We start from the raw sequence: 51,792 nt of genomic DNA on the forward strand, positions 1-51,792 counted from the left end.
ATGGTACTTGGCAGATACTTTTAGCTAAACTTCCTTCCTTCCTTTCTTTTTGGTACTGGGGTTTGAACTCAAGGCCTCATGTTTGCTTGGCAAGCATTTTACTAGACCTTTTTATGTTGCCTTTTTTTTGTTTGGCCAGTCCTGGGGCTTGAACTCACTACTTGGGCACTGTCCCTGAGCTTCTTTTGCTCAAAGTTAGCACTCTACCACTTGAGCCACAGCGCCACTTCCTGTTTGTGGGGTACTGAAGAATCGCACCTAGGGTTTCATGTGAGAGCCCAAAAATAAGTTTAGCAGTAATTTCAGACAAAACTAAGACATTTGTCATCTGTTACTGGAAAGTAAGTGTTAGATCCTGCACCAAGGCAAGATAACAGTAAGAATTATCAAGGGATCAGTCTGCCCTGACCAGTCCAGGAATTTGGACAGTCTCTCCCCCCAACTCTGCCGAAAAAACATTTAGGATAAAACATAATTCAGCATTCTTGTGGTTAGCCCCACTTATCCAACCAATGATGTATGATTTAACCTATCCTGTAACCGCTAAGCTAGAAAGTCCCTGCCCTTACTGGAAATGATCATACCCCTAACCAATGGGCTTAACATCCTTCCCGCTGCTACATACTCAGTAAAAACCCTGCTGAACATGTGGTCAGGGCTCACAACTCTGACTCGCTGCATCAGTGACGATTATGAGTCCGAGATTGAGCTTGCAAATAAACGACTCTTTTGCTGTTTGCATTGGTCGTGGTCTCTGGGGGTCGTTTGGGGGTCTGGAGTTCAAGTCTAACACATGCATGCTAGACAAGCACTTGCTACATTCCCAGCCTTGCTTATTTTTTAGATAGGGTTTTGATTTATGGTCCAGCCAGCCTGGACTGTGACCCTCCTATTTGTGCTAGAATGACAAGATCCTCCCACATGGCTTGGATGACAGGCACTCATCACTACTTTCAGCCATAAGTCAAAATGGAGTCTTATGACCTTTTTTTCACAGGGAAGGCTGGGGACTGGTTTCAGTTTGCAGTCTCCTGTTCTCTACTGACAAACTATCTAGGATTATAGGTTTGAGTCGCTATGTGTGGCTGATACTTTCACTCTAACGAACCAAATTCTCTTTCAGGTAAAGTACATTTTCATTATCTGCTTGTTCTCTCCTTCTGTGCTATTACTGGGACTTGAACTCAGGGCCTCAAACTCTCACTTGGGCTTTTTTGCTCTCAGCTTGTACCCTTGACTCATTGTACCCTTGTACACTTGACCCATGTCTTGTTTTGTTTTGTTTTGGGTCTGGTCGTGGGGCCTGAACTCTGGGCTTGGGCGCTGTCCCTCAGCTCTTCAGCTCAAGGCTAGCAGCGCTCGACCACTTGAGTCACAGCACCACTTCCCGGTTTTTTTCTTTTTGCTTATGTGGTGCTGAGGAATCGAACCCAGGGCCTCAGGCATGCAAGGCAAGCGCTCTACCACTGAGCCACCTTCCCAGCCCCTGACCCATGTCTTTACTTCTGGCTTTTTGGTGGTTAACTGGAGACAAGAGTCTCTTGGATTTGTCTATTCAGAGTGATTTCAAACCAGCATACTCAGATTTCTGCCTCCTGAGAAGCTAGGGTTATAGGCATGAGCCATATGTACCCCATCCCTCTGGGTGTTTTATATGTATATAAATATAGATCTTTTCTTCATAATTTAATGTTTTTCACATGATTTCACTCTTTTTTTGTTGGTTGTGGGACTTGAACTATGGGGCTGGGTACTGTCCCTCAGCTCTTCAGCTCAAGGCAAGCACTCTACTACTTGAGCCACAGTGCCACTTCCGGTTTTTTGGTGGTTAACTGGATGTTCCTGTCCTGATTGGCTTTGAGCCATGATCCTCAGATCTCAGCCTCCTGAGTAGCTGGGATTACAGGGATGAGGCCTTGGCTCCTGGCTTACAATTTCACTTTTAAATCCTTTTCCTGAGTCCTAGTGAGGTTCTGTAAGTTGATCTTTTAAGTGACTGACATAGATTTCCAGATCCTATTGTTTGTATATATTCCACTGAGATTTTTAACTTTACATCCATATTTTTCATCTTTGGAAATGTTTTCTTATTCTCAAAGCTTCCCCATTTCCAGGCAGGAAAGAAATCAGTGTGTTGAATGTGGTAAGAGCTGGCAGGCAAGGAGCCATTTAGGTAAAGCAGGAGGAATGTGGCAAGGGCCTCTGCTAAACTTCCAATCCTCTCATTCAGCTGTCTACACAGAGAGAAATCCTATCACTGTACTAAGCGTGACAAGGACTTCGGTCAGAACCTAGAGCTCTGTGTACATCAGAGTCCACACCAAAAGAAGCTGTTTGAAGTAGAACTCTTGAAACACAAACTTTAATGCTCATCACAAAGCCCACACAGGCAAGATGCCATTGGGAGAAGCCATTGGGTGTGAAGCATCTGCTAAGTATTTTATTAGATCTGTAACCAGTAATCTCCTGGGAGTGAAACTGGACTCTATGGTGTGAAATGTGTAGTGAGAGCTTCAGTCAGAGCACAGCTCTTTGAGTTTCTTAAAAAGTTCACACAGCCAAGGAACCACCATCTGTAATCCTAGATACACAGGAGACTGAGATGTATGAATCTCAGTTTGAACAAGCCCAGGCAGATAATTCCAAGAGACTCTTATCTCCAATTAACCAGCAAAAATACAGACGTGGAGGTGTGATTCAAGTGGAAGAGCAAAAGGAGTTATGAGAGAACATGAGGCCCTGAGTTCAAGCCTCACTACCAGCACGTATGTGTGCGTGTACGTGCACGCGCGCGCACACACACACAAATTCACAAAGAAGAAAACCTCATTAAATGTTGGACCTGTGGTTCTGGCTTCCACTACATTATAAGAACCTTCATGTTCTACCTACCCCACATCCTCAGGCAAAACAAATTGATATGTGTAGTGTTGCATGTTATAGAATTTCACTTACCAGTGTTTACCCTTTGTGTTTTGTTTCTTTGTTCAGAGTGCTCTTTAGAGGATTCATCTACGCTCCCGCATGCTCAATATGCCAGGGCTTGCTCTCCTATCACACTTGTAGGCACACGTGACAGTGATAAGTAGGTTACCTCTCAACTCCCACTCTACCTTTCAAGAGGCTCTCCTTTCAGTGAGAACAATGTAAGGCTCTGTCAGCAGATGGTACTGAAAGGAAACTCCTGGAGGGAGGAACTTCTCACCCTGAGTTCCTGTTCTGCTTTTCTTCTCTTACTGCCCTGTTGCCAAAGGCATGGGCACGGAGATATCCATTAACACATCCCAGCACATTAGCCCTGGCCCAGACCCCACCTCAGTACAGACATTCCAGTGAGGACTCAGCACCACATCCCAGGTGGCAGACCCTGACACCTCTGTGTCATCTGCCAACTCCAGCCACCCAGCTTCCTGGAGGATTGTTGCCAGTGGTCCTCCAGCTGTGCATAGCATGCCTCTCAGGCCTTACACCACCCTGCCTGCAAGTAGGTACCAGCCCTCTTTACTGTCCTGGGCATATCCTGCTAGCCTCTACAGACAGGATGTTTCCTGTCTACCTGGAGACCCTGGACCAGGGAGGGCCTGGACAACCAGCATGCTTCTCCACATTACCTTACATGTTTTCCAGCAAAGTTTGAATCCTAGCTTTTAGGCCCAGCTTCCAATTTGTTCCAATTTGGGTATTCTCCATCAGTGTTACAGATACTGTTTTTATTTGCTTTTGCAGTACTGAGGATTAAATCCAGGGCCTTGTGTAAAATAGTAAAGTGACACTGAAGTTTTAGGAAGGATTTGTTTTATTATAACAGGTTAAAATAGGGAAAAATAGAAAGAGAGAAAAATATTTCCTACTCTTTGTGTAGAAAATGAGAGTTAAAAAACTGAGATAGGGCCTGGGAAAGTAGATCAGTGGTAGAGTGCTTGCCTCCTATGCATGAGGCCCTGGGTTCTATTCCTCAGCACCATACAAACAGAAAAAGCCAGAAGTGGTGTTGTGGCTCAAGTGGAAGAGCGCTTGCCTTGAGTTGAAGAGCCGAGAAACAGTGCCCAGGCCCAGAGTTCAAGCCCAAAAAAACAAAGCAAAACGAAAACTGAGAATCATTTTTGTGTTGTGTTTTTTTAAACATTAAAATTTCTTTGTTCACATTGCTGTCTGGTTTTAATAATCAGTTGGAACCTTAAGAGACATTCTTGAAATTTGTGTTGTTTCCACTTTGAGGTGCTAATGAACTAGGCTGCCATGAACATTCTTGTCTTTGGACATATGTTTTCATTAGTCCTGATATACACCTACTGAGTGAAATTGCTGGGTTGTATGATAAAGCTGTTTGCCTTTATGAGAAATTGTCAAGCTGCTTTCCAAAGTGATCATACCATTTTATCCCCCCCCCCACACACACACATTTTATCTTCCCCTTCTCCCCTTTCCTCTTCCTTCCTTCCTTCCTTCCTTCCTTCTTTCCTTTTCTTTTTAATTTTGTCAGTTCTAGAGCTTAAACTCAGGGCCTGGGCACTCTCCCTGAACATTTTTGTTCAAGGGTAGTGGAGCCACAGCTCCACTTCTGATTTTCTGGTAGTTAATTGGAGATAAGAGTCTTGCAGACTTTCTTGCCTGGGGTTGGTTTTGGAACCTCCATCTTCAGATCTCAGCCTCCTGAATATCTAGGATTACAGGTGTGAGCCACTGGTGCCCAGTCTCTCTTTCTTTTGTATTGGTATTGGGGCTTGAACTCAGGGCCTAACATGCTACCACTGGAACCATACCTCCAGTTCCAGCTTTTTGCTAGTTAATTGGAGATAAGCATTTCATGAATTTTTCTGACTCAGCTGGTTTCTAACTTTGATCTTCGTATCTCAGCCTCCTCCTGAATAGCTAGGCTTGTAGGTATAAGCCACCAGCACCTGATGTGTTTTAGTCTTTTTTTCCTTAGCGTTTTCTGTGTACTCAATCACACTATCTATTCATAAAACCAACTTGATTTCTCCAGTATAACCTTTTATTTCTTTTCTTTCCTGACTAGGATTGTTGGTACAATGTAAAATAGTAGATAAGAGCAGATATCCCTTTCTTATTCCTGATTTTAGGAGGAAAACAGCATCTTTCATCATTACATATTATGTTAGATCTTAAGGATGTATTTTATTTGTTTGCCACAGGCTTTTGTTATGTAGCCCAAGCTGGACTGAAACTTGTGATCCTCCCACATTAGTTTCCTGAGTGCTGGGAATAATAATCCACATGTATCTTTAGCTCTAAATTTTTCATAAATGCCCTTTATGAGGTTAATTAGGAAGTTTGCCTTCTATTTCTAATATGCTAAGATTTAAAAAATCATAAATAAGTTTTGGAGCTTTACTTGGGTTATCTTATGCATCTATTGAGATGATTATATGGCTTGCTGTACTGTTTTGTGGTACTAGGGGTTGAACATGGTGCTTTATAATACTAAGCAAGGGTGATACCACTTGAGCCATGCCACCAGACCTTTTCTTTGTATACTATTTTTGTGAAAACGTCTGCTGACTTTACTTGGGCTGGCTTCAATTCAGGCTCATTATCTTCCTATCTACTCCTTGAGTAACTGGGAATCCAGGCATAAACCACAATGCCCAGTTTTCTCCTTATTTTTGGTTTATCCTATTCTTCTTTGGTTTATCCTATTATTCTTTTCCCCTCTTTTTCTACCTTCTTTTGAATTGTGTACTTGTAATAAAGATAAGTGGTATAATACTAAAAGTTTATTATCTAGGCATCTCTTTTTCTTAGTATTTTTTTCTAGTGTTTTTTCCATATATCTTTTTTTTTGTCGGTTGTGGGGCTTGAACTCTGGGCCTGGGCGCTGTTCCTCAGCTCTTCAGCTCAAGGCGAGCGCTCTACCACTTGAGCTACAGCACCACTTCCGGTTTTCTGGTGGTTTATTGGAGATAGGAGTCTCACGGTCTCTCCTGCCCGGGCTGGCTTTGAACCGCGATCCTCAGATCTCAGCCTCCTGAGTAGCTAGGATTACAGGTGTGAGCCACCAGCGCCTGGCTTTTCCATATATCTTAAATTATATGTTCAAACATTATCCCACTTCAAGTATGATGTATAATATACTTCCATTTTTCTCTAATTGTTTATAGCTGTTATACCCTTTGCTTCTGTATAAGTTTTATGTTCCATAATAATGGAAAATAAAAATGGTTATTTTTTTTTCTGTGCTGAAGGTCAAATGCAGGGCCATCTGCATGCCAGGAAAGCACTCTACTGTTAAGATACATCTCTAACCCTTGTTTTTTGGGGGGCCCTTGTTTTCTGTAGCTCAGGCTGGCCTTGAACTCACTGTATAACCCAGACTGGCCTCCATCTGGAGATTTTCCTGCTTCTGCCTCCCAAGTGCTAGAATTACAAGCACATGTGGTTGGCTAATTTTGCTTTATGATCCAACTTTTTTTTTTTCTGTCAGACTTGGGGCTTGAACTCAGGGCCTGAGCACTGTCCCTGAACTTCTTTGCTAAAGGCTAGCACTCTATCACTTGAGCCACAGTGCCAATTCCATCTTTTTCTGTTTATGTGGTACTGAGGAATCGAACCCAGGGCTTCACGCATGCTGGGCAAGTACTCCCACTAAGCCACATTCCAAGACCTAATTTTGCTTTAAATAATTATCTTTTAAGAAATTAAACCTGAAGGTGGGTAGGGGAGGGATGGTGAGAATATTGAAAGGGATGACATTGATCAAGATATATTGTATTCATAAACTGCTTTGTTAAATGTACAACTACTTACAGATAATAATAAAAAAAATTTTTAAATTAAACCTGAGGACGGGTGCCTGTAAGCCTAGCTACTCAGGAGGCTGAGGATTGCAGTTTAAAGCCAGCCCAGGTAGGAAAGACCATGAGACTCTTATCTCCAATAAAACAGAAATCAAATAAATCAAATAAACCAGAAAATCAAAAGTGGCACGGTAGCTTAAGTGGTAGAGTGCTAGTCTTGAGCTGAAGAGCTGAGGGACAGCGCCCAGGCCCAGAGTTCAAGCCCCACGACTGACAAAAAAAAAATTAAACTTGAAATGTCTTATATTTATATGTATATTTCTGGTGCTCTTTTTTTCTTTTGGATAGATCTTAATTTTTTGCCAGTTGTAGGGCTTGAACAAAGGGCCTACATGCTGTCCCTTCTTTTGCTTAAGGTTAGCACTTTACCACTTGCATCATAGTATATGTGGTACTGAGGAATCGAACCTAGGGCTTCATGAATGCTACGCAAACACTCTACCACTAAGCCACCTTTTCAGTCCTAGATCTTAATTTTTATTAGATTTTTTTTTTTTTTTTCTTTTTTGGTCAGTCATGGGCTTGCACTCTGGGTCTGGACGCTGTCCTTCATCAGCTTAAGGCTAGCACTCTACCACTTGAGCCACAGCGCCACTTCTGGCTTTCTGGTGGTTTATTAGAGATGAGTCTCACAGACTTTCCTGCCTGGGCTGGCTTTGAACCATGATCCTCAGATCTCAGCTAGAATTACAGGTGTGAGCCATCAGCGCCCAGCATATTTTTTCTTTTAACGTAAGTAATTTTCTTTAATATGTCTTGAAGTTCAAAATTGACAGCAGCAACAATTTCTTCTCAATTCAGTTCTAGCCCTAAACTATCACTTTTTCCTTTCTATAGATTTATTTTTAATGGTTATTTCATGTAAATGGAATCAGAATATATGATTTTTGTGCATGAATGACTTACCATGTTTTGAGGCCCTCTATGATGTAGCATCTATCAGTGCTTCTTGCCTTTAATTGCTAGGTATATTTATGTTGTATAGACATACTACTCGTTTTATTTATACATCAGTTGCTCCACATGAATTTTGTTTTGTATATAATGCATGAACGTGTTGCTAGGTACACTGGGATACAAATTTTTTGTATATTTTGTCTTTGTTCCATATGTTTTCATTATCCTTTTTTTTTTTTTTTGGTTGGTTGTGGGGTCTGAACTCTGGGACTGGGCACTGTCCCTCAGCTCTTCAGCTCAAGGCTAGCACTCTAACACTTGAGCCACAGTGCCACTTCCAGTTTTTTTCTTTTTTTTGCTTATGTGGTGCTGAGGAATCAAACCCAAGGCCTCATGCATGCAAGGCAAGCACTCTACCACTGAGCCACCTCCCCAGCCCTATTTTTTATTTTTGGTCAGTTGTGGGGTTTGAACTCAGAGCCTGGGCAAAGTCCTTGAGCTCTTTTGCTCAAGGCTATCGCTCTACCACTTTGAGCCACAGCTCTACTTCTGGTTTTTGAGTATTTAATTGGAGATAGTCTCACAGGGACTTTTCTGCCTGGGCTGGCTTTTTTTGGGGGAAAAAGGGGGGTTAGTCATGGGGCATGAACTCTAGGCCTGGGCACTGTCTCTGAGCTCTTCAGCTCAAGGCAAGTGCTCTACCACTTGAGTCACAGCGTGACTTCCAGTTTTCTGGTGGTTAATTGGAGCTAAGAGTCTCACAGACTTTCCTGCCCAGGCTGGCTTTGAACCATGATCCTCAGTTCTCTGCCTGCTGAGTAACTAGGATTATAAACGTGAGTCACCAGCTCTGGCATTTAGCCTTTTGAGGAACTGTCCAACTTGTTTCCACAGTGGCTCCAACATTCGCAATGCCTTCAGATTTCAGTTTCTTCACATTCTTGCCAGCACTTTTTTTTTTTAAAAGCCACCCTAGTAAATTTGAAATGGTATCTCATGGTTTGGATTTGCATTTCCTGATGGTCAATATTCTTTGTTTGGTTATTGACCATTTTTATATTTTCTTTGCAGAAATGTCTATTCAAATCTATTGTCCATTTTATTTATTTGGTCAAGGGGCTTGAACTCTGGGCCTGGACACTGTCCCTCAGCTCTTCAGCTCAAAGCAAGTGTTTTACCACTTGAGCCACAGTGTCACTTCCTACTGTCCATTTTTAAATGGGGCTGGACTGTTTATGATTTAGTTGTAATAATTCTTTTTTTTGCCAGTTCTAGAGCTTGAACTCTGGGCAGACACTGTCCTTGAGCTTCTTTTGCTCAAATCTATCACTCTATTACTTGAGCCACAGCACCACTTTCAGCTTTTTCTGTGTATGTGGTACTGAGGAATTCAACCAAGGGCTTCATGCATTTTAGGCCAGCCCTCTACCACTAAGCCACATTCCCAGCCCCTGTAATAATTCTTTATGGAAGCAAAAGGCTATTCCTTTCTTTCCTCCAGCTTTTCCAGGCTGCCTATGTTCTGTCCTATGTTCACAGCTCCCCTTCAACCATCTTCAAAGGCAGTAGCACCACATCTCTGGCTATCAGATCTTGCAATCCGATCTCTCTCTCTGACTGGAACTTGGAAAGATCTTCCACTGTGTGTGTGTGTGTGTGTGTCGGTTGTGGGGCTTGAACTCTGGGCCTGAGTGCTGAGTGCTGTCCCTCAGCTCTTGTGTGTGTGTGTGTGTGTGTGTGTGTGTGTGTGTGTGTGTGTGTGTGTGTGTGTGTGTGTGTGTGTCGGTTGTGGGGCTTGAACTCTGGGCCTGAGTGCTGAGTGCTGTCCCTCAGCTCTTCAGCTGAAGGCTAGCACTCTACCACTTGTGCTACAGCACTACTTCTGGTTTTCTGGTGGTTTATTGGAGATAAGAGTTTCCTGGCCTTTCCTGCCTAGGCTGGCTTTGAACTGGGATCCTCAGATCTCAGCCTCTTGAGTAGCTGGGATTACAGTCATGAGCCACTGGTGCCTGGCAGATCTTCCACTTTCTTTCTTTTTTTTTTTGTCGGTCGTGGGGTTTAAACTCTGGGCTTGGGCGCTGTCCTTGTACTCTTCAGTTCAAGGAAAGCGCTCTACCACTTGAGCCACAGCACCACTTCCGGTTTTCTAGCGGTTTATTGGAGATGAGAGTCTCACGAACTGTCCTGCCCGGGCTGGCTTTGAACCTCGATCCTCAGATCTCAGCCTCCCGAGTAGCTAGGATTACAGGCTTGAGCCACCAGCACCCGCTAGATCTTCCACTTTCAAAGATCTAAAACAGCCAAGTGGTGATTCACACCTGTAATCCCAGTACTCAGAACTTTGAGGCAGGAGGATTAAGAGTTTTTTTTTTAATTATCTAGTAAGACCCTGTCAAAAAGAAAGAAAGAAAGATTAAAAAAACCCTAAGGCCTTGGGAGGGAGTGGATTAGATTGACTCATATAACTATCCCAGATAATCTGGGATAATCTCCCTGTGGAAAGCCCTTAACTAATTCTATCTTCAAGGTACCTTTTGTCATGTATTTAGCATATTTCAAAGCAGTTTGAGAATTCAAATGGGGATAACTTTGCTGTTACTCTGACCACTACTACAAATAATACTTCAATGAGCATCATTGGACATGCTCCTTTGATGGGCCTATATCCAAATTTACTGGTCAGGCCGGGTGCTGGTAGCTTACCCTGCAATCCTAGCTACTCAGGAGGCTGAGATCTGAGGATCCATGTTCAAAGCCATGTTCAAAGTCTGGGCAGGAAAAGTCTGAGAGACTTTTATCTTCAATTAATCACAGAAAACTGGAAGTGGCACTGTGGCTCAAGTGGTAGAGTGCTTGCCTTGAGCTGAAAAGCTCAGGGACAGCACCCAGGCCCAGAGTTTAAGCCCCACAACGGACCAAAACGAAAAACAAAAAACAAAATAAAAAAATTTACTGGTCAAAGGCTCTGTATGATTAGATCAGATTAGTAGTCAAAAATGGCTCTGCCAATCTACATTTTCAACAGTATCGTCATCTTCCCATCATCACTTGGCATTTCCCAGCTTTATCATTTTTTGCCAGCCTATTGCAAGAATAAAGTGAAACTCATTATTACATTTCCATCACTGTTCAGAGCTTAGAACAGTGAATTACTATCTTATCTTAATCCCCCAACAATCCTATATTATGTTCCTTCTGTCTGAAGGACATTTTTCAGAATTCTTTTTTTTTTCTTTTGATTGTAGGGCCTGAACCCTGGGCCTGGGTGCTGTCCCTCAGCTCTTCAGCTCAAGGTTAGCACTCTACCACTTGAGCCACAGCACCACTTCTGGCTTTTTCTGCTTATGTGGTGCTGAGGGATTGGACCCAGGGCCTCATGCATGCAAGTCAAACACTCTACCACTGAGTCACCCTCTCAGCCCCTGATCTTTCAGAATTTCTTTGAATCTCAGTTTGCATTTTCTGCTCCTTTGCCCCTTGAAAAAGAAGTGAAATTCAGAATCCTGAGAAATGTGTTTTGTTTTTTGGTCCAACATGGGGCTTGAACGCTGGGCTTGGGCACTGTCCCTGTGCTCTTCAGCTCAAGGCGAGCACTCTACAGCTTGAGCCACAGCATCACTTCCAGTTTTCTAGTGGTTTATTTGAGATAAGAGTCTCACAGACTTTTCTGCCTGGGCTGGCTTTGAACCGCAATCCTTGGATCTCAGCCTCCTGAGTAGCTAGGATTATAGGCGTGAGCCACCGGCACCCGGCTGGGAAATGTGTTTTATATATTATTTTCATGAGCCTTTCCTCAAGAGTGCCCATGATATTGCAAGGCCAAGTGCCAGAACCAAACAGTTAAGAGGGCCAGCCTCTTCCAGCAAGCATATACTGTGGTAAGACTCTACTTCCTTTATCCATATTCTGTCCTGCCATTGCAATCCCAGCCACAGGATGACTACAGCTCTTCCTAGAAGCAACTGTTAATATACTATTACTATGCCCCTCTTATGAGGCAGGGAGGGTAAGCAGTAGTCGAGAGATCAATCATTGCTGTAGTTCACAGCCCTAGAAGTCAACTGCTACCTTTGCTGCTTCTGTTAAGTATGGCTGAAGTTAAACAACATGCTTGAGCAGAGTCTCTGTCCCATCCTGCTTTTTCTTCTTATGTGAGAAACCCTTGTACAGTCTGTGAAGATTGAAGGCTTTGAGGGTATTCTCTCCTGTCAAGCAAGACATACCACTTGTCTTTTTAGACACCTAGAACTATTTTTTCTCTCTCCTAGAATTAAGAACCATCTCCAAAAAGCCACACAAGATTAATTTCAAATGAACTTTAATAATTTTTTTCTGCCCAAATACTGTACATGCAGAAGCCATGTGAAGAATTTTCTCCTCAAGGGAATTGGCAAGAACATCATGTGAAACAGCTGGAAGCCCCTCCCAGCTGTCCACCTGCCACCCAGATACCACAAGTTTGGAATGATGCTGCACATAGAAAATGTAAAGAGCACAGATATAAAAGGCTAATTGCTTCTTATCTAAACAGTGTGCTTGTCAGTCCCTAACAGCTATCTTTCTCTTTGTAGGATGCATTTGGAAATTCTAAAAAAGGGGTTCCTGCCTTCTGTGAGTTTACATGCTAAAGGAATTGGTAGAACTCTCGGGCCCACTTTCCCAAAGGAAACAGCCACTCTGCCTTCTGAGATGATACTTGGTAAAAGACATTTTGGAGGGAGGAATGGTTTTAAAGAGCAAAATACTTGGAGGGGAAGTAAGTTCCCTCTCTCCTCCCATCAGAGAGCATTTCCTTTAGAATTCTCAGATCTTTACCTTGTCCTGTATCCTCTGAAAGCAGAGGTGAGGATGACCCAGCTTTATCTGCTGTGGGAACACGGACCTATTCAGGATGCAGCTGAGATTGTGATATCACATCAGCACCTTGAAAATTGTCCTTTAGAGACAACCCCTAATTATTTCTCATCATAATAGAGAAAAGGAGGAAGAGCAAACCATGGACTGGTGAAAGCAGTCTGTTAGGACTCCCAGAGTTCTTGTCAGAGGCAGCATCTGGGTGTGAGCCAGATGAGAGTTTGCACCCAGCTTGGGCACCAGAGGCTAGATGAAGTCAATCCATAGAACCAGCCGCCAGAGGCGCCAGGCTCGCCACCCTTAGCAGCTCCCAATCAGAGATTTATAAAACCAGGAGGGAACCTGGAGCAACTAGCTCATGCTCTGATTTTACAAATGAGGAAGCTGAGACCCAGCAAAGGGAGAAATCCTACACAAGGTCACAGTTTCTGGCAAAATGATACAGAACAGCTATCCCTGTCCAGGTCACTGGCTAATATAACAGATGCTCAGTTGTCCCTGGAATTCCCAGGCCCCCTTTACATTAGCCAAGCGGTCTGGAACCCATCCTAGGGACCTTTCCTAGCATCAGTGTGAACTCCCTGGGAGGCTTAAGGCTCTGTTCTTACAGGCCAAGTTTCCAGCCAGATCCATGGAAGGTTTCTCCCAAGCGGTAACATGCTGTTTAAGAAGCACCTGCCAAAGCCAGTCTAGGCCCCTGGGAGGGTATGAGTTCCTCTCATTGATGTAGCTTTCCTCACAGGCACAGCCATGCTGGGCCTGCAGAAGCCCAAGCTCAGGGATGGGGGGGGGGGGGGGAGAGGGGAGAGTTGCTTTGCTACATGGGAAGATTAAGCCCTTTTGTCAGAGAACAAGGTCCCACTTTTAGGCATGCCAACATCTCCACCGGCAGAGTTGGTGCCCAAGGAGGCCAAGTTGCTCTCTTTGGCATCACTGACATTGCTCTGAGATGCTCAGGCACTCTTTTAAAAATAACCCTTTCCCAACAGACCAGACCAATCCAGCCACCACCAGCCCCATACATCTGATTGTATAGAGCTCCCCTGCTTTAGTGATCCTGGTTGTTGTGTTCTGCCCCAGTCTCTTCAGACCTGGGTGTGAAGCAGACTGGAGAGAGAAAGCAGGGGATGTCTCTGACTATTCTCTGAAAGACAATCCAGTAGAGGGAGCAGCATTCTAAAGAACCTCTGTACATGTCAGGCCATTGAAGAAGACAACTCTGAAGAAAGGAAGAAATATGGAGGAGGAGGCAGGGATGCAGCCCTCTTGTTTTCTACTTCCCTGCAGCCACTGCGGAAATGCTGCCACATAAGCATCTGGCCCCGGGATGGAGGGCCATGTCTCCCCACCCTGGTGGAGAGCAACTCAGCCACAACATCAGACAAAGGCAGCAATTTCTTACACAGTTCACACAGTGCTAGAAGCAATCAGAGACACAGAAGAGCAGCCTTACTAAGGCCCTGCTGCTTTCTAGGCCAAGGGTGATGGGGGAACATTGAGGTATTGGGAAGAGGAGCTTAGCATCTCCTGGGCAGCAGGGCCTGGAGTGAGGCCCCTAGAAGTGTCAGGACTCATGGTAAAGCAGTCTAGATTGTGCTACATTTCATTTCCAAAGAAGTGCCCTTAGAGGGCTATATTGTCTTTAAAAACAGAGGCTTCTGCTCTCCTCGAGGCTGGCAGTACAGAAGAGAGCTCAGACGATTTCCTGGTGGGAGGCCAGCCCCTAGGAAAGCTGGCTTGACCTCAGCACTCCATTCGGCAGTGATTCCACAAGTAAGAGGCGATCTGCGGGATCTCTTTCTGCAGTTCTCCTCATTTCTGCCTCAGCCCCAGAAAAGGCTGGCATTGCCTGGGACCTGCTGGATCCCGAGAACCTCCTAAGTGCCCTTTTCCTAGAACTGGGTGGCAGAAGAGACTGGATGGGAGGGACTTTCAGAGATGGTTCTTCCCTGAAAGATCAAATCCTCACTGTCAAACCAAGACTTGGCTCATTTATTGGAGCCTGCTTTATAGCAAAGGCCCATCATAGACTTCCTGGTGGGGTAGAAGTCTCTCAGGAAAGTGGGACAGACTGAGCAGAGCAGAAATGCGAAGACAGATGCTCTGAGTCATCTATCTCAGCCCCTGCCCACAGCTCAACATCACTTCAGGGCTACTTTTGCTTCTGCCACATCCCTGACAAATCTGGCCTGATCAGAGAATGAGTCTTCTCCTGTGACCACTGCTAGGTTTCATCTGGGGCGAGAAGCCAAAGGAGAACCTAGAGGATCATGTTCCTTCCTTCCCCACATCCCCTCCTCAGAGGGCAGATCTGTTTCCCCCGCCCAGGAAAGGCCAGAAATGACACTCCTATACTCTCTGCCCAGCACAGGCAGAGTGGTTTCTCAGGCAACCTCTGAATCTAGGATCCTGAGAAACACAAGTTAAAATCTAGCCACTCTCTCATGCATACACAGCCTCACACCATTCGCCCTCATGGTGGAAATCCAGGTGGGGATTCTTATTTGGTGTAAAGAGTTAAAAAAGATGAATTCCCCAAGGTCAAGTTTGGGGAGTTGCATTCCACTGAAGACTGGAAGCCAGGGATTGTAGACAGGTCAGCCCTACAGCCTATCAGGTGCCCCCCCCCCACCTTGCCCAAGCTGGAGCTTTCCTCATGCTGACTTCCCTCAGAAACAAGGGCACCAAGGCCTAGAGCTACGTCTCTGCTGGCAGCTCCCACCTTCTCCCAGTGCCTCCCTAGAGGCAGGAGCATGTTGACAGTTCCCATTTCTTGGGAATGACTCAGTGCTACAATAGCAAATATCTATGCTATCCGTGGTTCACTAATGCTATCCCCACTCCAAAAGTGGACTTTTATACCATCCAGAGAGCGATGGCTGTACAACTGGGTACATCATCAACAGAAGATGGAAATACCCTTTTGCCCACAAGCTTTTGCTCTGTCCCCACTCTACTAAGGGCACAGTCCAGTCCAAACCTGACTGGGTGTGTGTGTGAACTTTTGCCTAAAGAAGAAACAGCCTGGCCACTCCTCTCCCTGCTCTGTGCCCACAGTGGATCTCTTCTCTAAAAGTGCCTGGAGGAGGCGCAGGCACTACTTTTTTTCATTTCCTTTCTGCCTTACCCACATTTTGCCTGGAGCTAGGATCCATGGATCCTAGGAGGCTGCAGCCTAGGGAGGCCCTTTGGACTGAGCCGGCCTTATGCCCCCATTCTCCCCTGAAACTTAGGTACAACTGGAAATCAAGCACTCAGGTCAGTATCTCCACTATTACCTCAGTAGTTGTCTCTGCCTAGCTACTGGGGCTGGAGGAATGTCAGCACTTGAAAACAGGCTGGAGAAGAGGCAGAAAGAGCACTTTTCTATACCAGGACCCCCTCTTCCTCTAGGCAAGGACCCAGAGTGGCTCTTCCCATCTCCTGGAAGCCTCATCTTTTACCCTAGAGCTGAGGAAGGAGAGGGGTAGATGTGGCATTCCTGAGCCAGACTTCAGGAGGCCCTGCAGCCACATCAGGGTCCAGTCCAGGCACTGGTCCCCACTACAGGGCCAGTGGTCATATGGAACCGGTGTCTGGCGGGAAGGAGTCCCAGCCAGACAAGGGTGGGCAATAGAGCAGAGGCAATGGGGTGCCCATGAAGGCCACTTCCCTGGAGGGCAGCAGGAGCAGGCAAGAAGGCAGGGAGTCCAGGAGGGGTGGAGTATTGCTTGTACAGAGCTGGTGACTGTGGCAGACTGGCGCCCAGAGGCAGGCTTCATGGAGCCAGCAGGCTGGAGCCTGAGTGTGTCTGAACTCCAGGTAGAGACCCGTGTCTGGAAATGAGCAAAACAAACAAACAAACAAACAAACAAAAGCCCCAGTGCCCAATGAACGGCTTCATGCAGCTCATCCACAAGGCTAGACCAGGTTTTCAGCACTGTCTCAGAACAAGTCAGCCTCAGCCCTCTTTACCCTGGCAAACAGCTCTACACTGGGCACTTCTTAGCAAGCCATGCACTCAGAGATGATCCCAGAGTGAGGACGACCACCTTTGGGCCTGGGGAGAACTGCTTATTTTGGCAGATGACATCCTCTCTAAGGACAAGCTCCTGGGCCCACCAGGAGGACTCCTTTGGCATGTTGGAGGACAGGAGACCGGCAGCTAGAAAAGAGGTGGGGGATAAATACCAAGGGAATCACTGGCATTTCCCTCTAGAGTGTCTTTGCCAGCACCCCTGGAAACTATGACCTCCTTGTGCTCGCTTGTTGGAAGTGGTTTCCAGCACCGGGGAGCCAACAGTTTCAAAGCCTTGCCCTTCCTGGGCATCCTCTGCTCCCCTGGGCCCCTAGCCAGGGAACTGATGAACATGCCACATGCTGCAAGGGGGCATTCAGTGAGAAGGGCTGTCCAGGGGCTAGGACAAGGAGGAGGAGTGAGGGTTCTCAGAGGAGCCCAGGTGTGGCCAGCTGCAGTGGATGCTACATTCCTCAAACACAGCAGCAATGCTGGGAGAGGCAAGGGTGAAAGAAAGACAAGACAGAAAACTGAGCAGAGACTACCAAGAGGAGGCACAGGCGGGGAATACACAGGCTCTGTCCCAAGCAGAGGGCCAGACAAGATCAACCAGTGGCCACACCCCCCCACTTCTACCCCTGGAGACTCAGGATGTGAGTTGGGCCTATACAACACTCCTTTGGATTTCTTTTCAACAAGGTACAAAGACATGGATTTCAGACCATGTGGTCACCAGGATTGACTATATCTGGACAAATGAACAGATACAATGTGACCACACACACAGACACATACACACACCACACACACACATACACACACACACACACACACACACACACACAGAGACACACACACCACAGTCTCCACTGCCAACTGGGACAAGCCCAGTAGCCAACAGGCATGCAGCAGGATGAGGGGCCCAGGACACAGACTATGTACAGGGGAAGGTGGGACCCACAGGCTCCCTTCATACAACATCCCTGGCCTCTCGTCCTCAGTGAGGTCCTTAGGAGCACGAGGGGCTGGTGGCACTCTCCAGGGAGGACTGGGACAGGCGCCTGGTGAGGGATCCCAGCGTGGAGTCAGCCACGGAGGAGGTGGGGAAGAGTTTGTACCAGCCAGTGACTGCAGCGCTCAGGTCCAGCTCATCCAGCATGATCTGGGCCATGCCCATGAAGCACTTGTGGTCCATGCGGCCATAGTCGCCCCAGACGATCACCTGCCAGCCGGGGAGGAAGAGTGAGAAGCTGAGCCACCTCCCTACTACAGGACTGGGCAGTGGCTCAGGCACGTACAAGCTTCAAGGCACAGATGGGAAGAGCCAGGACTCAGACTGATCTGGGGCAACAATTTTCTGAGCACTTGAGACATGCCTGACTCAGTCCTAGGGTCTTTGCATTTCAACTAGTACAACCAGCTACGTGAGTTGGGGTACTGTGTATTATTTCTATTCAGGGGAAACTGCAGCTCTGAACAGCTCATTAAACCAAAGCACTCGGGGCTGGGAAGGTGGCTCAGTGGTAGAGCGCTTGCCTTGCATGCATGAGGCCCTGGGTTTGATTCCTCAGCACCACATAAGCAGAAAAAAAAAGCTGGAAGTGGCGCTATGGCTCAAGTGGTAGAGCACTAGCCTTGAGCTGAGGAGCTGAGGGACAGCACCCAGGCCCAGAGTTCAGGCCCCACGACCGGACCCAAAAACCAACCAACCAAACAAAAAAAACCCCAAAAGCACTCAGTGAATTGTGGCAGCTTGGTGTGTCTGGGCATGTCTGGCTCCCAGCATCCAAGCTGACCACTTTTCTCATGAAGAAGCAGACTGGGGGTCCAGGGCCTGGGTTGTAGCTGCCCTTTGCTTCTTCACTGTGGGTCTTACCTAAGTTCCCTCACTGGACCTCAGTGTTTCCACCTGCGACTCTAGTAGAGGCAACTTGATTAGCTAAGTGTCTTCCTTCCTTCCTTCCTTCCTTCCTTCCTTCCTTCCTTCCTTCCTTCCTTCCTTCCCTTCCTTCCTTCCTTCCTTCCTTCCTTCCTCCCTTCCCTTCCCTTCCCTTCCCTTCCCTTCCCTTCCCTTCCCTTCCCTTCTTTCTTTCTTTCTTTCTTTCTTTCTTTCTTTCTTTCTTTCTTTCTTTCTTTCTTTCTTTCTTTCTTTCTTTCTTTCTTTCTTTCTTTCTTTCTTTCTTTCTTTCTTTCTTTCTTTCTTTCTTTCTTTCTTTCTTTGCCAGTCCTGGAGCTTGAACTCCTGGGCACTGTCCCTGAGCTTCTTTTTGCTCAAACCTAGCACTCTACCACTTGAGCCACAGCGCCACTTCTGGCGTTCTCTGTTTATGTGGTATTAAGGGATCAATCCCAGGGCCTGGTGCATGCCAGACAAGCACTCTACCACTAAGCCACATTCCTAGCCTGAGCTAGGTGAATTTCAAGCTTATGTTTTTTAGTACATCCAATATAGGGTCTAGGCTTAGAACCCTTTGGAGTCTGCAGTTCTTTTGTCATTGTGGGCCTTTGGAGTCTGCAGTTCTTTTGTCATTGTGGGCCTAAACTCCGGGCCTGGGCACTGTCCCTCAGCTCTTCAGCTCAAAGCTAGCAATCTACCACTTAAGCCATAGTGCCACTTCCGGCTTTTTCTGCTTATGTGGTGCTGAGGCAAGCACTCTACCACTAAGCCACCTTCCCAGCCAAACCTTTTTTCTTTTTAAGCTGTGTATATCAGGCATTTGGTTACAATTTGGTTATAATTTGGAAAGCTGACTAATACACAACCCAAATGAGAAGTCAGACAGATACAGCTCTAGCCATTTCTCTGTCACCTACATGGCCTCAGGCAAGGCTACCAGCAATCACCACCATCATTGTTAATACTTAGTGTGTCTGGTACTGTTAGGCCTTCTAGATCCATTGTTCCCTTCACCCAAATCTAGAATTTGAGCCCAACATAGGGTCATTGACTCTGAACTGTAGGCCCACATGAGCTCAGGTTCCATGAAAGGGGCACAATGAGCTTCCCTCACGGGAATGCTGTGAAGGACCAACAACATGTGTGCTAATGAATTTGTCACTGTCAAGTAGCTGGGATGAGTCACCTGGGCTTGAGCTCCACTTGGCTGAACTATTCATTGGCTGAAACCCCAACAAATCACTTCACTTACTGAGACCCCCATTTCCTGGCTTGAAAAATGGGGAGAATCACATATTTTTCACAGGATCATCTCCAGAATGATATGAGGTCATTCTGGAGAGCACAACTCAAAACCAGGCTCCTAGCTGAGATGTAATGAATGCTAGCATCAGGTAGGAGAAGAAAGAAGCGGACAAACAACCCTCCTTCTCCCTACAAGCTGTGCAACTTGCAGAGCAATCTCATTAACTCTTAGAAGAACCTTGGCTTTATAGTGGTGCTGTGGCTCAAGTGTTAGAGCACTAGCCTTGAGCTAAAGAGCTGAGGGACAGCACCCAAGCCCAGAGTTCAAGCCCCACAACCAGAAACAAAAAATAATAGTTGTTCATAGAGCAAAAAATAAAGAAGAACCTTGGCTTCCATATGAATCAACTAGGAGTGCCAGGCACTGGTGGCTTACACCTATAATTCTAGCTACTCAGGAGGCTGAGATTTGAGGATTGCAAATTGAAGCCAGCTTGGGCAGAAAATTCTATGACTCTTAGCTCCAACTAACTAGCAAAAAGCCCAAAGTGGAAATGTGGCTCAAGTGGTAGAATACCAGCCTTAATTGAAAAAGCTAAGCAAGAGTACAAAGCCCAGTGCCATCTCCCCAAAATTTTAAAAATCAATGGGGGGCAAGAATAACCTCACTGGGTGGTAAAAAATAAATGGTAATAAAAATTAATGTACCTGTTACAGTGCTTGGCATAGAATGAAACATAAAAACTTTTTTTTTGTCAGTCATGGGGCTTGAACTCTGGGCCTGGGCGCTGTCCCTGAGCTCTTCAACTCAAAGTGAGTGTTCTACCGCTTGAGCCACAGCACCACTTCTGGTTTGCTGGTGGTTAATTGGAGGTAAGAGTCTCACGGACATTCTTGCCGGGGATGACTTTGACTCCTCAGATCTAAGTCTCCTGAGTAGCTAGGATTACAGGCATGAGCCACTGGTGCCCGGCAACATAGAGACTTAAAAAAAAAAAAAAAACTTTTAAAGTGAAGCTTTCTGGTCTTTAATGACCTTTAATGACCTTAAACTAATGCTTTCTGGACCACTTGCCCGTGGCACTCACCTGCAGCACCTTGCCCTGTGGCCCCTCTTCAAAGAGCAGAGCCTGCTGGTACAGAGGATCACAGGTCTTCTTGGCCACCTTGGTCTTTTTCTTGGCCAGGCAGGTCCCATTCTCAAGCAGGTAAGCCTTGATATAGGTGGCTGAGAAGTGAGGGAGAATATGACAGGGAGAGTCTAGGAGAGACAGCTAAGGCCTACCTTGTCCCCAGTCTCCAGAATCACAGGCTGAGCGTGGTGAACAGCATGAGTAGAATGAGCTGGCCAGTACATAGCAGGTGGGAGAGGCTGTCTCACTCTTCCTCTTTCTGCCCTCTCATTGTTCACTGGCCTTCCAGCCAAGGTGCCAATGATTATCAAGAATACTGATTTAGGCTCACACTGATATCCCCAGTTACTCAGGGGGCTGAGATCTGAAAATTAAGGTCTGAGAATTGAAGCCAGCCTGGGCAGACAAACCCAAGAGACTCATCTCCAAATAACCAGCAAAATGCCAAGAGTGGAGGCATGGCTCATGTGGTAGAGCACCAGCCTTGAGCAAAAAAAAAAAAAAAAGCCAATCAAGAGGATGAGACTTGGAGTTCCCTCCTTTCCCTCCAACCCACCTCCTCACACACACACTATTGACTTAGTCCAGTATGGAGCTAAGGATTAGGGACATGCTAGATGGGGAGGTCAGATGTATACCCTTCCCTGTCAGGACTATTTTCCAAATCCTTCTCTCGGCTCCTAGCCTCACCTGGGAGGGATTTGGAGCCTGGTTTGGGGGTCAGGCCCCGAGCTTCAATTACTTCGACCTCCAGCTGGCCACTCCGGTCCATGATGGCAATGTGTACGTCTCCTGAAAAAGAAAAGAGGGAGAGTCCAAGCAGAGCCAGAGGTTGGGCAGAGCCAGCTACTGGAGAGAATGCCAGTCTACAGAGGATACTGCAGGGTCCCTGGGAGGGGATCCGGATGGAGCAAGCATGACAAGGTGTGCCTAAGACATGCTTGACAGGTCTCTTGGAGTAAGGAGGGGGCAGGACCTCAGGGGACACACCTAGGCTGACACAGATGGCTGCCAGGCTCATACAGCCTTCAAGTCAGGGACACTGTGGGCTCTGGCTCTTCATCTGTCTCTACACAGAAGCCTTTAGTCACTCCCCTTAGTATATGTCAAATATTGAAAGATTTCATTGCGAAGAGATGCTGAGCTACAAGCACGCTCAAGATACAAGCCACCACCTGGGAACTGGGTCGACTGAAACCCTTGCCAATGGAGGGAAGGGAGCTTGGCAGCCCTCGGGTGCAGATTGCTGACCACTCCCTGGACTCTCAATACAGGTCATCTAGTTGGGGCAGATCTCGTGTGTGGAGTCATGTTGTTGATTTCTAGAAACTCCTAGCTTTGTTCATCATGATTCGCAGAATTTAGAATTAGGCAGTAGTCTCTTGGAACAAGGAGTAGGGAAACTCGATTTTGAAAAATTAGGTGGGCCAGACTTTGGCATCAGTCTCCCGTTTTAGATTCTCTTAGCCATCATGTACTTTGCATTCTAGGAAAAATAAGGGTGAACAGTGATTTACATGTTCAGCCTCCTCCTTCTAGGCATATGTAACCTTTTCATGGAAGGGAGGATCTTGGGACTTAATCTCTGCATCTCACCACAACATTCCCAATCCAGGAGAACATATGCAAACCTGTCTTTCCACATTTAGGACACAAGGGGGCACCACACACAAATATTCTAGAGTGTGATGGCGCACTAGCTGGGTAGAAGTGGGTCACTCTTCTCAAGGCTTTCCATTTCATGACTAAACTGGGGAGGGAGAAAGACTCCCCAGGCCCTTAAGGGCCTGAAAGCAAAAGCTAGGAATTAGGCAAAACCTAGAGCCAGAAGAAAGCTGATCTCACCCTCTAAGGATCCCCCACGGACCCCTCTTCCAGAACAGGTTCCTGTGTGTATTCCTCCAAGGAAGACAAAATTGTGCTGTAGTAGGAGCCTTGACTAAGAATGGAAACCCAAGCTCTACAGTTGACTTCTTTGGCTGTGAGGGCCAAAGCACTGGATAGGGGCTACATTTGAACATGTGGATCAAACAGTGCTCAGGCCAGAGTGATGTACAGGCAGTGAGGAAGCACTTCTGAAAGGCTCTTAGAAAGGACCATTTAAGGCCAACACAGCTAAAACCTAAAGGCAGAGGGGAGGGACCCTGAGAACTCTTGGAATGAGCTATGTTGCAGCCAAGTGGACTAAGGGTAGGCTTTGGGGGAAGTTCTTCCAAGCTGGAAGGAATAAGGAGAGAGAATTATGAAAAAGCTTCCAGGTATCCGTCACTGTTTGGAATAATAAGTCTCATCACCCACAGCTCTTAAGGGATACATTAAAATAGTTCATGTGAAGCAACTACAAGAAGCCCAATAAATTAGGTATTACTGCACAACTCAAGAAGGTCTTATTGTTTCCATTTTACAGATGAGGAAAGTCACTTACTTGTCCAAGGGTGCAAAGGTCACACAGAGAATTTATGAATTCACCCCAGCCAATCAGTGACTATTTTTCTTTATACAGCAGGTGGAGAGGGGGCAGGCAGTGAAGTGACATGGTAAAAGCTGCGGGGGGGAGGGGGGAAGGTCAGCACAAACCTGTCTTTTCTGCTCAAAAGAGGACCTGTGAATGCTCTGCTAACTCCTCGACCTTGGTTCAAAGGCCCAGGGGAAGGCTTCTGCTGGCACCATACTGCAGGGTCCCATTGAGCTCACCCTTCCTGCCCACAGCCACCATTACCCCACTCACCCATGGGGGGTGTGGCCAGTGTCTGTCGCCCCACAATTTGGGCTGGTCCCAGCCCATCCAGGAAATCACTGAACTGGCTTTCAGCTCCAAGCCGGGTAGTAGGGAAGATGAACCTGCAGGAGGGGGCAGAGAGGCACAAAGGTGTTGGGTAGCCTTGGCATAGAGAGTAGGGCTAGTGGTTCTGTCATTCTTTCTGTGCCTCAGTTTCTCCTCCATACAGTATGAGTGTATCACTCAATACTGCATGTTGTTTGACGACTCTACATTTCTGCCTAAATGAAGAAAAATACTTGGATGTCACTAAAGAGGCTAATATGAAAACTCTCGCTCTGATGGTATTTAATTCTGAAGTATAGGGCTTTCTGAAGTATCCCTCAAAAGGCAAGGCTTGCTGGACACCAGTGGCCTCACTGATGCTAAGGCCAAGAGCCAGAGACACAGGCCAGACATTTTAATGCCTGGGGCTAGTTCCAAGAACTGAGGTTTGATTTGCCTATACATTTAAGATCCAAGACAAGAGGATGAGGTGGTGCCCAAAACAGCAACTGAGACTAAAATAACACAGTTACAAGGCTGAGATGAATGGCAAGTGATGGTGGACAGTCCATGGCTAGGGAAGGCAGGGCAGAAATAGTATTTTAAAAAATGAACAGTGTTTGAAAGCTGGCCAACCGCTGGCAGTGGACCAAATATTCCACATGCATTATGTCATGCGGTGGGAACCATTATCTAGATTCACAGATAAGAAAACAAAGGCTCTGAGAGGCAAGACACTTGTTTTGCTTGCAAACCAGAACATCCAGGGTTATGGTGTGGGTTGGGGCAGATGATGCAGAAAAGGTTCCGGACTAATGGGACACAATAAATGAGAGTTATTATGTTGTTACCCAGGGGAAAGGCTGCCTTTCCACATTCTTAAGCCTGAATGTTCTGCGTGTGGCCATCAGGGAAAGGACAGGTAAGAGAGGGTTGGCTTAAGCTTGCTCTGGGCCCACAATGGGCCTAACAAAGTACAAATATCACCTGGCTAGAGAGTTAAAAGGCTAGCCAGGGAAGACTCCTTTGTTGGAGAGTTTGAGCCTAGAGCTCCCACTGGCCAATGTATGTTTATCAGAGAGAGCCTGTAAGGGGTAGCTCAACCACCACCCCTATTCCCAAGAGGTGACTCATGTCTATGGACTATGACCAGCAGTAGTCAAGTATCACATTCGTAGGCTACTGGGATTTGAGAAGGTTAAATGAAGAAATGTAGACTCTCAAGGTCACCGAAGTTCAGAGCTTACTAAGGAGGTGTAGAGATTTAGGTGAATTGAGGTAAGAGTGTCAAATGACTGGGGTGCCAATGTTGCCTCCACCACCACTTTCTAGCTGTGATTCAGGGTAGAGTGCCTCCGTTTCCTTACTTGTAGAGATAATGATGGTATCTACATCCATCAGGGCAATCACAAGTACTAAACTATCACTTCCAGTGTAGGAATTGTTGCTCAGAGATGCCCAATGATGCTCTGCACTGGCCAAGATGTAATGGCTCTTTGCATTCAAGGAAGAAGGTACAGTTAACCCTTGCTATCCTTTTGATCCCAATGTATGGATTCAACTAACTACAGATGGAAAATGTGCCAGAAAAAAAAGTTGTGTCTGTACTAAACATACAGACATTTTTCTGTTTACTACCCTAAACAATGTAGTCTACAATGGTCAGGATAACACAAACCCGTAATCCCAGAACCTGGGAATCTGGGGTAGGAGGATGGAGAGTTTAAGGCTAGCCTGGGCTGTATAACAAGACCCTGTCTCAACAACAACAACAAAAATTTTTAGTCTATTTATATTGCATTTACGATTGTATTTGATGTTAAAAATAGCCTAGGGATGATCTGATATATTCAGGAGGATGTGTGCAGGTTAATACAGATACAAATACTATACCATTTAATATGAGGAACTTCAAATGCATGGATTTTTGTGGGGGAATGGGGGCGGGGTCCAGGAGCCAATCTAGGACTCTTAGCAGTACCAAGAGTCATCTCATTAGTGAGAGACATAATCACTGAATATTAAATGATGAAGCCACAGAATCATCAGAGTGGAGATTAGAGGGTCTTACTAAAACAGAAGCAGAGAATCTTAGCCATAAAACGATCTGCATTGATTAGAGAGATCATTGATTTAGGAGAATATCTAACCTAGTGACTCGCTTGTAAGATAAGACTTTAACATCACAGCTCACCGCAGGCCTATGTGTATCTATACATAAAAAAACTGAGATGCAAGTTCATCAAGTAATGCCTTCTTACCACACAGGGCTCACCTGACCTTCCGATTTCTTTTTCTAAGGCTAGTTTTAACTTAATACAGAGATCTTACTTCTGTGTCCAAGTCACCACCAATGGTCTGAAAAACACAGCGATCTAGTCCAGTCTCCTCCCCAGAAGGCTACTAAATGAAAGCTCCACTCATCTCAGCCAGGACAGTTGTTTGAGACTTAGTAAGATTTTTCCTTTCCACCCTTCTCCCCTAGAGCAGGACAACATGAGGAGCAGGGGTCAGGGAGCAATAATCAGACCTAGAACCTAGACACCAGGCATCGAGAGGCGGGGACAAGGGAGGTAGAGGCACAGAGGAGCCCAGACTCGTGGGCAGGACCGGCCCCCCGGGGGTGCGCACGCACGTGCCATCCGAGCTGTTGCTGTTGGTGCTCCCGTCTGTGGACTCCCTGCTGCCCTGGCGCGTGACCCTGCTCCGCATCTCCGCCGCGATGCCGGTCTCCGTGCTCCGCCGGATGTTGCTGCGCAGCTTCTTGGTGGCCCCTTCTGGGACCCCCATATCCCAACAAGAGAGAGGGAACAAGGTCAGACCACGGGTTGTGGTTTCTTGGAGAGTGTTGCCAAAGTCACCCTCTGGGAAAGTGCAGGTGGTGGGCAAGGGGGGCAGGGCTCTCACCTCTCACTGTAGGCGGGGCGTTGCTGAGCCCACCCCCCCAAGCTGGTCTGCCATCCCACCCTGCCACGCAGACAAAGCAGACTAGAAAGAATGCCAGCCATAGATGTAGAATGAAGTTGTAGAATCAATTGGGGAGTCGGGCTGGTGGTTCACACCTGTAATCCCAGCTACCCAGGAGGATGAGATCTGAAGATGAAAGTTTGAAGCCAGCCTGCACAGGAAAGCCCATGAGACTCTGATCTCCAATTAACCACACACACACACACACACACACACACACACACACACACACACACACACACACACACACACACACACACACACACACACACACACACACACACACACACAGCCAAAAGTGGTGCTGTGGCTCAAGTGGTAGAGTGCTAGCCCTGAGCACAAAATCTCAGAGACAGCGCTCAGGCCATAAGTTCAAGTCCTCAGACAGGCATAAGAGGAAAACAAAAACAAAAACAGAATGAAGTTGGGAGTTGGGGAGGGTCCTGCCCTCCTCCTACAGGCTTCCCTGAAGACTTTCGGCCTTTGCTCCAAACCTGTTCCTCCCATTCTCTTTTGGAAGATCTTATTTTCTCTTGCCAGGTCTCCCTAGGGACTCTGCCACACTCAAATCACCCACCCCACCCCTCTGATACCTTCCCAGACCCCAGAAAATCCCACAAAGCTTGGCCACCCAAACAAAGTCTCCTCCTTTTTTTTTTTTGGTCAGTCATGGGGCTTGAACTGTGGGCCCGGGTGCTGTCCCTCAGCTTTTCAGCCCAAGGGGAGCGCTCTACCACTTGAGCCACAGTGCCACTTCTGGTTTTCTAGTGGTTTATTTGGAGAGAGGAGTCTCACGGTCTTTCCTGCCTGAGCTGGCTTTGAACTGGGATCCTCAGATCTCAGCCTCCTGAGTAGCTGGGATTACAGGCATGAGCCACTGGCACCTGGCCAAAGTCCCCCTCTTGAGGTGGTTCTGAATGTGCAGAGAGGCATGTGTGGTGAGTTGCAGAGGCCCTCAAAGGTGAGACTGGAGAGGGACTGCCAGCTTGACCTGAACTGACTTAGCCTTTGGGAGAAAGGTCTGCAGAAGAGCCCCAGAGGTAAAGCACTATGGGCAACACACACACACACACACACACACACACACACACACACACACACACACACACACACACACACACACACACACACACACACACACACACACACACACACACACACACACACACACACACACACACACACACACACACACACACACACACACACACACACACACACACACACACACACACACACACACACACACACCCTCTCAATGTCTCTGTGCCCCTGTTCAGGTCCCCCAGCCCCCTCTTCAGCCTAGCGTGGAACACAGGGCACTTTCCCTCTCTGAGCAGCACCAGTCTGCCTGGGTTTCCATAGCAACCTCCTTAGCATGGCAGCGTGGTCTCTCTAGACGTGCTTCCTCCTGAGCGGGAGGGGTAGGGGGACAGAGAATGAGTTAGGGGTTTGCAGGGGCTTCCCTTGCTGAAGCTTGCCTGCTGGAGAAACTTGATGGGGACGTGGGGCTCAGACAGGAACTGAGCCATCTGCTGCTGTCTCTGGTTAGAGGCCCAAACAAATGAAGAGTGGAGTTGCCCTACAGGAGTGAGCAGAAGCCTGGGCTGAGGCAGACAGCATAGCCTGTACACTGGTTACCTTGGTGATCCTCTCTCCCACCCACCTCCAGTGGTGGGTTAGGGAAGGGATGGATGTTCAAGACCCCAGGCTAGAAGAAGAAGGACTTTATTCCTCTTGATTTATCCTACTTATCTTCCAGAAAGTCCCTACTGGAGTGGAGGGAAAACTGAGTATCACAGTGGATGAGAGGCAGGGAGGGGAAGTGATAATTGAAGATTATCTTCTGTAACCTCAGCTCAACTTGGGGGCTACCGGAGTAACTAGCATAGCCATGAATCAAGGAGGCCATCAATCAGTCAGTCTCATGTGCACACAGGGTGGTGTTATCTCATACCTACTTATGGATGGGGCATTATCAAATACAAGTGCCACCATTTACATATAGGAATTAAGAAACATCTCATATACAAGATCATGTGCATGAGTATGCAAAGTCCCACAGTCATAAATAGTCCTACCAGGCCTTCGTCACATGTACACAATGTTCTCTGTGGAGCAGTTAAGTGTATAGTCAAATTAAACTTGTCTGCTCAGTTACACAGCCATGCAAACCCACACATGGCGTGTTATGACCCATCACACACAGAGAGGGCTGGGGAAAATGATGGCTGTCCCTGGCTCCTGCCACAATCCCCTTTACCTCAGTTAGGAAACAGATGGTTGTGGGGGCTGCAAGACATTCCTTCCTCCCCCTCATCTTCACCTCCTCAACACACACTCTTTTAGAGCTTGGGGAAGCTCTGACCTATTTGGGAGTGAAATTGCCTTCTTAGACAAGACTGGCCAACCCAATGTGAGCCCCTGAGTGGGGGACTTGGAATCCTGAAATATTAGGTACTTCTCTAGTCCTTTCAGCATTTCACACGTGGGGATCATGAGGTCCTAGTCCCCAAAGAACTAGGATTAGACGCCAGGCCCTCAGACTCTTTAATCTGCTGAACCGCTACTTCTTTTATCCCTTTCCAATGCCTCATCTATTTGAGATGTGACTCAGCAGAGATAAAATTCATTCTTCAGGGTGAGGGGAAAGGTCTTGCAAACTCAGAGAAATAATTCCTCTACTGGCTTCCTATCTGACCAGTCGTAACCTTTGTTGATCTCGAGAATAACTTCATGTAGCTTGTCTAGAGAACCAGGCCAAGTCACTTGCAATAATTCTGTGGCCCCTGGAGACAGATCCAGGAACCATCTCATCTATCACATACAAGGGAAGGGCAGTCACAGCTTGCAGTAGCATTCCCTATAGTGTCTTCCAAAATGATCCTGGGTCCTGAGACCCAGAACCCAAAAATGCTCAGGAGAGCAGGGCCGCTATCCGTGGTACTGAAAAGACATGCTCCTATCTTAGGGGCTAGGTCTACCTAAGGATGTCCCTTGGGTTGCCAGGTCAAAATCCACCTGTGTTGTGGGACCCCCAAAGCTCCGGTACTAACCTCTTCATTGCCCCTACTATACAGAAAATGGACACCAAAGGAAGTTGAGGAAGACCATTTTTCTTTTCTTTTTTTTTTTTTGGGTCCGGTCGTGAGGCCTGAACTCTGGGCCTGGGCGCTGTCCCTCAGCTCTTCAGCTCAAGGCTAGCGCTCTACCACTTGAGCCACAGCACCACTTCTGGCTTCTTTCTGCTTATGTGGTGCTGAGGAATCGAACCCAGGGCCTCATGCATGCGAGGCAAGCACTCTACCACTGAGCCAACTTCCCAGCCCGGAAGACCATTTTTCTAAACTCCACTTTATAAAGAGGAAATTGAGACCCAGTGTGAAAGAGCCTTTCCCCACAAGTCTCGTGGAAGGTTTCAGGGTCGGGATGAGCCCTCTGGAACATCAGGGTTGAATTTTTGGAGTCCAGTCATTGTAGAAAACATGAGGGTTGAACTGGAAGGGGGCAAGGAGGCAAGGGTCACTAGAGAGGAGGCTGGTACAACATCAGGCTAAGCTGAGGAGAGGCTTTGAAACCAAGAAGGGTGGGCAGGGCTGTAGTCAATGAAGAATCCAGATAAGCCAGGAGGAAGGAGGCTCTGGGAAGGCAGCAGCCAGGAGATGAATTCCTCCCAACCCCACACAGCTCAACTCTGTAGGCAACTAAGCCATCCCAAGTGGGGGTAGTAGGGGAGGAGGGGCTTTGTTCTGGGCTCATTTCCCAGAGTAGAGATTCCAGGGCCAATGAATGCCCTCTATGGCCCTGTAGTGCCAGACTGTGCCACCCAGAACAGAGCTCCAAGCTGGGACACTAGTGTGCACCTGAGACTGGGGAGGTGGGAAGGAGTGTGGATGAGAGAGGGTTCGCCACACAGATGTGGAGGCAAAAAGCTCACTCCTCTTTTGGCTCTACTGAGTGACTGCAAGAACAATTACAGCACCAGCACTTTGCTGAATGTCTCCCGTGTGCCAAGCATGAAGCTGGGTACTTTTGCAGAGTCTCTCATTTGATCCCTAGGACAGCTCCACACAATATGTGTTGTCCTCATTCTATAAACAAAGGGGGAGGCTTGCAGACATGAAACAACTTGCCAGTAAATGACAGAGTGCGGCTCTGAGGGCCAGTCTGAGGTCCTTCTACAAAAAGCACCTTCTCCCCAGGCTCTGAATGCCTCAAGACAAATGAGTACATGCAGGCTGACCCCGAGGGCCCTTCCTGTTCTGACATTCAGTGATTAGATGATTCACAGGGACCTGCAGTTAGAAGGGCATCTGGGCAATTCCCCTGGCCCCAGGCCCCGGGCCTTCAGCCATGCCCTTACATACCACGGAGACAAGCGATCCAGAAGCCCCAACATCACTCATCTCCTTCCCAGGCAAAAGGTCTTCCTGGTGTCTGCTCCACCCCAGCTTGCTGTCTGTGCAGCTGAGGAAGAGTGCTGCAGCCTCTCCCGGTGACTCAGTCCCTGCTGTGGCCTTGGAAGACTCTCTCCCAGTCACGTGGAGGGCACAAAAAGCTTTTGAGTCTGAAGCTGGATTGCTCAGCTTGGTCTCCCAGAGACAGACCCCTGGAGTCTAACTTGTCTTTCTGAGGATGGGGGGGTGGGGGTGCTGGAACTGGGGCTTGAATTCAAGAACTGTGTGCTATCCCTTAGCTTTTTTTAAAATTCTATCACTTGAGCCACAGCTCTACTTCTTGGCTTTTTGGTGATTGATTGGAGATAAGAGTCTCATGGACCTTCCTTTCCAAGCTGTCTTCAAATCTTGATCCTCAGATCTCAACCTCTTAGGATTACTGGCTTGAGCCTCTGGTGTCTGGCACCATAACCCTCTATTTTTACCTCCCTAACTCTAAATCCATCTTGGTCTTATCCCAATCCAAGTCTTGGATATCTGTATCTCCACCCTCCTTGCCCCCTTGTCCCAGGCCTCTACTGTCCATCCTAAGGCACTAATAACCTTAAGTCCTTCCCCATTGGGCCCTTCCTGGAGCAGAAAGCACATGGCAGAGTGACTGCTGGAAAAGATTGCACGTGTGTGTGTGTGAAAGGCTTTGCAAAATCTATTTTAAGACCTGGAGAAGCCCCTTCTCCGCAGCCCGGATGGGAGTGTCCATGGGCATCCCTGCCCCACACACTCCAGGGAAGCTGCCTATTTGAAGGTTTCTTAGGGAAGTTGTTACTCAGAGCAAAATAAGCAGGAAGAGATGTTTAAAATAAAGCCAGCTGGTATCTGAGCTAATGCCACAGTGAGGGGAGTCTGGGTGGACAGGGCTGGCCCCCCTGTGATGTGGGGTCCACATATACCCGTGCATCACAAGATAGGGCGACCTGAGGATTCCAGGCCCAGCGCACACTGGTCTTAGAGCAGCGCCTGTCATGAAAGTAGGGAAGGGTGGGGTGTACTTCCTTCCACCCGTTCAGACTCACGGCAGTCCCCGCCCCCACCCCTCAGTGCCCGACCCCTCACCAGGCTGGGGAAGCTGCAGTGTACTCTTGCTCCACTGGGTCAGTCCCACGATGGCCACCATCTTGGCGCCCAGGCTGCTGCGCCTCTTCTTAGCTGTAGTGGTCCCTGTCCCTCCTCCAGTTTGCTGGGATCCACAGATTTCACCGCTGATGCTGGAGCTCCTCACAACATTCCTAGCGGCTGCAGCCGAGGCTGGACCAGGCTCCCCGTTAAACATGGTCCCCCAGGCAACTCTGAAGAGCCTCAGGCAACTCTGAAGGTGAGTGGAGAGTGGAAGGCAAAGGGATTCCACATCAGACCCCAGCAACTCTGGACTCCACAGTTTCCCCACCCCTTCCCAGCTGTGTGACTTAGGGCAAGTTACTTGGCCTCTCTGAGTCTGTAAAGATTAAATGGGCAAATAAGTCTCAAGCATGTGCACATGGTCTGATTCAAGAAACAGGGCTATTCACCCTTGCTTCACCTGCTTGAAGCACTGGGTTTGGTCTTCAGCTCAGCAAGGGCACAATACAGATGAACACCACACACACACACACACACAAACAGGACTATTCTTGTTTCCTTCACACAGATGTAAAAAACCCGAAGATGACCTGGTTTGGGGGTGAAGACCAACTCTGTGGAGTCAGATGGCCTGGGCTTGAATTTCAAAGGCCTTTGCCCACTAGTAGGATAGCCTGTGATCCCATTTGTGGAATGTTAGTAACCACCTCAATAAAATGACTAATAACCCTTACCTTATAAGGCTGCTGCAAGGATTAAATTAGATAGTGCATGTAAAATGCCAAGCACAATGTCAAGCCATAGAGAGAAGACTCAGTATGTATTAGGGATGATTACTCTCATAGCAAATAATAAGAACAGAAAAGAAATTAGGCTCCAATCTGGGCAGACTGTGGAGGGGGAAGGTGCCCTCCCATGGGAGCGGGCTGGTCCAGAGATGTCTAAAGCAGCAGGAAACAATCACCCTTGGCCGCACTGCCCAGAGGTAGCCACCGTCAGCATTTTAACCCAGCTCCTTTCTGTGTGCTTAAAGAAATACTTGGGCTCACAGTGTAAATACAATGGCAGATCCTGGCATTCTTCATCTAACCTAATGTGTAAGTATTTCCCAGTATTATTAATACTTTGTATAAATGTTTTAATGTCACCATAATAGTCCACCATATAGAGGTAACATAATTGACTTAAATATTTCAATAGTTACCTCTTGAATCAAGTCCAAGTTTCTCTTCTCTCTCTCCCCCCCTCTTCCTTCCTCCCCAAGACCCAGAGAAGCCCAGTCCCAGATGGACTCAGCGCTGAGAATGCTGAGCCAGTGCACCACAGCACACTCAGGTACACAGACGTGGCCTGACAAAGGATGACAGGCCGCACCTGGAGCCTCACCTTTCTCTACTCTTCCAGTTCTGAGAGAGAATCTATTTTCCATTGCTTCAGCCAGTTTGAATCCGAATTCTCTGTTCTATCCAAAAGCATCCTGCCTAATACCAAGGGAATATTTTTTTTTTCCCGTATTCTTGGACTACATTGCCAAATTCCTTTCCAAAGTATAGAAATTTACTCTCCTCATTAGCTGCCTTCAACAAATATTTAATTTCCTAAAATTCCAAGGCCACTGCTGAACGTTAAGAATATAGAAGCAAGCCAGGCCAGTGTGGTCCTGCCCTCCCACGGCCTCCAGTCCAGGAGGGGACACAGACAGTAAATAACTAATTATACCATTAAATATTTAATGATGGTTACGATAAGTGCTGAGGAAGAGGACAGAAGGCTCTAGAACCACTCTGGGGGGGAGGGGACAGCAGCTTTTGCAGCCTGTTTTGCACAGAAGTGGGGTCTCCAATGGTCAGCCTCGACCTCTTAGCTGCCGTCTCAAGCAGAGTAGAAGAAAGCTACCACCTAAGACATGTTTCTCGGAACCCAGGGCCCTCCTGCCTCTGTCCCAGCCCTGTTCCCTTTCTGGGGTAGCTGTGCCTCACAGGCTTTAGGACACTTTGCTTGATCCTTTGCTCTCAGGCCTATTACCCTTTTCAAAAGGACAGAAAAAAAAGGGGGGCGGGGAATGAGGGTGGGAAAGGAAAGTCACTATTCTGGCCAGTGAGGAAGATGGTCCCCAGACAGCCGAAAGCAGTCACCTGGTCTCACTATTAGCATGGCTCCTGCCAGCCTAGAGAATTATGGCTGACAACAGAAATGAGTCAATGCCTGGTTTTGCCTGCTTTGTAGCTATTGTAGCTATCTAGTGTGTTCTCACTCGCTCTGTGATGTATTCAGAGGCCCGGATTATATTTCTCCACCCTCTCCATCAACCTTGCACTAATGGAAAGTCCCCCTGGACTATGGCCTATGATGACCTCTTCTCTTTAGTTTCCAGCTCTGGTGCCAGTTTTCATGGTCTTATGGTGGAAGATGGGACAGGGCTTATCTGATACTGTGAATTTGCCAAGCTAAGACTCATTTGTTCCTTACAGTTCTTCCATGCAGTACTTTGTTATCTTCATACCGTGGATGAGAAAACTGAATCTCAGACATAAAGGGACCTGCCTGTCCTTCCCTACTCAGCTAGGAAGCGCCAAGGTGTGGACTAGAACACAGCTTTCCTGTTTTCACAGAAAGGCAAGAATGCTCAGAGCACCCATCCTTCAAGCTCAGGGTTGGCCCTGGGTCTCTGGACTCTGAGAAGACACCAAGTACAATGTGATGAGAATATTCTCTTTCCAACCATCTCCCCTCAGCTGGCGGGAGCATCTAAGGGCAGAACCCCTCCCCCAGATTATAGTACATAAGCAGGTGCTTTGCAGGTGAGCCTCCAGGATTCTTGAGAGTGTCACCTGAGGGGTGAGAAGGGATAGGATAAGGACAGAATTCCTGACCCTGCCAACCTGTGTGCTCACATTTCCTCATGAATAATGAATGGAAGCACAAGTAGCTGGCTTGACATCCAGGACTCTGCACCATCCAGAGCTATTTGCTCATCTTCACCCTCCCAGGGATCACCCAGGGGACCTGGAGAACTGATAAATGTTTGGGTACCCCAGCCTGCAGGCCATTTCCCAAGGTGGACCCAAGGCCCTGAGGCCTGACCGCCGCTCCAGGAATCCTCATAGAGCACCTGGGGAAGGTGGGTTAGGAATCAGGATGTATGATTCCAATTGGAACAGATTCCTTGTGTGGGCATCTAGGTGTTAGCTTCCTCATCTATGTGTTAAATAAAGAGATCAGATTAGGTGCTCTGGAAAAATCCTGCTGCTGAGAAAGCTTAATCTGTGAGTGTAAGCAGCAGTGGAGGGCTAAGCACTAGGGATCTGACTCCAGTCTGGCTCTGGACAGCCAGAGGTAAAGACAGAGATGGCCACTGGGTGCTTAGGAAGAGGGGTAGCAGGTGGGGATGAGGGCAGAGTGGTGAGGAAGCAGCAGGGCCTAGAATACGGCAGTCACATACTGATGGCTTTGAACCATTACTGACTCAATTATGTTTGTTCCATGGAAAGTCACTTTACTGACCCAAAGTCACTTCTCCTGTCTCCAAGCATATCTGGACCAGTACATCAAGTAAGTACAAACTCTCCCATGACCTCACTGAACCACAGAGACAACTCTCCCTCCCCCCTTTCTCTCTCTCTCTCTCTCTCTCTCTCTCTCTCTCTCTCTCTCTCTCTCTCTCTCTCTCTCGTTCTCCCTGCTAACTCCCCTCTACTTCTGTGGCAGCAGAGGAAGTAGTTCTGCTTTATCCTCTGGGGACAAGGAACTACTGACTTCCCACCACCCAAACTCAGGAGATGCCTTCTAAGCTCCACAGGAATCAATGAGTCCTCTGCCAGGGGCTCTCACTATTTTATGGGCTCTCCAACCCTCTCCTGATCCTGACAATAGCAGGTTGCAGTGACCTGTCAGGTCCTCTGGGCCACCTGGTCTCTGTGATCATGAATCCAACCAACTTATGAGGCACCCAAGATGAACACAGTCATCCACTCGTTCAACATGAAAGACCAAGAAATCAATCACAGAATGCTGGATTGAAGCTGGAAGGCACTGAGACTCCTCCTATTTCTCCTAATCTCTGCACAGGGCAGACATCACTAGTCTATCTCTTTCCTTCAGAACTCAGAGTTGCCTTCAGAGTTCCTCTCAGCACAGCGTTCCAGCACCAGCTGACAAGAATGAGCTCATGAGCTAAAACTGACTTGCCATCTCTTTTCTGGCCTGAGCCTTTCATTTTGTGGATCAGGAAATCAAAGTCCAAAATGGAGGAGACACATTGAAGTTGATGGCAAAACCAGAGTTCCAGCCTGAGTCTCCTAAATCTCAGGTTCCACATGACCTGTTGGGGGCTCCCCCTTCATTTTTCACCTGGAAGAAAACCCCAAATCACCAAAATGATGAATGTGAGCACAGAGTTCTGCATCCTAGGGGCTGTGTCCCTCCCAACAGTACTTGTGCAATGCATCACTTATGCTGAGATACCAATTTTCAGGAGAGAAGGTGAAGGCAATTGGGGAAGGCTCCCAGGAGGGGGTGATATAAAAAAAGAGTCTGGAAAGGAAGAACTGAAAGAAGGGCTATCAAAGACATCAAGCCTCCAGGGCTTCTAATAGCTTGTAGAATAAAAAGACAAGACTTTAGGGCTAGGAATGTGGCTCAGTGGTAGAGTGCTTGCCTAGCATGCATGAAGCCCTGGGTTCAATTCCTCAGCAGCACATAAACAGAAAAAGCCAGAAGTGGTGCTGTGGCTCAAGTGATAGAGCTCTAGCCTTGAGCAAATGAAGCTCAGGGACAGTTCCCAGATCCTGAGTCCAAGCCCAAAGACTGGCATAAAAAGAAAGACAGACTTTGGAGACAGCTATGGAACTTGAATAAATCATACTTGAGTCTCTGTTTCCTCCTTCCTAAAACTAGTTCCCTAATCTGCCCTCTGGATTTTAATGTCAGACTGCTGAAGTCCTATATCTTTAAGATTTTTTAGAGATGGGGGTGGCAGAGCAGTGTACAAGGTCCTAGGTTCTATCCCCAGGACCACCCACAGAAAAGAACAACAATAAAACCCTTTAACACCTGACAGACTCGCCCAAGATTAAATGCTAAAGAGCCTTAGACCTAGTTCCCTTTTTCCATACTCCATCTGACTAACGATGTCTGTGTGTCTCCTAGATACCCTGGGACATGTCCAACAGCCGGGGGGGGGGGGGGGAGTGGGAGATACTCCTTGCTTTACCCCCAGCCAAGTGACTTTTCCCACCCATCACTCCATTTCTTTGAGCCTCTACTTTCTCTTTCTTAAGATGACCCTAATGGCCACCTGTTCCCCACTGGACTCTCCCAGCTGGAGTGGGGCTCAGATGAGCCAATGAGGAGCAGAAGAGCAGAATAATAAAAACACATACTCTGGAGGTAGACAGACTTAGCAAGAACCTAAATCTGCCCCTCCCAAGCCAGATGGAGGGCTTCTATACAAACCCCCATGCCCACTGCTCCTCATCCCGAAAGTGAAGATAACTATGCCTCAGAAGTGTTGGACAAAATACCAAAAAGTAAGGATTGCTATGTGCTCAATATCCAGTTGGGTGACCACATGGTTATTACTAACAATAGTGTCTTGTACATGGTTTAAAAAAAAACCTGTCAAGGTGTTAGTTCTTTTCCTTTTTTTTTTTTTCGGTCTGAGACCAGAATTTGAACTCAGTACCTACTAGTTTCATTCATTGGATAAAGCTCTAACAACTGAGCCATGCCTCCAACCCCAGGTGTTAGTTCTTATTCACCAGATACTTCTTCTGGGGAAGGCACAGAGTTAGCAGGATCACCCTACACTTCAATCCTAGATACCTGGGATAACATTGAGATGAGGGTCCCTGTGCTTCTCACTTGAGCTGTGCCATGTGGTTTCCAGAGGCCCTGCTGGAAGCACACACTCCCTTCCAGACGTTCACTCACACAAAGGCACACAGAAGCAGCCACAGGGGCAGATACAGACATGTAGACTCATATACGCATACATACCCACATACCCTATCTACCCTTGTCCTCTGCCCAGCAAAAGGGGTGACAAAAACCCCATCACTTCTGCGAGCAAGGAAGGGAGATGTCTTACTCCAAGCCTGGTCTCTGGGCTGAGGCACACACCCACACCAGTTCCAAGCAGCTGCCTGTGTAAGCTTGAACACAAACCCACTCCCACATGCTCTGCCCACCTCCAACCCCACCCACCCTCCGAAGCCCTCATCCCTGCCAGACTGGACAAAGGATCTCATCGGTGAGCACTGTGGTGAGGAGATGGGAAGGCTGGCAGGGAGCAGCTGCTGTCACCATGGCTACCAGCTGACCCACTTCTCCTCCACCCAGGCTGGCCTACCCAGCCCTAGTGAGGCAGTAATGGGCAGCTTTGGACAGGGTGGGCACTCTCTCATTGCATACAGAAGAAGGATAGCCATCTGAAGGTGTGGTGAGGGACTGAGAAGCCCAGCTAGGCCAGTACTGCATGGGAAGGCCACAGGTAAGAGGAGCAGGGTACCTGCAAGGGCCTGGGTTCTCCAAGTATCCTGGCCTCTGGCTTCAAGGAGCCACATGGGCCCCAGAAACATCATCACTTACGGTCCTCAGTAGACTCCCTCAGGAGCGGGATTGGTTAAGCCCCACTCTGTGTCCTCAGACTCCAAGACTCAGGCACATGCAAGGAGACAGCAGATTCAGGATCCCGGGAGCCCTATTTCCAGTTCAGAGCAAAGTTCTTAAAGGCAAGACCTATCTTTCACCTCCATGGAAAAGCGGCAGGGGAGGCCAGGCCTCCTTCCAGGATAGAGCTGTTCTTTGTACTTTCATCCAGCGAGGGTGTCTCCTAAGGACATAGCTTTGTGTCTTTCCTCAGACCAGAGACTTAGAGGAAGAACACCATCTTCAGAGTGCTGGGTCTTATGAAGGGATAGCTTACAAGTACAACAAACCTCACAGGCTTGATACCTCCCACAGCTCCCCAGTTTCTTCAGGGAAAAGGATCAAGTTCTACCTACCTATAGTTTTAAGCCCATGTGAGCCAGCCCCTGACTTACCCCAAGTCTTACCTCATCTGGTCTCTTGTCTATTAGAATCCAGGCCACACTTGTTTCTTTTCATCCCTTAGAATGTGGGAAAGTCTCCTTTCTGCCTGGATTGCTCTTCTGCAGCCTAGCCTCATGAGCACGTCCCAAGAACCTCCACCCTTGTCTGGCTATTTTCTACTTTTCCTTGAGTCCTCATTTAAAGGTCATTTCCTAGGACAGTCTTCCTAGGTAAGTTGTGTCCCCTCTAATGCTTCTGTAGAACTCTGATAATGATCCTTGCATTGAATTAGTTCCCTCCAACCAATAAAATATCAAGGTCCTAACCCCTAGTACCTAGAAGTAGCCTTATTTGAAAGTAGGGTCATTAAAGATGTGATTAATTGAAATCATCCTGTAATAGGGTTCCTCCCTAACCTAATGAGTGTCCTTATAGAGAATTGCCATGAAACAGAGACCAAAGGAAAACACCACTGTGACAAGGGAAGCAGATATAGGAATGAGGTCTCCACAAGCCAAGGAATGTCAAACATCACCAGCTGCTACCAGAAGTCAAAGGAGATGCTCAGAACTAATTTTTACCTTATAGCCCTCAGAAAGAAACAATCTACCAACACCTTGAATTCAGGTTGAATTCAACTGAGCATTGCTTGGGAGTTTGTGAGAAATATAGAATCTCAAGCTCCACCTATGAACTGTAGGATAATGAATGTCTGTTGTTTTGTGGTTTCTTATTAAAGCAGCTTAGGAAATAGATGCATTACTGTTGATAACCTGCTCAAGGCCTGTCTCCCACCTTCTCCCTCTCCGGCTGTGAGCTGCTTAAAAATAGGAGGTGTGTTGTCTTCTTCACCCTAAATCCCTAGAGCCTGGCACACAGCACGCCTCTGCCAATATTTGTTGAATGAATGAATGGCAAGCAAAAACTACTAACAGTATTTATAGTTGGATAGTAGAATCGTGAGTCATTTTAGTTTCTTCATGTGACATATTGTGTTTTCTAAAAGTTGCCACTTTAGAAACTGCATTAATCCTATAATAAAGAAGAAACAACAATACATTTTTTTCTTTTCAAAACATATACTAAATAACAGACATTTCCATGAATGTCCATCTGTGAACAGGGGAAAGTTCTGCTGCATGCCTGCTAACTGCTTTTTATTGATTAATTGATTCCTCCTCATGTTGCTAGAATGCTTTTCCAAGTCTGATTTACAGAGCTTGAGCTCTGACTCCAGGCAAGGTACACATCCTTCTTGGCCATCTCCACCATTCACACCCTCTCAGAGCCTGTGACATCCGGCCAGATGTGGCACCTACCACCTGATGAGCTTCTAAACTTGACACCTAAGAAGACCACCCACTTTAGAAAAAGGTCATAACCAAACAGAAGCAAAATATACTGACTTCAATGAACACATTATCCAGAGCTTCTCAAACTGCACTGAAGACCTGGTAAAAATACACCTGAAGACCTGATTCTGTTGATAATAGGTGGAGCTTGAGATTCTGTATTTCTCACAAACGATGAGCGATGCTCATGATGCTAGTCCATGGACCACCAAAGGCAATGAGAAGAAAGGACAAAATACTCTGCTTGGCTGGACACTGGTGGCTCACGCCTGTATTCCTACCTACACAAAGGGCTAAGATATGAGGATTGCAGTTCAAAAGCCCACCCAGGCAGAATTATCCATGAGACTCTAATCTCCAATTAACCAACAAAAAGCCAGAAGTGGAGGTGTGGCTTGAGCAGTAGAGCAGCAGCCTTACTGGTATACTCTCTTTCTGAGTCTCATTCTCTCTCTCTCTCTCTCTCTCTCATACACTCTCTCATACACACACACACACACACACACACACACACACACACACACACACACACACACACACACACACACACACACACACACACACACACACACACACACACACACACACACACACACACACACACACACACACACACACACACACACACACACACACACACACACACACACACACCCCTCTGCTTGTTCTACAGAAAGGGTGAACTCTTCAGGATGGAGGAGACCAGAGAAAGCAGTATGAAGACGCATACTGAAGTGCAATGCAAAGATTTGGGGAGACAGAGACAGCTCTACAGCTAAACAGTGGGAACTACTAGGAAGGTTCAGAGGGCAAAGGGCAGATTCAGAGGCTGAAGAATATAGCCCTGCGGTCAGAGCAAGAGGAGAATACAACTATAAAAGATGGGGCTGGAAAATGATGCTGGGGGCAGCCAATGAAAGGTATCTTTAATCCTGTAGGAGTGAAATCTGGCAAGATTTAGTGTAATGCTTTACAGGGATCAAGCTGACAGTGAGTGCACAACCAGAAGACAGCTGACAGTAGGAAGAGCAGCCAAGAAGCTGCTGCTATAGCCACACAGGTGGGAAGGGCTACACTGCTGACATGGCTGTGTGAAGAGGAAATGGTACTTGGGAGTCATAAGTGGGGCTAATGCTGCCCAGAGGTGGCAGTGATGGAACAAAGTTGGGAGGAGGGGGAAAATGGGATCCCAGGTGATTTATAGGAAGGACAGGCTATGAGGCAGCATTGGCAGGACCCGAAGTCCCAGAGGCTAAACCTGGCTTAAAGGGAAGCTGAGTCTCCATTTTAGTCATGACACATTTGAGATAAAACTGCAGATTTTGCCTGGAGGCGTTGGGCAGGTAGCAGATCCACTAGCTCAGAGAGCTATGTAGGTAGGCAGGAATTGAGTGTGTTCCCAGAAGGAAAAGTAGGGTGTGAACAGGAAGTGGAATGCCCAGAGGAGAGTGGCATCTAGGGGTGAACCTGTCCATGCAGGTGAGGACAGTTAGAGGTAAGAGGAAAATAGAATCTGCTGAAGGAGGAAAAATCAACTGTTCTAGTAAGAGAACTGACAGAGAATGCCATGGACATACAGATGGATGGTCTGGCAACCCTACCACACCTGGATATGGGGACCAAGAAGAGGCCTGCCTTGGGGCAGGAAAGAGACACAGGGGCAGGAAAAGCACAGGAAAGCACAGGCCCGAGGAGCTTAAGTGGAAAGCTGGTGCAAATGAGGGCTGGAAACCCTGGGAAAGTCTGGGCTCCTGCAGGATCCCAAAGGGCCCTGGCACTCCCAAGCACTTATGCCAGCTGAGCTCTAACACAGGAAGGGCAACCTCCCTTCCTCTGTGCACACTCCTGTGCATGCAGAACCCTAGGGCAGCACAGAAATAATGAGGGAAGAGGTTCTTTTGGTTTGGAGGAGGACATGGTTGGTGAGTGGGGTCAGGGTCTGCTAAATAGTTCCGACTGGCCTTAGATTTGCTATGGTTGCCCAGCCTGGCCTTGAACTCAGGATCCTTCTACCTCAGCCTCCCTAGGGCTAGGATTACAGAAATACACTATCACACCCCTGCTCAACCATCAGACTTTGAATCAAAGCTCATAAGTACTTAATTTGCCATCTAGTTAGGACATATTTTAGAGGAAGGGAGAACTACTCACCATCATACCAGGACTAGAGGCAAATGTGTAAATGAGGTCTACCCCAGGCAAAGACAGCTATAAGGCCACCCTAGCCCTCAGGGTTACTAGATCCCAATAGTTACCCATTTGGTTCTTCTGCTCCCTCTTTCTAGGTGGGGTGGGGGAGCTGACAGAGCAGGGTAGGGACAGACAAGGTTTTTCTTTGCTTTTTTTTTTTTTTTTTTTGGGTCCGGTCATGGGGCCTGAACTCTGGGCCTGGGCGCTGTCCCTCAGCTCTTCAGCTCAAGGCTAGCGCTCTACCACTTGAGCCACAGCGCCACTTCCGGCTTTTTTCTTTTTGCTTATGTGGTGCTGAGGAATTGAACCCAGGGCCTCATGCATGCAAGGCAAGCGCTCTACCACTGAGCCACCCTCCCAGCCCTTAGACAAGGTTTTTCTGAGGGTAGAAGTTTTGCAGAAGGTGTTGGCCACTGGGACAATGACTCTCCCCGGCAGACTCTCACCAGAGCACTGAAGCCTCCGCCAAGGTGGTGGCAAGGCAGCACCAAGGACAGCAGTCAGTGCTCACTAGCTCCCCGCCCTCCCCTGCCCTCCCAGGGACGCCATGAGGCTGATCAATATTTCATAGGGGGAAGGGGCTCCAGTTACCCGCCCCGCGCCAAGCCGGAAGGCGCCGCTGTGCCCGCTGCCTGCCCGGGGGACCCTCCTTGGGAAGCCAGCACAGCTGTAACCACCCAGGCACAGACACCACCTCCCTGGAGCAGAGGCTCCCTGCACCTTCTCCAGCCCTGGTCCCTTTCCAGGCATGCCACCCACCTTCACTCAGCCACTCAGGCAAACCCCAGGCGCAGAACAAAGACAATCACATACACAAAACAACAGGCACACACCACACCCTAGACAGGGCATTCAGACACACACGCAGCGCGCGTGCGCGCGCGCACACACACACACACACACACACTCTCAAAGGGCATTACAGACACACATTATACTAAGATGCAGTGACCACAGACCCATATGTATGTTGCAGACAGGAGACCTTTACCCCCCCCCCCCCCACACACACACACTCTGCAGGAAAACTCCCTTTGAGAACCTCAGAACTATGATGTGTGGATGCATTCATCACAGACATGCCACACATGCATGCACGCATGCATGGACTCATACATGTGCACACACATGAGCCTTCATAGAGTCTGTCATTCACTATGGAACCATTAGCACTCCCTACTCTGCCCAGTCCATTGTCCTACTATAAATGAGACTAGGCTGGGGGCACAGAGGGATTCCTCTTGTCTTGCTTCTCTGCTTCTTGGGGCCTGGTGGTGGGCCCTATAGTGAAATGTGCTATGTACTATACAGACTCCTGGGGTCTGCGGCCTAGTTACCCAGGGCAAGAAGTCAACAGCACAGTGAGATGAGGGAAAGTGTGAGGGAGAACAGAACAGAGACCTTTGAGAGTCTAAAGCCTCTCAGCTTTGCTGGCCCAAGGCCCTAGCCTTATGAGCATGAAGCTCCAGAGACTGCCTCACCCTTCCTTGTGGCTCCCAGAGCCTCAGTGCTCCCTGGGACTCCAGGCCTCTAGGAAGCCCCAAGCCCTGTGCTGTGCATGGGGACTAGATGGATTGTAAAGTTGGCGGTCCTGCTCACCTTAGTAACATCCCAATCCTAGCCTCAGAGATGTGAGCACATCCTACTCTAATCCAGACACCCCAACTGGAACAGCCCCTTCTTAAACAGGTTGTTGGGACCATCACACAAACTCTTCTGATTACAGGATGATGATGGAAGGATTCTCCAAAAGACACCCAAGCAAGGGCTGGCTCAGTAGCAGAGCATGTGTCTAGAATGAAAGGAAGAAAGAAATGGAGGAAGAAAGGGATGGAAGAAGGGAGGAAAAAGAAAGGAAGGAGAAAGAAATAGAGAGGTGTGAAAAGGAAAGGTGAAGGGAAGAGAGAAAAAAGGAGAGGGAGGAAGGGAAGGAGGAAGGGAAGGAGAGAGAGAAGGGGAAAAAAGAAACCCAAGCCAGGGCACAGGGAAGCAAGCTAACAGAAGGGACAACTTCAAAGTAATTAGGTCAGTGGTCCACATCTGCGGCATCGCTACGCCACTTGCAGTTTTGTACTAATGCCGTATGCCAAACTACCCCTCCTGCCAAACTCCACACACCTCAACTGCATATTATTTATTATCTTTAAATTGACACTTTTAACGCAAACATATCTTTTAAAATAGCATCTGTGTTACTTCTGTAAACAGAAAGCATGAAAAACATTTACTAAGTAGAAAATGGCAGCAAACTACAGAAGGAAAAAAATAAAGCTATATGATTACATTTTAGCCACGTGGAGTTGCCAATCAAAGCTCTCAGATGTAGCTGAGCTCTCTCTGTTCACAAATGGAGGGTAGGCGTGTTGGGAAGTTGTGAAAGACACAAGTGGTTATGCAGACACTTCTTTCCTGGGACAACCTTGAGCTTGCTAGACTAGACTTGAAAGGGAATCAAATTCTTCACAATGGGAGCAGATGTTACACCGTGGCAGGTCCAAGAGCTCCTGAAGCCCTTTTGAGTCCCACTGAGAGTACTGTACACTCCAAATGCTTGGATGCTCACTTGCCTTGCTCATGTCTTACAGGAACTGGGCACCATGGCCAGCTGGCACCCTGTTGCTACTACTCATGCTATAATAACAATTTTGTAAAGTGTTTGGTCTTTTCCTATTTACAAATTGTCACCACAACTCTCATCTAATAGGAAACTCCTAGCAGGAATTATCTTGTCCATTTTTTTTTTAAATGAGAAAAGTAAGGCTCAAAAAGAGAGAATTGGGGGCTAGAAATGTGGTTTAGTGGTAGAGTGCTTGACTAACCTGCATGAAACTCTACGTTCTATTCCTCAGTACCATATAAACAGAAAAAGCTGGAAGTAGCATTGTGGCTCAAGTGGTAGAGTGCTATAGCCTTGAGCAAAAGAAGCTCAGGGACAGTGCCAAGGCCCTGAATTCAAGCCCCGGGACTGGCAAAAAAGAGTGAGAGAGAGACAGAGAGACTTGGCCACAGACACATACCTACACAGGACAGATCCATGAATAAGAGGCTTGACCCCTCTCCATGCCTTTCCTACTTGTTTCTGCCTGTTTTATAGGCAGGAACCTTTGCTCTGGGCTGGCCCCTGTGCTGGTTAGTGGGGAAAGAAGGCAGGTGGAAACCTGGTGGGACTTGTGGGACTCATAATCCCAGAGAGCAAGTAAGTAGCCAAAATGTAAAGTTTTCATTCCTGAGTCACACAGCTGTGCATCTCTGGTCTATAAACACCACCTTTTTGAACCTCAGTTCCCTTTTCTGTAAACTAAGGATGGAAGGATTATATGGAGCAACAGATGTGGCCAAAGGAAGTGCTCAGAAAAGGATTATTCTCAGAAAAGTACAAAGAAGAGAATCGATAGAAGAATGATCGACTGGTGGGAGGTGGGATGGGCAAGGTATGGTTTGTCACGGAGGAAGGGGGATGAAGTAAGTCTTAGGAGAGTAAAAACAATTTAGCAGTGAAAACTATTGAGATTTCTTAAGCTTTTTTCCTTCTTGCGCTCCATTCCGAAGAAAGGTAAGGAAATTTAGGGTTTTCTCCCCACCTCTCTCTGTCTTTGTGTCCCTCCCTCCCTTTCTGTAAATTACACATGACAGGTTCTTCAGAGTCTGTTTTGGCCACTGTTAGCTCACGAAGAGTCCTCTTTAAGTCAACTCCAGTTCGCTTTTCTCCAGGTGCTGTCCATATGGAAAGCAGGGACTCAGACCCACCTCCCTGTAACACTTTACACTCTAAGGGCTCCAGCAGTTGTCTTTTAAAGTATTTGTACAACTACCAAAGACCTTTTCCCCCGAGGAAGGCATCAATAGCCTGTTCACATGTCTAACTTTGCACCTCTTCCCAGAAGGCTGACGTTGATTGGCCAAGGGTGGGCACCTGACTCCCTCAGAGCCAATCAGATCATCTCCTGGAAATTTGGGATTATATCTGTGTTCTAACTCTGCATGTGGCTAGAACTCAGGGTCACATGCAGAAACTACGTATCTTGGTGCCTGAGAATGCAGAGAACTCTAGTGAGACAGAAAGACAAAGATGGCCAGCAGGGTGCGGAAAATGACTGATTCAAGTTCTCTTCACCTTCCACGTTCAAAGGGCTAGCCTTTCTGAGGCTAACCATTTTCCTTCCACTTGATTCCCAGCAATCTTGTATGTCCTTGTAATAAACCTTTATTACTGCTGCTGGTTTGAGTGGGTTTCTGTATACAAGCAAAGACCTAATTAGGACAGGCGAGAAGCTGGGAGCTGGAGACACAAAGATGAACAATCATGACCCCCCCCCCCCAAAAAAAAAATCACTGTGTTTGCGCTGGAACCCAGCTTAGCAGAAGACAATGAGCAAGAGATGTAGGCTCTGCACAGATGTGGTAGAGGGAGGGCTGCCTAACTGCCCAGGAGAAGAGAAGGGCTCCACTCAGGCTTCACAGCAAAGGCTGAGCTGATTTTAGAGAGGAAAGGATGTTCTGTAGAAACAAAGGAGGTGTGGGGAAGCATTCCAAGCTGAAGGAACAGCAAGTTGGGGTACACAGAGGCAACAAATAGCCTAATGTGTTAGAAGGAACTGCCAGGTGTTCAAAGCAGGCAGCGGAAGCAAGGGAGATGGGGCTGGACAGAGAATTGGGCCCAGATCATAAAGAGCTTTGAATATCATGATAAGAAGCAGAGGCCCTTTCCTGTCAGCAATGGGGAGCTATTGAAGTATTTTAAGTAGCAGGGGGTGACAGGGTCAGTTCTATGTTTTCGAAAGATCGCTCTGGGGCTGTATGAAGAAAGGACTAGAAAAGGCAGGCCTGGAGCCACACAGGCCGCTTAGGATGCTGCAGGATGACACACCTGTTCTCTCGTTCACCCCCAACCCCAAATTCACTGTGCACCTACTATGTGCTGGGGTAAGGCAACGGGATGGTTCTGTTCTGAACCACAGAATATCCAGGGAAGCAAGAGAAAGAGATGATAAGCAAACAGTTCGAGTGAGCAAATGTCATGAAGAAGTAAAAGGCTCTATGGAGAGGTGGTATTTAGTTCCTGGTTTTTAGGCTTCCCTGTGGATACAAGGGAAATGACAAGAACAATGCTGGAGCTGGTGTTCATGTGAAAGATAAGCAGGAGTCAGCAGAGCCCCAGGAGGGGGCATGCATTCCAGTATCAGGGACAACACTAAGTCCTACAGGGAAGGGTAGAAGGCAACATAAAAGGGTAGTCAAGGACCAGAACATACAGGACTTTGGAGACTGCGTCAGTGAGTTTGGATTTTATTCTAAAAAGTCCTGGAAGTCTTATGCAGGGAAATGACACAACCAAACATTTATCTTTAGAAGACTGCTCTGGCTACAGTGTGAAAAAAAAAAAATGAAACCAAGTGTGGCAAGAACGGAAATGTAAGGAGCTCAGGTAAGAATCTATTACCCTTATTGTTCTGGTGAGAGGTAACAGTGGTCTGGAAGGGGCAGGAAGGGTCCAGAGACTCTAGAAAGGTATGCAGGGGAGCTAAAAGGACTTGCTAGGCTTGGCTGTAGGGTGTGGGGGCGACGAGAGGGAGGCATCCAGGAGAAATTCCAGCTTCCAGCTTGAGCAAGTGGGTGGGTGACGGTGATAGAGATGAGCTGGAGACCCTGGAAGCAGAGCAGGTGTGGGTGGTGGACCTGCATCTGATTGTCTGTGTCCAGGATGCACTTAGACTTGCAGATCCTAAACCCAGAAGAGATCATTAACGTCATGGTAAATGAAATGACCTAGAGGGTGGTGAAGGATGCAGAAATGCAGTGAGAAGATGGATAGGAGGTTAGCTCTCATGAGCCATGGGATAAACAGGACCTGCGGAGTGGGGATGTGTGTGAAATGACCAGAGGCTCTGAGCTTAGCAAATCAGAACTAGGAAACCCAACGGTTACCTTTACTCAGTCTCTGGAGGCATCTGACTTTAGATCCTCAACTCCAGCCTACCCTCAGCACAAACCTTCACAGCTGCAAGTACTCTCCCTTCTCCCTCTACACCTCTTCTCACAGAGCAAAACCAAGTTCTTCAGGACTAGCTTCAGATTTATCCTTGTCCAGGTGCAGGCATGCTTTCTTCCAATTCGTGGGTTTTATTTGTTTGTGCCCGTACTGGAGCTTGAACTCAGGTCCTAGGCATTGTCCCCCAGTTGTTTGTTTTTGAGGGGTTTTTTTTGTTTTGTTTTATGCTCAAGGTTGGCACTCTTACTATCTGAGCCACATCCATACTTCCAGCATTATGCTGGCTAATTGGAGATTAGGGTCTCAAGGACTTTCCTGCCATGACTGGCTTTGAACCACGATCCTTAGACCTCAACTTCCTAAGTAGTTAGTATAACAGGGCATGAAGAAGTGGCACTGTGGCTCAAGTGGTAGAGCACTTGCCTTGAGATAAAGAGCTGAGGGACAGTGCCCAGGCCCAGGGTTCAAGCCCCATGACTAACAAAAACAAAAAAACAGGGCATGAGTCACTGGCTCCTTGTTCTTGACTCCAACTTGCCGCTTTTACCTCTCTGACTTTAGCCAAATAACCTTAATTTTCTCAGCTAGACCATGGAGACATCTCTACCACAGACCCACATCTTAGGGCTGCTCAAAGATAAACGTACAAAGCACTTCATAGACAACTGGTAGACAATACGTACTAAATAACAGTTTCTGTATTAGCATCCTATCCACCTCCAGGCCCACCACTGTCCATGTCCTCTGCTTGGGATCTATTTGTAGGTCAGTACTTCTGGCTTCTCCCTTCCCCTCCCTGATTTGTAGGCTGTGTAACAGACAGCCTATTATAAGATCAAATGTTTTTTTTAAAAAACTAGTAAGACTTTCAAGACAGTGACAGTAGAAAATTAAGTATGGGACCCTTCTAAGGGAAGGGCCCTGTATGAATCTGAACTATACTCAATCTCCAACCAGCTCTGGCCCTAACCCAGGGTAGGTGCCAACTCTCACACAATGGAGTAAAAGTGCCAACTGATATTAGGGATTTAGGATTTCCATCCAGAATTGCATTAATCATTCTTTTAAAGAGGTTAACACTGGGGCTGGGAAGGTGGCTCAGTAGTAGAGTGCTTGCTTTGCATGCATGAGGCCCCAGAAGGGGCGCTGTGGCTCAAGTGGTAGAGCGCTAGCCTTGAGCTGAACAGCTGAGGGACAGCGCCCAGGCCCAGAGTTCAGGCTCCATGACAGACAAAAAAAAAAAAAAAAAAAGAGGTTAACAGTGATACCATTTTATAGCTGAGAACATTAAAGTTCAGATCCAGGTATGCCTTGTTCATGAACTGCAGCGCAAGGATGTGAGAACACAGGCCAGCCCTGCCTCTTACTCTCCTCTGCTTCCCCAGGGAGGTTGAGAAAACCTGGCCCCAAGGGCTGAGCTTCATCAACAAGGCTGAGATGCAGCTCATCCCTGAGAGAGGGAGCTGGAGGGACTAGGACCAGCCCTCTCCCTCTTGGGGAGAGGCACATAAACAAGTGCTCCCTGGGTGCCACAGGGTCGGGGTAGGAGAAGGCAAAAGGTCACCATCAAGGCTCTGCCTAAGCTATAGATCCCAGCCCACAAGCTGGAAATCTGACTCTGCTTCTCTAATGATCCTTTAAGGGCTGACAGTGGCTTCAGGATAAATTCCCAAGACTCTCATATCCTGCTAGATCAGACTGGTCCAGTCTGGCCGTCCCTAGACCTGTCCACACCTTCTCTTCCTCTCCCACCATGCCAGGCATATTTTCACCACCACCTGGGCCCTAGACACACATTCCTCCCTCCCTTCCCTTATCCATGATTCATTTTGCATCTCTCTATTCTTTTCTTCTCTCCCTTTTTCTTGCCTTCCCTCACTCCCTTCCTCTTTTCCTCCCCCCCTCTGCTCTCTTCCCTCCCTCCCTCCCTCCCTCCCTCCTTCCTTCCTTCCTTCCTTCCTTCCTTCCTTCCTTCCTTCCTTCCTTCCTCCTTTCTTTGTGGTACTGGGGATTGAACCAAGGGCCTCTCACATGCTAGGCTAAACACTCTACCTCTTGAACTTCACCCTCCAGCTTATCCCGATTTCTCTGCCTCCTCAGGTTCTTGGCATCTTTCATGCCTCAGTTAAAATTCATCTTCTTCCGAAAGCCCTTCACACACCCCAGGGGATAGGAAGCGCCTTCAGTGATCAGTTCCAGGGCCTCCCTGAGCCCCTCCTTTTAATGCTTGTCATTTGTGCAACTACCTGGTCTGGGCTATGAATGCCAACTCCACGAGGACAGGGGCTACCTGGTTCACAGAATTTGGTACCTCAGTGGTACCCAGTGGGCTGATGCACCCTCCAGAAACAGAGCAGAAAGACCTTGCACTCTGTCTCCCTTCTTGCCACTCCCCCCAGCCCTTCTTTCTAGTCCCGGTATCTTAAGCTCAAGCTGTGAAGATCCTAAATTTGTAAAGGGAAGAGAACGTGTGTGTGTGTGTGTGTGTGTGTGTGTGTGTGTGTGTGTTCTACCAGAGAACGTGTGTGTGTGTGTGTGTGTGTGTGTGTGTGTGTGTGTGTGTGTGTGTGTGTGTGTGTGTGTGTGTGTGTGTGTGTGTGTGTGTGTGTGTGTGTGTGTGTGTGTGTGTGTGTGTGTGTGTGTGTGTGTGTGTGTGTTCTACCTGTGAGTCCTGGGCTGGAACTGTGTGGCTACTCCATTTAATCACCTAATCACCTTCTTTCCAGTTGGGGTAGACCAGTATGGGTGTAAATTATTCCTGCCTTCCAGAGGAGAAGAAGCTGTAGACTTGAGGCCTGATGTGATAACGGTTAGAAAGTGGAAGATTTGGCCGGGCGCTGGTAGCTCACGCCTGTAATCCTAGCTACTCAGGAGGCTGAGATCTGAGGATCGCGGTTCAAAGCCAGCCCAGGCAGGAGAGACCGTGAGACTCCTATCTCCAATAAACCACCAGAAAAACCGGAAGTGGCGCTGTAGCTCAAGTGGTAGAGCGCTAGCCTTGAGCTGAAGAGCTGAGGGACAGCGCCCAGGCCCAGAGTTCAAGCCCCACAACCGACAAAAAAAAAAAAAAGAAAGTGGAAGATTTGAACCCTAGTCTGTTTGATGCCTAAGTATGTCATCTCTTCTCTGCCCCAGACCCAAACC

At 47.6% G+C, this 51,792-nt stretch overlaps 1 protein-coding gene across 1 annotated transcript; it reads right to left on the reverse strand.

The window, feature by feature from the left end:
- Positions 1-17,526: 17,526 nt before the first annotated feature.
- Rims3 (regulating synaptic membrane exocytosis 3) lies at positions 17,527-32,299 on the reverse strand. Its single transcript, XM_042683402.1, has 6 exons — positions 32,083-32,299; positions 26,241-26,382; positions 23,570-23,682; positions 21,532-21,633; positions 20,797-20,936; positions 17,527-17,788 (listed from the first exon to the last, which is right to left on the reverse strand). Exons 1-6 carry the CDS (start codon positions 32,297-32,299, stop codon positions 17,576-17,578), a joined length of 927 nt encoding a protein of 308 aa, XP_042539336.1. The 3' UTR covers positions 17,527-17,575.
- Between the last annotated feature and the right edge of the window lie 19,493 nt (positions 32,300-51,792).

The sequence above is a fragment of the Dipodomys spectabilis genome, unplaced genomic scaffold, assembly GCF_019054845.1.
Source record: "Dipodomys spectabilis isolate Male_0828 unplaced genomic scaffold, ASM1905484v1 ptg000002l, whole genome shotgun sequence".
Classification (NCBI taxonomy): domain Eukaryota; kingdom Metazoa; phylum Chordata; class Mammalia; order Rodentia; family Heteromyidae; genus Dipodomys; species Dipodomys spectabilis.

Bases quoted from the DNA above. Each gene is read 5' to 3' on its own strand.
- Rims3 (XM_042683402.1), bottom strand. From the start codon at position 32,299: ATGTTTAACGGGGAGCCTGGTCCAGCCTCGGCTGCAGCCGCTAGGAAT. The intron at 21,634-23,569 runs GTGAGTGGGGTA...TTTCTTTTTCAG, and splicing joins ACTGGCCACACCCCCCATGG to GAGACGTACACATTGCCATC. The intron at 17,789-20,796 runs GTGAGTGCCACG...CCCGGCTGGCAG, and splicing joins CACAGGGCAAGGTGCTGCAG to GTGATCGTCTGGGGCGACTA.